The 64650-nt window shown below is 38.9% G+C and overlaps 2 protein-coding genes across 3 annotated transcripts; one reads left to right on the plus strand and one right to left on the minus strand.

The window, feature by feature from the left end:
- Positions 1-5123: 5123 nt before the first annotated feature.
- Positions 5124-18716, plus strand: lysmd2.L (LysM, putative peptidoglycan-binding, domain containing 2 L homeolog). 2 transcript variants are annotated; one of them, XM_018250903.2, is made up of 3 exons: positions 5124-5761; positions 8872-9229; positions 18153-18716. In XM_018250903.2, the coding sequence occupies exons 1-2, from the start codon at positions 5426-5428 to the stop codon at positions 9217-9219; spliced, it is 684 nt and encodes a 227-aa protein (XP_018106392.1). In that variant the 5' UTR covers positions 5124-5425; the 3' UTR covers positions 9220-9229; positions 18153-18716.
- A 4595-nt stretch (positions 18717-23311) lies between these two features.
- scg3.L (secretogranin III L homeolog) lies at positions 23312-49816 on the minus strand. Its single transcript, NM_001085577.1, is given in 12 exon segments — positions 23312-23776; positions 24395-24475; positions 25802-25927; positions 26924-27007; positions 39646-39762; positions 40456-40606; positions 41205-41366; positions 44135-44277; positions 46561-46776; positions 46860-46899; positions 48156-48208; positions 49702-49816. Coding segments are annotated over 12 exon segments (1377 nt in total). The 5' UTR covers positions 49787-49816; the 3' UTR covers positions 23312-23657.
- Between the last annotated feature and the right edge of the window lie 14834 nt (positions 49817-64650).

Here is a 64650-nt window from a genome sequence, read left to right on the forward strand (position 1 = left end):
AAAATGTTGCCGTTCTTGAATTATTAACTGTTAGAAATAATTTCTCTTTTTTAGAGATTTAGTTATCATTAAAGGGATACTGTCATGGGAAAGAAAAATGTTTTCAAAATGAATCAGTTAATAGTGCTGCTCCAGCAGAATTCTGCACTAAAAAGAGCAAACAGATTTTTTTATATTCAATTTTGAAATCTGACATGGGGCTAGACATATTGTCAATTTCCCAGCTGCCCCAAGTCATGTGACTATAAAAAAATCTGTTTGCTCTTTTGAGAAATGGATTTCAGTGCAGAATTCTGCTGGAGTAGCACTATTAACTGATGCGTTTTGGAAAAAAAACATGTTTTCTGATGACAGGATCCCTTTAAAGGCATCCTTTAATATGATGTTATATATTTCTTAAAAGTTTTCTGTGGGATCCCCCAGAATTTCTTTATAACTGATCGGAGCCAGTTGTTTATTAGCTTCATCTAGATAAATGTTATTTGGCAAAATCACAATATTTCCCCCTTTATCTGATGGTTTAATTTGAACATCTTTCCATTGCTGCATGTCCCTAATGGCCCTCCACTCCTCTCTGGATGTATTTTTGTCATATATATGTGATTGGAGTGATATGATATCTTTGGTTACTAAATTCAGAAAAATAGCTACATTGGGACAAATGTTTGCTGCTAAGTTTCTTAATCCAGTCCTCTGCTGAGGGGATCGAAATAATGTTATCTGGTGCCTCATCTGAATTCTCCAATAGTAATTCTTCTAAATCCTGTAGTGCCCTTATTTCCATTTCTGTGAGTCCCTTCTCCAACATCCTTATCAAAATACTTTTTCAGAAGTAGTTTTCTAACGAACAGATTTTGATCTTTAACCGTATAAAAAATGTCCTATTCAAAGGTTGTTGAATTTTGCAGGGCACCAGTTGATTAATACTTGATATTTTATTTATGAGTCACAGGCGGGGTTCTTTTTCTCTATAATATTTTTATGGTTATATTTTTCTGACAATTGTCAGACCTCAGCCTATAACTCCTAGAAAAAATGAGTTCTTATTAACCCAGGAAACAGGGATATCCATTTTTCACCTGCCTACACATACCTGTAACTGTAGATAACTAACACAACTATATATGAGGGGTAAAGAATGATAACTTAGTCACCCGTGGGGTAAACATTGCCAAGAAAACTGATCAGGATAAGAAACCCTGCCTTAACCACAATAAAATCCTTACCTCTGATATATTTATTCTTATTTTTTGCAATATTTGTGTACTATGGATATCAGTCAGTTAGGTTTACCACCTTTTTTCATGCATAATACTGAGAAGGTTGGGTACACAAAGAAGCGGGACTGTGACTGGCATTTCAAGTAAACAAAACAGGCTCAAACATCCCTCCACAGGCTTAGTAACAAGTGGCTGTTTATAGCATCTTGCAGCAACCCCTTTGGCATTTGGCAGCATCTAAAGATACCAATCCAAGCCTGTAGTTGACATAAATGAAGAAATTAAGAGAAGCTGCAACTTCCTTGTAGTGGTTAGTAACAGCCCTTTTAAAGATGTTTATTATGCCTTGTAAATGTTTATTGCTATGCAGCACTGCAGACGATTCCCTTCACTTCCTGTTGTTCAGCCCAAAATGAGTAGAACAAGGTGGCCATACCATATTTTTTCCATTGTATGGTATATTTCTATTCAGCATGTGGCCCTATCAGTCGGATACCATGCAATGGACCAGTCTATGGCACCAGGTGGAATTGAGGCAGTGGCTCCCAGCACTGTACCTTTCCCAGCACACGCCAGCAAATGGGCACGAAACTATAGTTAGTGAAGCAGAAGATCACCCTATTAGGGTTGCCCCCAGCTGCTTTAACACTGGCCACATATTCGCAGATTTACTAAAGGGCGAAGTGGCCGTTGCTAGCGACAATTCGCCAGAAATCATATCTGCAGGGACATCGGCAATTTACTAATAAGCGTAGAGGACAATTCGCTAGTGAAAGAGACCGTTGCTAGCGTAGTTTTGCACCCTAGCGCCAGACAAATTTTCGCTCAGGCAAACGATTGTTACTCTGCAAATTTAGTAAAGTGCGAATTTTACAGAACATTACCTCTTTTGCCAGAGTTTCCTTCGACCACCTTAGATAAGATGGAGCTACATCCTCCTCAATCTTATGTTAGTGAAATCATGTCCAGTATCTCGAAAAGTCATAAAAGTTCTAAAAACGCTGGCTTTTTTCATATTTTAAAACGGGATCTAACTATTTGTATTAATTTTTTTTTTCCCAATTTGAGGGGTATGCCACATTTGTTTTAGGGTGGGCTCAAGTCTAGGGCATTAGAGGATCTCTTTTGTCTTTATTTTGCTTCCTTGGACATTTGCAATAATAAGTGGCTACTTCAAGCATTTGCACCAGCATCACTAATAAAGACATCTGTATGACCTATATGAACCCCCCTATTCAAATTGACCTAAACGTAGGAGTTTCGCTAGGCAGAATTGAACGCTATTGAAAGATCGCTGTTGAAAGAACGAGCTGTTGAATTAACGCTAGCAAAACTTTGCCAGCATTCAGCTGCTGAGACGGAACTTTGCATTTTAGTGAATTAGCGTAGTGGTAATGAATTTTCGCTTGACGAAGTGGCGCAGATTGTTCCCTGGCGAAAATTCACCCTTTAATGCCCCATTGAATCCACATCCTGCATGGCCATACCTCCCAACTGTCCTGTTTTTTGCGGGACAGTCGTGATTTTGACAGCTCAGCCTGCTGTCTGGGATTCTTACTGAAATGTCCTGAGTTTCTCTTTGATCGCCTGCACTGAACAGCCACAAAAAGATTCAATGTTTCTGAAATGTCTGAGTTTTCTTGGCAGAGAGCCCAGAATACTCAGCACCTGCACTTAGATAAATTTGTAACAATTTTAGATAAGCAAAGACACAATTGTAAATATTTAAGATAAGCAAGTCTCTTGGGGAAACTGTGACTTGCAGCTTAAAGGGCAATTCACCTACATTAGCAAAACTGTAATACCACAAAAAAAAACCTGACCCTAAAACCCCCAGAAATATGTTCAAACTCTCCATTACCTGACAAATGTTGTAAAATGGATGTGGTATTTAGGGGGTGTAGCCATAAAATTGCCACTCTATGCACATTGGGAGGTATGCATGGGTGATTAGCAACGGATTTAGAAGCATGCTGCAGACTGAACTGATTTATGTGCCGCTATTAAGGGGTTATCTATGTTTAGCAAACTTTAAGTATGATAGAGACAATTTGCAACTGGTTCTCATTTTTCATTGTTGTGTTTTTTTTAGTTATTTAGCTTTTTATTTAGCAGCTTTCCAATTTGCAGTTTCAGAAATCTAATTGCTAGGAACTAAATTACCCTAGCAACCATGCATATTGCATTGATTTAAATAAGAGCCTGGAATATGAATAGTAGAGGGTCTGAATAGAAAGATGAGCAATTGTAAAGTAGCAATAACAATACATTTTTAGTCTTAAAGAGAATTTGTTTTATTAGATGGGTTAGGTGACCCATCTAAAAAAGGACAGAAGGAGAAGGTAAATAATTAAAAAACTATCAAAAAAATAAATAATAAAGATCAATTGGAAAGTTGCTTAGAACTGGCCATCCCTTAACATACTAAACAGAGAATGAAAGCTCCAATAGAAGGGGGGGGGTGGTTTGCCAAATGTTAGAGCACCCCCATGGATTTTAATGACTTACCTGATACCCTGGGCTGGTGCACCTGCTAGAAGAAAACTGCGACAACTTGGGGCAGTAGTGAGCGAGTCTTCCTTCCTTCACACTGGCGTGCATGTGCAGTAGATTTAGAAGCAGACTTTAAAGGAGACATATAGGATAAATGAAAAAAAACTTAATTTTGTAGGTAATTACAGTATGAGTAATATATGGTGTTGCTTTTACATGGTGCTAAAAATTGATATTATCTTAAAAAAATAGCCCCTTTATTAGAGCTCCCTATATATGTTCTCTGGTCCCTGTTTCAAATGAGGGGTGGGCGTGTCCTAACAGTCCCTGCCAGAAGCACAGTAGGAGGGGGACAGCCAATCACAGCCCTGCAGTCACACAAGCACAGACACACAAGCTCAGGTCCTTCTAGCTGCTGATTGGTTCCTGTCCTACAGTGCCGTGAGCTGAGAGCCGTCGGCTCCCCTGCACAGCCTGGGAATTCAGGGAGCAGGAAGTGGAAGAGATTATTAGGGTTTTTGAAGAGATATTCAATAAATCAATCTGAAACACTACTTTTTTTAAGCACAATTCTTCTATATCTAAAGGAGTACAACGCATTGGTACGTTCTTATTTTTTACACAAAATGTCTCCTTTAACAAAAAAAGCACTATTTTTCTGTCTACTGTGTATGCATCGACTGTGGGATCTTAGGGTTAGTTCACACGAGGAGATTTGGCGAGATTTTTGTAGCCTGGTGATCACCTCTTCTTCTTGGCGACAATCTCCCCGAACTGTCCAGCGGGATGTGATGTTAGCGCCCTCTGTCGGCCCGTGCTTTAGATGCAAGAAAAGGGGCTCCTGGCTCTGTTGCATTGTCCTTTCCGTTACTGGAGCTTCTCCCCCAGAAGATGGCTGACCTTTCACTGGTGATTCATTTTCCGATATCGCCCGAAGTTGCCTCACGAGGAAACTTCGGGCGACTTCGGAAAACCAAGCGCCGTGTGTGCTTTAGCGCAGATGACTTTTCATTATAGCGGATGGAAAGACAAGTGGAGGCAATTCGGGAGACTGTCGCCCAGAAGAAGAGGCGATTAGTCGCCAGGCGACAAAATCTCGCTGAATCTCCTCGTGTGAACTAACCCTTAAAGAAAGAAGGAAGAGGATTGCTCGCTCGTTCACTAATGCCCTCGGCTGGGGAAGTTTCCTGTTAACAGGAGCACTGTCCTGGGGTATCAAGAAAGTCGTTAAATCCTTAGGGGGTGCCCTAACAACCATCGACTGGAGCTCTCCTTCTCCTTTAAGAATGTGTCCAAATTAAATTGCTGATCAGCCACAGAAGATGTGGGTCCAATATGTGGCCAGTAGTAAAGGGGTGAGGTGGCAATCCTTCCTAGGGTACTGCCCATGCTGATACTGTATATAAGGGAGGTTACTAAGAAGACAAGGCAGCAGCACAAGTTTGCTCCAGGGCCCCATTCCAGTTGTTCATCCTATTCCTGGATACAGGCCTGTGTGTTGTTTTTTGCACACCTGCTGTGACACACATGACATGTAAGGACTTGTAGGAGCGTGTAAAGCTGAATTAGAGGGTCGCGCGATAGTATCATGAGAACAGGGAAGTAAAGACGGGAGTATAGAGCATAAGGACACGGATAACCGAGAAAATACGAGGAGAGAAGCGACTAGAAGGGAACAGAGCAGCTATGTCAGTGCAGTCCGGCGGGACGTGATGTTAGCGCCCTCTGTCGGTCCGTGCGGGGGATGCAAGAAAGGGGCTCCTGGCTCTGTTGCGTTGTATTTTCCGTTACCGGAGCTTCTCCCCCAGAAGATGGCTGACCTTTCACCGGTGATTCAGCCTCACAGGGAAGGGGGCTCCCGGTATGGTTACACCATGTTTCCAGGACTCGAGTCTGAAGCCGAATTGTCCCTCAGCCTGGCCAGCACCAAAACCCGCTCGTACGGGAGCACAGGCAGTGTGGCGGCCCCCCTGGCCGAGAGATACATCGAGCACTGCCTCAGCCCGAGCGACACCCTTCAAGGCATCGCGCTCAAGTACGGAGTCACGGTAAGGACATGCCGGGGATGGGGCCTACTCACACACAGGATGGATGAGGGGCGGCCTAACGAGTCTGGGGGGGGATATTGAGGGATGGTTTAATGCTCCTGTTGCTGTTACACTGTGTAAATGACCATTTATTAAAAAAATAAAAGTATAGTGGGCTCATTTATCAACACTAGGCAGATTTGCCCATGGGCAGTTACCTATAGCAACCAATCGCTGATTAGCTTTTTAAAGCCAACTGTAAACAGAACAATGAATGCATCAATTTGATTGGTTGCCATGGGTTACTGCCCATGGGCACGTTTGCCCAGTGTTAATAAATACCCTCCTTGTATGTAGGGAAGCATGATCCAATATCCACAGTGAACAGGCTCACTAGAAGCCCCTTGTACTCCCTCACTAGTGCTTTGTTACTCCTCAGCCAACATGACCCCTAATTACCTTAAATGAGCCCATCTACTGTACTCAGCTCTATACACCAACCCACCCTGACTGTATGTCTCCATTCAAGCAATGAAGACCAAATGTGTATATTCATGATAAGGTCGACTATCTCTTTAACGGGGTTGTTCACATTCTAAACACTTGTTTTTCAGTTCAGTTGTTTTCAGATCCTTCTCCAGAAATAAAGATTTTTTTTTTTTTCAATTACCTTACATTTTCTACCATTTTTCCTGACTTGAAGTTGAATGTTTGAGTCTGGCAGCTCAGTAATTCAGGTGCAGACTCTGAACTGTTACAATTTTGCAACATGGAGTTGATACATTTCTCAGCATTATCTCTGGAGTATCAGCAACTATTGTATCAATTCTAACAGCTGCCTGTAATGAAACCCAGAGATTCTGCTCAGCAGGGATAATGATAAGAAATGTATCGACTAAATGTATTAATTTAGAACAGTTTACAGGGTCGGCAACCCCCCAGCTGCTTTAGAAATACATAAGAAGGTGAAAAATTAAAGTTAAAACTTCAATACTAGAAAAACATAGAAAGTAAAAAGTCTTTATTTCTGGTGAACTACCTGAAACCAACAACTGAAAAAGTGTTGGAAGGTGAACAACCCCATTACAGTTCATTTTAAGGTGAACCGCCATTTTAAAGTTCATTTTAAGATTAAATGATCCATAACAGATCAGGTAGCTGCCAACTATTCCTTGTGAATACTTTGATTGCTGGTCTGCCAAAAAATGTCAGCGATAAACCAGCCATAAACAAAGACTAGTATTCGATATGAATGTGAATTTCCAGTTTTCCATGCAGCAGAAGACATGGCAATTGTTTGTTTTTTTTTAAACCTAATTAAACTACCCCACCAATCAGGGCCGCTTCTGCCATGAGGCAAGGTGAGACCCTTGCCTAAGGAAGTGGCCAGTTACAAGGGGCGGCAAAAAGCCGCCTCTTGTAAGAGCCGAACTTCCGTGTTTTAACCCAGAAATTTGGCTCCGCTAGTGCAAAGAGCGCAATTACGCTTAATGCACTAGCGACACTGCCCCCTTAGACCAGCTTCGGCGCTAATTTTTAAGCGCGGTGTGGGAGAGGAGGCAGGCGGCAGCAGCCCCAGAATCGGCGCTGCCTCCAATGATACTGTTTGGCACATTATACATGAATTATAGCTGCAAGTAAATAAGAATATCCCTATAATAATAATAATACAAATGCAATTAATTTCATCTAGGGATGCACAGAATCCACTATTTTGGATTCAGCTGAAGCCCCGAATCCTTCATAAAGGATTTGGCCGAATACCAAACCGAATTCCGTGTTTTGTGACAAAAAGTCACGCGATTTCACTCCCCGCCCCTAATTTGCATATGCAAATTAGGATTCGGTTCAGCCGGATAGAAGGATTCGGCTGAATCCGAATCCTGCTGAAAAAGGCCGAATCCCGAACCGAATCCTGGATTCGGTGCATCCCTAATTTCATCTTCCTTAAAGGAGAAGGAAAGCTACGGAGGCATTTTATTGCCAATAGATTAGCTGCAATAGTGCAAGCTAAAATGCTATATTTATTCTGTAGAATGTTTTACCATACCGGAGTAAAAAGCTCTAAAAACTCTGTTTGTTTAGGAAAGGAGCTGCAGTATTAATGTGGTGTGACATCACTTCCTGCCTGAGTCTCTCCCTGCTCTGGGCTCAGATTACAGTAGAGAAGGGAGGGGGCGGGGGAAGAGGATCAAACTGAGCATGCTCTTGCCCAGGGCAATGAGGTTTAAGCTGAAGGCAGGAAGTCTGACACAGAAGCCCATGTGTACACAATAGAAGGAAAGAAATGCAGAGTTTCTTTAGACAGGGAACTCAGAGCAGCATTACTTTGGGGGTTTACTGGTATATTTAGATGGACCTTTCTGATAAGGCTTACTTAGTTTTAACCTTTCCTTCTCCTTTAATTTATACCTGCATTTTATACCCTAATCCTATACCTGCATATGTAAACATTGGTGTAGCAGATATATAGTCATACTTCCAAGACTATCTAGGACAACATAATAAATGTACACCGCAGATCTTTTGTATTGGTTGGGGTTGGTCACCTTTGGGTTAACTTTTAGTATGATGTAGAGAGCGATAGAGACAATTTGCAATTAGTTTTAATTTTTTATTATTTGTAGTTTAGGTGCTTTTTAGCTTTTTATTCAGCAGCTTCCACAATTTCCACAATCTAGTTGCTAGGGTTAAAATTAACATAGCAACCATGCATTGCTTTGAATACGAGACTGAATATAGATATGGGAAGGTCTGAATAGTAATATAAGTAATAAAAGTCACAATAAAAATACATTGGCAGCCGTACAGAGCATTATTTTTTAAATGGGGTCAGTGGCCCCCATTTGACAGCTGGAAAGAGTCAGAAGAAGAAGGCAAATAATTAAAAATAAACTATGCAAAATAAACAGTGAAGACCAATTGAAAAGTTATTTAGAATTGTCCAGCCTATAACATAGTAAAAGTGAACTTTAAGGTAAATCACCCTTTTAAAAATAAGTAGCTATGAAGCTTATAAGATTTTACCATTTTTTGCATTACATTGTACCATATTCATATAACTGGTACGGCTGGTAAGTAAATGTATGTTTTTAAGTTTCTTCACACTTGTTTTCTTATTTTGATTTTAGATGGAGCAAATTAAAAGAGCCAATAAATTGTTTTCTACCGACTGTATATTTCTGCGGAAATCTTTGAATATTCCAGTTATCTCAAAGAAGGGCTCCCTGTTTAATGGACTTGGCTCATTGGACTCTCCAGAGAATGAAACCCAGGATACTTGTAGTTCTCCAACTGAAGAGCCTGCATTAGCCGAGTCTCATACTGTCTCTATAGACAGCTCTGCAAAAACAAATCAGCCTATTGTTACGTCAGATGAAGAGCTGTCAGCCAAGGACTTTCTTCAGAGATTGGACTTACAGATAAAGAGGTCTACTCAGGCAGCCCAGAGGCTAAAAGAAGAAGATGACCTCAGGTAACCTAAAGTTGGTGAGAATTGAGTAGTATGTTTTAATTATCTTTGCATTTTTAAATACAGGTAGTTCTGCTATAAAAGGAAATGTTGCTACAATCATAAGTAGAATGATTGCAGCAGTGTAGGAAGAAAGTAAATGAGAAATTCATTTTATGGCTATATTGTGAAAAGTTTCAGCATCATTTTTAGAAAAGAACCTGTGCTAGTACAAACCTATTTATAGGAGTTGTCCCTCCTATGAAGAGTAATATTTATAATTAAGTTTGATACACCCCAAATAAATCATATCCTGCTCCGAGGCCAGGCCTTTCAATTGTATGTGTAAAGGGGTTGCAAAAACAATAAGGGTCCTATTGGAGGTTATAAGGAGCTTTTGGTAAGCCAACTGAGACAATAGTGCTCCAACTTGAGCTAAAGTTGGTCTTTGATCTGATTGGTGCAGCTGGATTGGCACTTGTCTCCAAAAGATACTCTACTACTGCACTGTGACTACTTAGAAGGAAATCCAATGCAGCTCCATCAGCAGCAGAGAAGAGGAGAGGAACTTGGCTGCTGCGAGGGGATCGGGAATCGATGCATAATATTGTTAAAAGAAGTTATAGTTTTAATAGGCTACATTTTAATAAATTAGTAAAAAAAAACCTTAGTAACAGCGCATTTAAATATATTTTTATTTAAAACTACCATTTAATTGAAGTACACTGATTTGTTTTCTGTACCATTAGCAGAAGGGTTAAAAATAAAAGTTGGACCTGTAGAGGATGGTCTTAAAAAAACAGATATAATTTGGGGAGCCTTGGCGATTATGCGCTGTTACTAGAGTAATTGGGTGTTTTGTAACTTGCTAAAAAAAGACATACAATCTGCCAGTATGTAATTAGTAAGATTGACTAATTCCCAGGCTCCAGAGCCATGCTGCTATTAAAATACTATCTGTTACACTTTCTCATCTAGTGCAGGTAAAGTGCCTTTCTGAGTATCCTTGAGCACTTTGTGTATGATCACCTTATATTGCAGTCCACATTCAACTGCCCCCTTCCCACTCCCTTCTGTAACCCTGATCAATATCTGTGTACCTACTTTAATGCAGAGTTGCACAGCTGGGTTAGCTTTGAATCTTCTTCTATGCAAGCTGGCTAGCATGTGTATTTAAAGCTACTCCAGACCCGCAGGGGCGATTCTAGCCATTATGGCGCCTGAGGTGGCCTTCTTTTGCCGCCCCCACCCCTCCCAACGGCACTCACCTTTAGAGTGCCGGAGAGGGCACGGTGGTCCATGTCGCTTAGTGCAGAGAGCGCAATTGCGCTCTCTGCACTAGAAGAGCCGAATTTCCTGGGTGAAAACTGGAAATTCAGCTCTTAGTTACCAGGAGCGGAATTTTTTTAACTCAACTCACCTCATTGGTGGATCGTCCCTGCAGACCTGGCTTTAGCTGTGTATACTCCATGTCAGAGATCACATGAAAGAGGATCCAAAGTAGCACAAGATTGGGACTGTCAACCCTGTCTATTTTTTTTTTTTAAAGCTGGTACACAGATACAAGAGTAACTGGTGGTGCAGGTAAGGGGCTGTTATAGGGTGCCTAGGGCTGGAGGGATGGTTTTGTTCTCTTTTAATATAAGCTATGCAAGGTGCAAATGATGCAGGGTGGGAGAAGGTGTGGAGGATGAACCTATTCAGTTGGGAAGTGGCATCAATGAAGCACATTTGTAGCCTGTAGCTTGTAGCCACCCCTCTCAGCACTTTGCAGGGCTTTCTTTTTTGGTCTGCCTGTAATGCCCAGTTACACACGTACCTCCAGGGCACCAGCACTTTCATTACTATGTGCTGATATTTTGCCTATGGCATAGTTGAATGATACAAATTTGAAAGTAATGCAAGAGGAATGGCTGGCAAAAATTAAGCCTTTATAGGACTGGTATACAAGGGAAATCCTAAAATCATATGGTAAATTTTGATGCTCAGCTGAATATAACTGGTAAATTACTTTTTTTTCAAGTTTTTCTTCCCTTTTTGTCAAAATCTGATACACTCATCCTGTTCTTTAACTTTTCCCTCATTATGAATTAGGAACACACTCTCCAACTCATCTTTATTATGCTGATTTATTCAGGTCGGGTTCAGAATGTGTCCTTTTTCAGCTGTCAGACACTGTTTTTTTTTAAACTGTATATAAGCTTGGGGAACCTCCAAATTCAGCTTCTTCTAATGACATTTCCTCCTACAGAAATCTCTGTAATTGTGCTGAGCTGCTTTAATACAAGATACTGTGTGGGCACTAAAGAGGATTTGGGTTTCAACAATGTTGAGTGAGGTGTCCGCTAATAACCCATGTCTTGGCCTAAACATGTCTTGTTAGTACAACTATATGCAGCTTATTTGCAAACCCAGCCTTCTTGGGACTAAAAACATAAATTTTTACATTGCAATAAATAACATTCACAACAACTAAATACTAAAAAGGAAGTTTCTGATGTTAAGCCAGAATATTAAAAAAAAAACAAAAAACAAGCAAATATATAAGTGAAATATAATAAACACAGTAATATTGGCAAACACTGTGGAACTTGAAGTTCACAATCTGTTTGCCATAGACTAATTAGTAGCATGTTAACTAACATATGGTGACAGGATTTCTATTGATACTGGTATGCGATCCATTACCTGTTATGCAGAAAGCTCAGAATTACGGAAAGGCCGCCGTCTCTCATAGACTCCATTTTATATTCAATAATCCAAATAATTAAAATTTTTAAAAAGGATTTCCTTTTCTCTTTAATAATAAAAACAGCACCTTGTACTTAAGATATAATTAATCCTTATTGGAGGCAAAACTAGCCTATTTCATATTATTTATTTCATATTATTTATTTCATATTGGTTTATTTAATGTTTACATGATTTTCTAGTAGACTTAAGATGTGAAGATCCAAATTACAGAAAGATCCATTATCTAGAAAACACCAGGTCCAGAGCATTCTGGAAAACAGGTCCCATACCTGTATTAGTAAATGTATTGCCCCTTGGGCAATGGTGTTTTATTTAAATAAACTAAAATAAATAATATAAATTATTGTAAGGAGCCAAATGATAGGACACTGGGCGCATCTGCTAAAACCACAATGAAACTAGATACCTGAACCTTCTGTATATCAGCTATAAAAGCTACCTGCTATGGCTGATGTCAGATACAATACTTTCCCTAACTTCCAGCATGTAACAAGTGTAGAGTCATAACCTCGTTTATTTCAACCGCACCCCTGAATGGCCTCTTGGAACTCGTAGCCTTCATTGATTGGTTGCTTGCTGGTGAAGCATTTATAGGGCCAGCAGCTATAGCCAGGGTCGGACTGCAAATTAACCAGCACAACATATTGAAACTTTTCTGCTGAGGTCTATTGAGAAGGTAACATTGGAGAAATAAACCTGGTAAGCCTTTATAAAGTATTCAGAGAAATATTCAGATGTTTTGTACACAAAGCATGACTTCTGTGTAATGTTTTGTCACACAACAGATCTGATCTTTCATGACAAAGAGAAAACAGATCTCTGCAAAGTGATTTAAATGAATCACAAAATAACTGATTGCAAAAGTATGCACCTTTTTAAGTCAGTATTGAATAGATACAGATTTGGCAGCAATTCCAGCCCTGAGCGTGTGCTTGTAGATCTCTATATGGGACATATGGACATTGCAATGTGTCCCCATTCCTCAGGTTGCATTGGGGTTAAGATGGATCAGCCTTTTTCAAGTCCAGCCACAAATTTTCTATTAAGGCTAGGGCCACACGGGGGCTGAAATCTGCTAGCTAAAATATGTTGGTTGATCTCATCCCTACCACGGGCAATAGCCGCCTCTCTTTTCCACAATAAGAAATATTGAATTGGAAGCATAGTGAACAGAATTCGGTGTATCTTGGCTCAAAAATCAGAGACCCGTGGTTCTCTGCCGAAATCCGCTGATCCTGTTTGCGTCAAAGCCAATTCAGCACTTACGAATGAGAAAAAGAGAGGAGGCTACAGCCCATGGTAGGGCTGAAATCAGCCAGCGGATTTTGGACCCCGTGTACCCCTAGCCTAAGTTAGATCTGGACTCCAACTCTGCCATTGCAGGACACTGATTGAGTGGGTCACCTTTAAGTTATTTAGTAGGCAAACGGTCATATTCTGAAACCATTTGCAATTGGAATCATGGTAGCTATGTGATTGTTAGGATCTAATTTACCCTAGCAACTAGGTACTGATTTGAAAGTGAGAGTGGGATGTGAGTGGGAGAGGATGCCCCAATTTGAAATCAGGAAAGGCATTAAAGAAAAGCAAATAAAAGACCAGTTGAAAAGTTGCTGTGTAAAAAGTGGAGTGAAGCATTACCAGTGATGTTGCTCATAGCAACCAATCAGATCTTTGCTTTTGTTTTCTGTTGAAATCTCATTGCTGATTGGTTGCTTTGGGCAACATCACTGGTAATGTTTCACTCCACTTTTATACAGCATGATAAATAGAAAAGTTTAACTTGGTTCTCCTCCAGGGTTTCATTGTATTTTGCTGCTTTAATTTTACCATCACAAGCTTTCTTGGGCCGGCTATAGAGAAACATCCCCACAGCATGATACTTTCGCCACCATGGTTGGGTTGGAGTATTTATAATGATAATTGTGGTCTCATCAGACCATAGAACAGTCTTCCATCTGACTTCAGAGTCTCCCATGTGCTTGGCAAACTGTAGCTGAGATGTGAGTTTTTTCGGTTTTAAACGTGGCTTTCTTTTTTGCCACTCTCCCATAAATCTGTAACTGGTGAAAGACCCAGACAACAGTTGTGTGCATGTCTCTCTAATCTCAGCCGCTGAGGCTTGTACATCCTTCAGTGTTGTCATGGGTCTCATGAATAAAAATTGCAGTGTCTCAATACCCATTTCTACTTCATACTAAATGTTAATTTAAAGGTAAAACAACTCCTTTAAAAGCTTCCCTTAGTCAGAGGTGTGTGTCATATAAAATAATGTCATGTTGTGAGCATTTTTTTAACTGGAGATTTTGGGGCCCATTTACTTAGCTCGAGTGAAGGAATAGAGGAAAAATAGTTCGAATTTCGAATGTTTTTTTTGGCTACTTCGGCCATCGAATGGGCTACTTCAACCTTTGACTATGACCTTCGACTTCGAATCGAATGATTGGAACTAAAAATCGTTTTGACTATTCGATAGTCGAAGTACTGTCTCGTTAAAAAATTATTCGACCCCCTAGTTCGCCACCTAAAACCTACCGAGGCCAATGTTTGCCTATGGGGAAGGTCGCCATAGGCTTTCCAATGTTTTTTGGATCGAAGGAATTTTGTTCGATCGATGGTTTAAAATCCTTCTAATCGTTCAATTTGATGGATTTAATCATTCGATCGAAGGATTATTCCTTCGATCGTTCGATCGTAGGAATAGTGGTAAATCCTTCAACTTCGATATTCGAAGTCGAAGGATTTTACTTCGACCCTAGGTAAATGTGCCCCTTAATATCCTGTCAGGTCTGTTTTATATGTATACCAGCAAAGCAATGGTCTCAGATTTATTGAGAAGTATAATAAAACCGTTTCTAATTAATCCTTACTGGAAGCAAAACCAGCCTATTGGGTTTATTTAATGTTTACATGATTTTTTAGTAGACTTAAGACATGAAGATCCAAATTACGGAAAGACCGCATACTCTGCTTTTGTCAGTCTTCTCTGTATTAAGAGATGCATTCACTCTTCTAGAATCTTACTATATCTTACTATATCTGTCTACACAAATGAGGAACCAGTAAGTGAAGGTTTCCTTCTTAACAGTCCCAATTCTAGTAATACAACTAATGATGCATGGTTCACACATGAAGAAATTCAAAAGAGACTAGAACATGTTAAGATTAACAAAGGTCCAGGGCCAGATGGTATTCATCCCAGGGTAATTAGCGAGCTTAGCTCTGTGATTGCCAAACCTCTTTACTTAATTTTTCAGGATTCATTGAGATCTGGCATAGTGCCAAGAGACTGGCGAATTGCTAATGTGGTGCCTCTATTCAAAAAAGGATCCCGTTCTCAGCCTCAAAACTATAGGCCAGTTAGTCTGACGTCAGTGGTAGGAAAGCTTTTCGAAGGGTTAATAAAGGATAAGATACTGGACTTCATAGCAAATCATAATACTATGAGTTTGTGCCAGCATGGTTTTATGCGTAATAGATCTTGCCAGACTAACTTAATTTCTTTTTATGAGAATGTAAGTAGAGACCTCGATTCTGGGATGGCAGTGGATGTGATTTACTTAGACTTTGCTAAAGCATTTGATACAGTGCCACACAAAAGGTTACTGGTTAAATTAAGGAATGTTGGCCTGGAACATAGTATTTGTACCGGGATAGAGAACTGGCTAAAAGATAGACTACAAAGAGTGGTGGTAAATGGAACATTTTCTAATTGGACCAGTGTTGTTAGTGGAGTACCGCAGGGCTCTGTACTAGGTCCCTTGCTTTTCAACTTGTTTATTAATGACCTGGAGGTGGGCATTGAAAGTACTGTTTCTATTTTTGCAGATGATACTAAATTGTGCAGAACTATAGGTTCCATGCAGGATGCTGCCACTTTGCAGAGTGATTTGTCTAAACTGGAAAACTGGGCAGCAAACTGGAAAATGAGGTTCAATGTTGATAAATGCAAGGTTATGCACTTTGGCAAAAATAATATAAATGCAAGTTATACACTAAATGGCAGTGTGTTGGGAGTTTCCTTAAATGAGAGGGATCTAGGGGTCTTTGTAGATAACAAGTTGTCTAATTCTGGGCAGTGTCATTCTGTGACTACTAAAGCAAATAAAGTTCTGTCTTGCATAAAAAAGGGCATAAACTCAAGGGATGAAAACATAATTATGCCTCTTTATAGGTCCCTGGTGAGGCCTCATCTGGAGTATGCAGTGCAGTTTTGGACTCCAGTCCTTAAGAGGGATATAAATGAGCTGGAGAGAGTGCAGAGATGTGCAACTAAATTGGTTAGAGGGATGGAAGAGTTAAATTATGAGGGTAGACTGTCAAGGTTGGGGTTGTTTTCTCTGGAAAAAAGGCGAGGGGACATGATTACACTTTACAAGTACATTAGAAGACATTATAGATAAATGGCAGTGGACCTTTTTACCCATAAAGAGGATCACCGTACCAGAGGCCACCCCTTTAGACTAGAAGAAAAGAACATTCATTTGAAGCAACATAGGGGGTTCTTCACAGTCAAGACAGTGAGGTTGTGGAATGCACTGCCGGGTGATGTTGTGATGGCTGATTCAGTTAATGCCTTTAAAGGGGAAGGAAACCTTTTTCAGCGATCTTCTTCCTGCTGTGAACGGCGTTTTGGCGCATGCGCAGTAGGATCATTTCGCCGGTACGGATCTACTGCGCATGCGCCAAAAGTCACGCGCAAGCGCAGTAGATCGTACCAGCGAAATGATCCTACTGCGCATGTGCCTTTCAAAGCAGGAAGAAGATCGCGTGGAAGAAGATGTCGTCGGTGAACTACCTGGACTGGACCTGCGCAGAAGGGTAAGTAACAAGTTAGGGGCATTTGCCCAGAGGGACGGGTAGGCCATGGGGGAGGAGGGAGGGTGGGCAACAAACGGGAGGGGGGGTGGAGGGTTTGCGCCGACTAGGTTTCCTTCCCCTTTAAGAATGGCTTGGATGATTTTTTTGGACAGACATAATATCAAAGGCTATTCTGATACTAAGCTCTATAGTTAGTATAGGTATGGGTAGATAGAATTTGATTAAAAGTAGGGAGGAGTGTGTGTATGGATGCAGGGTTTTCATTTGGAGGGGTTGAACTTGATGGACTTTTGTCTTTTTTCAACCCAATTTAACTATTTAACTATGTAACTATAATTCCCTGATTTTTTCTTCATGAGCCAACCATGGCCATTGATGATGTCAATGTGAACCAAGAACACTGGATCATCTTTACTGTTCCTCACAGTATTCTAAAACCCAAACTCTAGGAGTTTTCCCTTATCCAGAAACCCATTATCCAGACTGATCCGAATTACAGGAAAATCCATCTCCCACTGAGTCTAATTTAAGTAAACACTTTTCAAAAATAATTTCCTTTTTCTCTGTAATAATAAAACAGTACCATGTGTTTGATGGTAACTAAACTGCATGAATCCATAATGGTGGCAAAACTACCCTATTGGGTTTACTTAAAGGGATACTGTTATAGGAAAACATGTTTTTTTCAAAATGCATCAGTTAATTGTGCTGCTCCAGTAGACTTCAGCACTGAAATCTGTTTTTCAAAACATGGGGCTAAACATATCAGTTGCCCAGATGTCCCAGTCATGTGACTTGTGCTCTTATAATGTTCAGTCACGCTTTACTGATATCACCCCCTCCCTCCCTTTCCCCCTCCCCAGCAGCCTAACAACAGAACAATGGGAAGGTAACCAGATAGCAGCTCACTAACAGAAGAACACAGCTCCCTGGTAGATCTAAGAACAACACTCAATAGTAAAATCCAGGTCTAAAGGCAATGTTTTCAGTAATATTGAGCAGGAGAAACAATAACCTGTCCAAAAACAGTTCCATCATGAAGTTCTGGTCAAAATGACCTGAGATGGCTGCCTACACACCAATATTACAACTAAAAAAAAAATGCACTTGTTGGTTCAGGAATTAAATTTTATATTGTAGAGTGAATTTTTTGCTTTGCAAACAGTGTAATTTAGAAATAAAAACTACACCATAAAAATAATGACGGAATCCCTTTAATGTTTAAATTATTTTTAGCAGACTTACAAACAGGTGATTCAAATTCCAGAAAGATCCCTTATCCTGAAAAACCCTGGTCCCAAGCATTTTGGATAATAGATGCCATACCTGTATATATATTTGCATCAAGGTAAATATTTGTTTTTAAACCTGTTGTTTTATTTGTAGACATGACGGCTCCTATGCAACTTGCTCCTATCAACACTAAGAAACAAGAAGATGTGGTCTTAGAAAAGCAATGGCTGTGGTTCCACATACACCAAACATCTAATCTTAAAGACTTCCGATGTACAAATCTATTGTTGATATTTTTACTATGATTGCACTGATTTATTTGCAATAGTTCAGTGTCCTTATATTGCCTTCAAATACATATGGCAGCCTTTAAAACATATATTTATATATTAAAAGCAAGTCATTTGCAGGCACTTCAAATAAACAATTTGCTGTCTATTTTGAATTTAAAAAGGGACACCAATGACATATCCATACTTTTATGACATTCTGTTATATGGCTGCAGACTGTATTACATTTGCAATACTCTATCTGTATTTTAGTTTCACTGCTCATTTTATCAATGGTTTGGTCACTTTTTTGGGTTGTTTATCTTTTATATTGCTGTTACTTGAGACCCACAAAGGTCTGTTGAGTGCAAAAAACCTTTAGTGTTTCAATGTGATTTTATTGTTCTGACTCATTCTATTTTAAAATAAACTTCTTTCCGTGACTTATTTGGAGTGGCAGTTATTCTTAATTCATTTGAACAGTCTAAGTACAACTGTTCCAACTTCCAGCATTCATCTCAAGGATCTTCTTAATCCTAAACCCTATAAAGTGATTAAAAAAAGATTTCCATCAGAATGGGTTGCTGCCTGAACTTTGTCCCATTGACTGCAATATGAGGCTGAGTATGGTGTATGTTTTGTGAAAAAAATCAAAATACAATGTACCATGTATGTGTTTGTAGGACCGGTTAGATCTGGGCATTAAGCTGTTACAATAATGCTGAATAGTATGTCATTTTAGTTCATGATGTTCATTAATACCATAGTGGGTTTTGAAAAAAAAAAAGAAGCAATTTGTTTCAAGTAAACATCAGAATTCTAACTCTTTTCCCCCAGGTTTTCCCAGTCTTTTCAAAGCAAGAATGCAGTGCATTTAGCAAACATATTTAATAAAATACAGTGGAGGGAATGTTTGATATAATATAAAAAAAAAAAAAAATTTTTTTTTTATTTCGATGTAGAAAAAAAATGGCAAGCATTGATAGGCTGATTAGCATTGCATAAAGTTAAAGGCATACTGCCATGGAAAAACATGTTTTTTCCCAAAACAAATCAGTTACTAGTGCTGCTCCTTCAGAATTCTGCAATGAAATCCATTTCTTTAAAAGAGCAAACAGATTTTTTTTTTTATATTCAATTTTGAAATCTGACATATCATATCCCTTTAAGGAAAATGTTTTCTTAAATGTCACACTGTCTTCTATTTACTAATAGAACATCCACTGCTATTCCTACAAAATTGCAGTACTGTAAGATATGAAGTGCTGGCTGTATAAATGTTGAATAAAGTCTGACATTTTACCTTCCTTCCAATTACAGCTTGTCATGCAGAACGACCGTCATAACCAGCCTCATGATTGTGGATTAAATGGTTTCAGAGGATTGCGTAAATGTACACAAAAAAGATGAAAATCTTGCACATTATCCACCAGGTTAAGCATCATTTGTTATTTAACCCTAAAATGATAAAAAGCAAATAGTAGAAGTGTGGAGCACTAAAAGGACTTAAGTACATGTATGGGATCCATTATCCAGAAACCCATTATGCAGAAAGATCAGAATTACTGAAAGGTCGTCTCCCATAGACTCCATTTTATGCAAATAATCCAAATTTGCAAATTTTTTTTTCTCTGTAATAATAAAACCGTAACTTGTACTTGATCCAAACTAAGATATAATTAATCCTTATTGGAAGCAAAACCAGCCTTTTGGGGTTATTTAATATTTACATGATTTTCTAGTAGACTTAAGGTATGAAGATCTAAATTAAGAAAAAATCCATTATCCGGAAAAGCCCAGGTCCCCGAGCATTCTAGATAACAACAGGTCCCATACAACAAAATAGCAATCCATCATGAAATGGGATTTCCAGGTGAGATGGCTATAATTTTGGCTTGATCACCTCTCCCCACTTTCATTTCTATGTGGTTCTGCTATTAAAAAATTTTTATTGTCTAGAAAGAAATGTTTGCAGGCCCAGTTTTGTGGCAAGGCCTGGGCCTAGGGCGGAGAAATTTTAGGGGCAGCATGCCGACTAGCTGCATCCTAGAATGTATGGGGAACACAGAGTTCCCCAGCACTTCGATGCATGTGCACCGCACACTTGCGCGAGAGGTGGGAATGGTGCGAGCCGATCGCGGGTGCTAGCACCCCGAGGCCTCTGGCGCCCAGGGGAGAAATCCGCCGCTGAATGTTTTCTGACATTCTAGCAAGCATAATTCACCTTTGCCTTCTAGCAATACAGAGATTTATAAAGCAAGACATTTTTCTTATCATTATATATTTTTATTTATGTCAACTTTTTTGTATGTTATAAATATTACATTTAGATGTTAACCGTATCAAAGCTGTTCTTTGGTGTGCAATGAAAGCCAGAATAAAATACAATTAAAAATGTTCCTGTTAAGTACATAGTTATGTACATTTTTCTAGAACATATATGCATGCCTGATTTACTGACCATTTTTGGTGCATCTGCATTTTACAGGGAAGTATAATACAATCGCAGAATCACAGTTTTTCTTCCTGCCATAGGGAAACTCTCTTTCTAACATGAGAAAATTACCTCTGGTTCTTTTTCAGGTTTATTACATTACCAATAGACTTCAGTAGTAAAGAGTAAAATGCCTCACAATTAGTATATCGGGGCAGATTTACTAAAGGGCGAAGCTAGCGTCAATTCGGCAGAAATCCAATCTGCAGGGACATTGCCAATTCACTAACCGGCGTAGAGGACAATTCGCTAGCAAATTAGACCATCGCTAGTGCTCGTTCCCACTCTATTGCCAGGCGACTTTACGCTCTGGCGAACGGATTCAGTAAAGTGCGAATTTTACTGAACGCTACCTTTTTCGTCAGAGTCCACATATTTGGCACCGCTGATCTACAGTATAGCTTTCATACCAATGCTTTTTACTTATTACACATGCCCACATTTGGTTAGTTTTCAATACAAAGGTTTTCCATATAATCACCATGTTGTCAGTACAGAAATTTGTTCAGCAGCACAGCCAAATTTGCATTTCTTAGGTATCACTAGGAGCATACTGTACAGACCGTAATCAGGCATTCTCTTACCATAACTTGTCCTCAGAAAAATGAGGTAGCAATTCTCCTTTTGTTATGTAAGCTTTAATACATGGTTGGATATTTTAAAGGGGATGTAAAATAAAAAAATGAAAGAAAACTCGACTTTAAAGGGTCGCACAAAAATAATATTCCAAATCCTATTTTATCACGTTAGTGAAGCAAAATAAACGTGTTTGAATCGTTTCCTTCGTTGTGGGAATTCATAATTATAGCAAGCAGGCAGGAGCCATTTTGCGGACACTGTTATTAAGACAAGCCTGGCATCATCTCAAAATCTTGTTTGTGCACCACTATGGGGGACCTGATGTCCATCCCCATGCCCTGGTAACACAATTAAATGGTGGGGAGAGCAGTGACATCTAGTAAGTGCTGAATGGAAAGTAAAAGTAATTTCCTGCCCAACCTCTATGCGTAAGGCGTAGAGGAGGGGCAGGCAATATTTGATTTTTAAATGAGTTTTTAATAAAAAAAAAAGAATTTGGATTTCATGTTTAATTTGAAAAGGACTTTTATTATACAAATTTTTACTGTATGTCTGGGTGACAGGTCCACTTTAAAGGGGTTGTTCACCTTTCAACATTTTGTTCAGTTCAGTACAATTCAGATAGTTCACCAGAAATAAAGACTTTTTCCATTTCCTTTCTATTTTCTGTGTGTGACAATTTTTCTATTATATCTAAAGTGTAAATTTTCTGCTTCTAAAGCAGCTCTGGGAGGTGGGTCGCCGACCCTGTAAACTGTTCTAAATTGATACATTAAGTTGATACATTTCTTATCTTTGTCCCTGCTGAGCAGAATCCCTGAGTTTCATTAAAGGCAGCTGTTAGAATTGATACAATAGTTGCTAATACTCCAGAGATGCTGCTGAGAAGTGTATCAACTAAATGTTGAAAAAGTGTAACAATTACTGAGCTGCCAGACTCAAACACCAGAGACAGTGAAATTGGAAAAATGGTAAAAAAAAAGTAATTGAAAAACATTTTTTATTTTTGGAGAACAGTTTATAAAACAACACAACTGAAAAAAAGTGTTTGGAAGGTGAACAACCCCTTTAATGCTTTTTGCAGTTTCCAACTGCAGGGCTAGAAGCCCAGGGGTTCAGTGGTTATATTAATATGTAATCATTTTCTCCAGTGAATAATTGCAAGTAACTTAGAAATGTATGCTGAGCTGCAGAATGGCAGTACACTGAATATTCTGACTCAATTAATTCTTGGACCACAGGCCCAGAAGTCTACAGATAAAGTTGCTGTGTTCTCAGTTCTGACTGGCAGTATAAAACTGCTGCTATCCTTTAAATAAATTAAATTAGAGAGTATTGTTGCAAATGTGCTCAGATGAGCACTCTAAACAAGTTTCCTTTGCCTTTCTTTTGGATTTTTAAAGTTTTCATATGTTTAAATCAGTGAATGCTAACCCTTGTCTACTGCTGCTACCCTTTAAATTAATTAAATTATAGAGTACAATTGCAAATGTCCACAGATAAGCACTCTAAACAAGTTTCCTTTCATTTTCTTTTGGATTTTAGAGTTGTTATATGTTTAAATAAGTGCATGCTAACCCTTGTCTCTGTTGCTATTGGTTAGCTATATTTCCCAGTGTCCAGTGACTGCCAGGGGGTTTGTGGAATGTGAAGTCCGGAAACAGCTGAAGAGCCACAGGTTTGACATTTCCAAATTGCAGTATACATTATTACTGTAAAATGAGAGCAACCAGTCATAGTCATAGTGTTGTCTTTATAGAAATATAAAAACACAGTTTTGAGTATATCATAGCTGCTATTACTATTGAGAAAGACGCACAAGGACATGGACACTACACTGGTCATGTATTGGTAAGTACCAGTCTATAAAAATGGCCTTAGCACCTACACATTAAACTGATGCAATTGATAGTAAGTATTTTGTAATGATGCATAAAACAGTTAGGGCAAGATCGCTTGTTTTTTTTTGTTTTTTTTTATGAGCCATAATATTACAATTAACTTTCTAAGTAACTACCCATTTGTAGCAACAAGGAAAATTAATTTTACTGAATTGCTAAACCCGAATTTTTTTTGTTGATTAGCAATTCAGTGGGCAGTTATAGTTGCTGCCCCATATAACTGGTGTTCGACCACTCAAAGCAATCTAAACCCATTATAATGAATTGACACATTGATTTGCTTTGAAAATGCATCAATCGAATCCTTCTGGATCCCCTAATTTAATATTTTGTAAATCTGTGCCTTAATCTTTGACCAAAGTGGGAGTATCTACTTCTAAAGCATGTTTTTTAACACGGCCACAAATTCTGTCTTCACAGGCTACTGTAGATACGCTTGATAACATTGGCCTCTTCCTTGTCCAAAATTCCTTTTTCCACATAGGAATCTGCCTGCTGGTTGACGAATTCTTTCAGTTTTGAAAGATCATTATCTGAAAATGAAAGCAAAGTAAAAGGGTTTTATGTGCAATAATACGACATTTGTAAGCTCTTGTGCACATTAAAATGAAAGGTCCCAATCTCCATGTTGAAACTGTTGGTAAACTGCGTGTTTTGGAGGTATTAATCATACTGTATATCACCTGAGTGTGTTTTGGAAGTACTTCAGTTATAGTATTATTTTGCAGTATTATAGTACAGTATTTTGTGTTTTTGGTGTTATGGGAAAGTCATATAGTCTCCTATAAAACAAGGAGCAGAAAAAAAATTAAGTGAATCATGGTTATGAATGTTAGAGACCAGCGCTAGCTTACAAATCCTACTGAAAGCATACTAGTACATACTTCTATGATAATAGCAATAATTCAGAATTTGAAAATAATAATGGCATACTCGTTGGAAATTTCCAATTAGAAACTTATTACTATGCTTAAACTTAGACTGTCAACTTTTTTAGCAAATCCTTACAAATAAATATGTTTTAAGTCAGATAGGTAGTGCAAAGTGTCTCTGAGGGGTTAATTATCCCAACCAAGAAGAAATAATTCCTTTAGGGAATTTTACCCTTCAAACACGACTCATGCAGATTCATACAGTTATATTTGTATTACCTCCTTTGTTTGCCTCTTTGTTATGTTCCTTTAGCCACTCAATATTCTTTCTGATTGCTTCTAAATATGTCTCCGCTTTCCCTGGAGAAAAATAGGAAGCGTCAGTGACTGATGGACAAGATAATTGGTACCTTTGCGTGACTAAACTATTTTTGGAGTAGGTTCAGACACACTGAAATTTTCCTTTGCTATATAAAATAAGCTCTTTTCCTCAGAGGCAGTGCAATATGATCCCAAATGAATTTAAACTTGGCTGGAAATGTTTCTATCATCCAACGCACATCCCCTTTATATGTTTGCAGTCTCAGCATTGCCTGGTTGCTAGACCATAGCAACCAAATAGCTGCAATTACAAACTGCAGAGCTGCTAAACAGAAAGGCAAATAATTAAAAAAAAAACACAAAATAAAAAAATGAAGACCTATGGCAAATTGTTTCAACTGAAACCATCAGGACACGGAGCTTAGGCTCCACTGTTCTCAGCCTGGGGTCTGTTGTATGTATGTATGTATGGTCAAAAATTCCACCATCCAGAATCCAGACACTCATCAAAGGCTATAGGAGGCATCTAGAGGCTGTTACATTTGCAAAGGGAGGCTCAACTAAGAACTAATATCTCTGTTGGGGTGCCGAAATGTATGCACCTGTCTAATTTTATGATGCATATTGTCTGTTAATCCAATAATCTCACTGCTGAGATACACAAAATTCTACAATATTAGGTTTATCAAATTGAGTGTTCTAGTTACATAGTTAACAATGTGGGCACTTGCAGTCTGGGTCTGAGGTGAACAGTACAGGGCTTTAAGGGTGTGAACAATAGAGGTGTCACAGGTGTGAGCAGGAGTGTACAGTCTGTGGTGTAAACAATGCAGAATTCAGTTAATACTGATTCCTTTTAAAGCATACACAAGGTAAGCAGTCACAGCAGGCAGACTTTCATGTGGGGTGGGCACACAAGGGGGGTCACCAGTTGGACAGCACTGCTCTAGTCTAAAGGGGTGGCTCTTGTTCTTTGATCTTTCTTAGGTCTAAAATGTCCTCTAATGTACTTATAAACAGTAATCATGTCTCCTTGCAAGCTCCTCTTCTCCATCCTTCACAATCTACCCTCATAATTTAAATCTTTTGTTCTTTTGACCAGTTTAATTGCATGTCCCAGCACATTAATATCCTTCTTAAGGACTGGAGCCAAACCTGTAGCACAACTTTCCCTTTTTTTAAAAAATAGCTATATTTTCCTATAACATGATTTTCCCAATCGATCTTAATATTGTTATATGTCATTTACACACATGCAAATAGTATTTTGCTACATGCACATCATGTATACTGTATATTTCTTTTAATGGGACAATAATGCACTGGGTATGACTAGGTAGAAATATAAAAAACTTGCAACATTACCTTTTGGCTTTGATTCTGCTGCATCATTTGGCTCTGGTTTTGTGGAGTCCTTTAATAATTCATATTCTTTTTCCATTTTGGCTGCCTCTTCTTTTGTGCTGTCAGATTCATCAGCGTTCTTGTCTTCTGCACCAAGAAATTACAATGGATTTTATGCAAACTATTATTGTGAGGGTTTCTTTATGAATAACATATTTTATTTGTGTCAGAGGCTGTTTTTTTCAACTAAAAAAATTTTGAGTTCAAACCAATGGTCTACTTACCTGAGCATTCTCAAGAGTTGAAGCAAATTCAAGTTCCCATTAAAGCCCAAGGGAATATTTTGGAGTATGAGAAAATGCTTCACTTTTAAGAAAATGCAAGTGACAAATGATTATAATGGTAAAAATAAAATTGAGAAACACTCAAGGTCATTTCATTTGTGGGAAATTTGAGTATAGTATTTTCAAATGATGGTAACTCACCCGATTAGTTTCATGTTTCTAATTAGTGAATTGCTTCAGAATTTGCTGCTTACAAGGCATTTTTGTTAAGGAAATCTAATGAACTACTTGTTCCCTTAAGGGACATTTTTCAATTATCTCATAAAAGGAAGATTATCAAACCAGTGCTTTTGTCATGGAAAGCTGGTCACTCATTCCCACTTCATTGCACAGGGATATGGGTGTTATGCGGTTACCATGCCTGCTTAAATGATTTGAATCTTGTTTCCTTCAGTCTGGGAATTCAAAATGATAGCAAGCAGGCAGCAGCCATTTTGTGGACACTGTTTTTTAAGGAAAGCCTTGCATCATCTCAGAATCTTGTTTGTGCACCAGAATGGGGGACCCGATGACGATGTCCATCCCCATGCACTGGCTACACAATTAAATGGTAAAGAGAACGGGGAAATGTGTGGAGAGCAGTGACATCTAGTAAGTGCTGAATGGAAAGTGAAAGTAATTGTATTTGATTGACATCTGAGATTTTTAAATGAGCTTACAGCAGCTATGAATGCTTTAATAAAAAATAGAAATTGGATTTCATGTTTAATTTGAAAAGGACTTTTATTATACAGATTTTTGTGTCTGGGTGACAGGTCCACTTTAAAAATACTATCTAATGTAAACTAATATGGAATACCTGAGGGTAACGCGTTTCTGTGAGAGCCAAAGTTTTTTCCCAGTTTATTCTTCACTTGCACGGCTATCATGTCATCCAGGTTTTCTGCAAAAGAAAATGGAGAAACAATACAAATATGGTCTATAATTTGAGGATCTGCACCAGCCCAAGGCAACCATAGCCCTAAATCAGTAAATATCTTTGCCTCTGACTATGCCCCCAGTAGCGCCCTGTTTGTTTTATTGTTTTCAGTTTCCTGAGTTTAGGGACTTACATACAATATACTGTACCTCACATAGAAAATCTAAAATGTATGAAACAAGACTGATTAGTAAGTAATTACATTTTTCTTTGACAGCTCAGAAATGACTGCACTTAGCATTAGAATGTAATAATCAGCCCTACAGCATCAACTTCTATGACGTGTGAACCTCATTTTCTGCTTGATGATTTGCAACGACCCCTGAGCTTAGCTACTCAACAGCTCCCCAGCAGGGCCGGATTTGTATTTCCGCACCCCTATGCCGGCTACAGTTTTCCCTATCTGCACTGAGGACTGCACGCACCGGTAAGTGACTGTAGGCAATTTTCCATGCGCACAGTCCACAGTGCATTGGCAGAATGTGCGGCTGGGGAAGCATGCTGCCCCTGAAATCGTGCCGTCCTAGGCCCGGGCCTTTATGGCCTTGCCACAAATCGGGGCCTGCTTCCCAGACCACACTGAGCATGCTACTAACAAAAATCCAAGGTGAGCTTCTGTGGACAACTTTGGTGGTCCTGATTATTACTGATATAAAAATACTGAACCTTGAGGCAGGTGCATTAAGTTCAATAAATAGATTACAACATTTCTAGTCAGTTGTTTTTGGGTTTGGTTCTCCTTTAAAGGGTTGCTTCACCTTAACATTAACTTTTAGTATGTTATAGAATTGCCAATGCTAAGTAACTTTTAATTAGACTTCATTTTTTCTTTGGAGGTCACTGATCCAATCTATAAAAGATACGCTCTGTAAGACTACAAATGTATTGTTATTGTTACTTTTTATTACTCATCTTACTATTCAGGTCCTCTCCTGTTCATGTTCCAGTCTCTCATTCATATCAATGCATTTCTACAGTCATATAAAAAAGTTTGGGAACCTCTCTTAATTCTTTGGAGTTTTGTTTATCATTGGCTGAGCTTTCAAAGCAGCAACTTCCTTTTAATATATGACATGCCTTATGGAAACAGTAGTATTTCAGCAGTGACATAATGTTTATTGGATTAACAGAAAATATGCAATATGCATCATAACAAAATTAGACAGGTGCATAAATTTGGGCACCCCAACAGAGATATTAGATCATTTGTTAGTTGAGTCTCCTTTTGCAAATGTAACAGCCTCTAGACGCCTCCTTTAGCCTTTGATGAGTGTCTGGATTCTGGATGGCGGTATTTTTTGATTATTCGTCCATACAAAATCTCTCCAGTTCAGTTAAATTTGATGGCTGCCGAGCATGGACAGCCTGCTTCAAATCATCCCATAGATATTCCATGATATTCAAGTCGGGGGACTGTGATGGCCATTCCAGAATATTGTACTTCTCCCTCTGCATAAATGCCTTTGTAGGTTTTGAAGTGTGTTTAGGGTCATTGTCTTGTTGGAATATCCAACCCCTGGATAACTTCAACTTTGTGACTGATGCTTGAACATTATCCTGAAGAATTTGTTGATATTGGGTTGAATTCATCCGACCCTCGACTTTAACAAGGGCCCCAGTCCCTGAACTAGTCACACAGCCCCACAGCATCAAATTTGACAGTTGGTAGCAGTTGTTTTTCTTGGAATGCTGTGTTCTTCTTCCGCCATGCAAAGTTCTTTTTGTTATGACCAAATAACTAAATTTTTGTCTCATCAGTCCAAAGCACTTTGTTCCAAAATGACTGTGGCTTGTCTAAATGAGCTTTTGCATACAACAAGCGACTCTGTTTGTGTGAGTGCAGAAAGGGCTTCTTTCTCATCACCCTGCTATATAGATGTTCTTTCTGCAAATTGTGCTAAATTGTAGAGCGAAGTACACCATCTGCAGCAAGATGTTCTTGCAGGTCTTTGGAGGTGATCTTTGGGTTGTCTGTAACCATCCTCTGCATATGCCACTCCTGTATTTTTCTTGGGCTGCCAGACCTGGGTTTTACAGCAACTGTGCCTGTGGCCTTCCATTTCCTTATTACATTCCTTACAGTTGAAACTGTCAGTTTAAACCTCGGAGATAGCTTATTGTAGCCTTCCCCTAAACCATGATAATGAACAATCTTTGTTTTCAGATCTTTTGTGAGTTGCTTTGAGGATCCCATGCTGTCACTCTTCAGAGGAGAATCAAACAGAAGCACAACTTGCAATTGGCCACTTTAAATACCTTTTCTCATGAGTGGACACACCTGCCTATGAAGTTCAAGGCTTAATGAGCTAATCCAACCAATTTGGTGTTGCCAGTAATCAGTATTGAGCAGTTACATGCATTCAAATTATCGTAATCACAAAATTAAAATACTGAAGGAAGTCAGATCCCCTCCTCTTAGTGAATTTTTTATATATCTGAAGTTAGATCATTCTTTTTTTATTGTAATTACAAGGGTGCCCACATTTTTGCAAAGCCAGTTTTTCATATTTGATTTAATTTCATACAACTGAATACTGCATACTGCATGATCAGAAAACACCCCAGTACTCAGATGTTCTTGGGAAATGAAAGACATACCACTGTTATATTTTTTTTGTTGAAAGTGGAGTAAATTAATATGCATACTGAGAGGGGTTCCAAAACGTTTTCATATGACTGTATCTACAGCTAAAATCACAATTTACTTCATGAATGTTTAATATATTGTTATGCATTTTAATTGAAACATCCAGATATCTGTAGTTTGATATACTGATTAGCAGCTCCCATTGATGGTGATATAGCAACCCAAGCTCTCCTGTGCTATTCCAGTTAATGGCAAAGCAAACAAACATTTCTAATAAAATTCTTTCTTTGTTCATCAGAGCTATTTTCTCCCAGTAGTAAGGAAATATTTCTCTGTTCTCTTTCATAGAGACCAAATAGGATCTCAGCCATCTGTGCACAGGTGGACAATATTTGCTCGGAGGTCCATTAGGCATTGCTGGAAGTGAGTCATACACCCCAGTACTGTGCATGCACTTGTGGGTTTCCAAGCAACTGATTGTACTTATGGCTTTACAGGAGCGAGTCTTATCATTACGACAATCCAGTTTTGAAAATTATACAGACTAAAAATAAATCCAGAAACATGTTCTTTTAAATCCTGTTCCCTCATTAGTGTGTTTGGGGAAGGAAAACAAGCTGACAAAATACTTTTCTACAGGTCCAATGAGTGATTACTGGGAGTCTTTTCTAATTGGTTGCTAGGCGCAGAAATTCAGAAAGCAGATCAATTGTCAAGTTGTAACTTTACAGCTTTGACTCCTTTTATTATCCTATACTCACATTCATCCTTCATTCTGAAATACAGGCAAATTTGTCATTGATAGGATCAGTGACTCTAGAAATTAGCTCTTAGATATCGGAGATTCCATCTTTAGGCATTGATCATTTGAGAAATAATCATACTGATTTATTAAATGTCTATGGTTATTTTTATTTTGCTTCCTATTTTACCTCTCTCTAAACATAAAGCAGAACTAAACCCTAAACATTAATATGGCTAGAAATGCCATATTTTATATACTGAACTTATTGAACCAGCCTAAAGGTTCATCATCTCTATGGTATTAATGATCCAGGCCTTCAAAATTGTCACAAAGTTGTTCCCATCTTGGATTTTGTTAGGAGTGTCAGTGACACGCACATGCTCAGTGGGGATGGACCTAAGCTAAGCTTAGGGGCGGTCACAAATCTTCAAGCAGAAAATGAGGTTCACCTGTCATATAAACTGATGCTACGGGGCTAAATCATTAATTATTATGCTAATTGAGCTGGTTTCTGCAATGTACCAATAATCTGAAATATTTTCTAACCAGCCTTATATTGTAACATTTTTATCATAAATAGTCATTATATTGTGCGTCGGTTTCTAAGCTCAATAACTGGCAGCAGCACAGAGCATGTACAGTGAACGAGCAGAAAAGATGGGGAGCTACTGTGGGTATATTTGGAGGCACAGATATTGGGGTAAATTTACCAAGCAATGAAAATTCGCCAGAGACAGCTTCGCAGCCATCACAAAACTTTGCCAGGGGAAAATTAGCTCAGACAGCGCTAATTTACTATTAATAAGTTGTGTCCAGGGCGCCAAATGCTGGCGAATTTTCTCTAGCGTTACTTCGGCAATGCAAGCAAATCCTAGTGCAACTTCGTTAGAGGTCTTCGCTCAGGCTAATTTGCATACGGCGGAAAAGTTGAATGGACGTATATGTTGCAGCAAATACATTACATTACACAAGTCCAGGGAACCGTATTAAAGACAATAGAGTTGTTATAATGCCCTACAAATGAGCCCACTGTATAGTTTATGTTCCATATGTAAGAAAATGTATGAGGGAACCCGGTTACCCAAACAAATTTTTAAGGACTTTTGCAGGCTATCACTCTGAAAAAAAGAAAAGACGCCAGCATTTTTCGGACTTGAAAAATATGATGTAAGTAACAGAAGAATGAGGAAGATCTATGTACTCCATTGCACTTCGTCTGGTCTGAGCTGGCGAAGGCAAGTTTGGTGAAAGAGGTAGCGTTCAGTAACATCTGCATCTTGATGAATTTGCTGTGTAACGTCCATTCGCCAGAGAGAAAATTCGCCTGGCGATAGAGTGTGCATGAGCGCTAGCATCTATCTCTTTCGCTAGTGAAGTTACACCTGCGCCTGCCTAAAAACAGTAACGATGGCGTATTGTCGCCAGCGTTAGTTACTTCGCCCATTAGTAAATCTGCCCCATTGACTGCTAAAGGGCTGTGGTAACCATGGGCTGGTATAGAAGCCCAAAACAACATTTCTGTCCTACGCCTTTAATTAGGCTTTAGTCCTTCTTTAAATTTAAGGCCAGTAACACACACAGTATTTTCTTCCAAGATTTATAAATTTGGAGTAGGACATAGTGTGACTAATCTGGCTGGATCACATGTCTTTATTGGTAGGTCAAGCATGCCAAAGCAACCAATGAGGTGATCAGTAGAGCAGAAGGTAATACTGAATTCCTTCTGTTAGTTTACATATGCCAGCAGTTACAACAGTGGGTGAGCCAACCTGCTCATCCATAAAGGAAAACATTGCTATCTAGCCATGCCTTGCATTTGTTCTGCCAAGTCACAAGGTTTTCTGATGTTTATTTCTGTCCCTTAAATAGAGAGATTTAGGGTCTGTATCATTGATTAGCTGCACTTCTGTTTATTGGCTTCTACGTCAGCATCCCACTTTGTCCTCTATAAAATTGATAAGTTCAGAAAAAATAATTTAAAGCAGGGGATTTCTTTTCTTTTTTTTTTTTTTTAAATCTCATTCTCGCCTTGCCCGTACCCTCTACAAAGCCAGATTGCCATGTGCATTATAAGATGAATTGCCTCGTAATGACAGCAGAGCAGGTCTCAGAGGAGGAGGTTGGTGAGAAAAATACACACTGGCCTTCAGATTGCTCAGTGCTTAATGTAACATTAACCAGCGGAAGGTCATGTTGTTACTGAAGCTTCCTCCTCTGCTGCTCTTTGTACTAGCCAAAGAACAGCCTGACGTCATAGATAGAAGCCAGAGTAAAAATAGATTACAATACAGCACACTGGCAGACCCAGAGTGTCTATTACTGTAATCTCCTTAACTCTCTGGATGCCAGAGAGCTTGGAGTCAGGAGTGTCTATTACTGTTACATTCTTAACCCCTTTCACTGCCAGAATCATTATTCTCCAGGGTGGTGGTATGAACTGTCACTTACTGTATCGTTGCAAAGTGCAGAGCACAGGCTGCACAACCATGCAATATTGTGCCTCTTATTGCTATAGCAGTTACACCCGGGGCAATGATTAATGAAGCCCACTGGCTTATAATTTCATAATAGATTTGTTTAGTAGATGCTTTATAATGTAAAACTAACATGGCAATCTGTGGGTTATACAGTAGCTAAATAGTACAAACTCTAACAGAAAGTTTGTTTCCGTGTTAATCCTGCTTGAATTAAAGGACAACTGAAGCTGTGAGAATTATTTTTTGTGGCTTTTATGAACTCTGCTCTGACTTTTCATGTACAGCAACACTTTGGTGCCTTTTGGCCACACTCAGTGTTATCTTCCTCACCTCCAGGAGGTGCACCTGCCCCTGAGCTGGAAATATTGCACATACTGTATGTAGTATGGTTGTTATGGCACTTTAGCTTGTGTCCATTCTGCTTTCCTTAAGGCCACCACTTTGGGTATATTGCTGGCACCACCACAGTAAAATTATGTAAGCATTATGGGCGTGATTTTAGAAATGTAAAATGCCACACTATTGGCAAAAATAAAGTCCTTCTAGTTGCTAAGTTCCCCTGATGTAGGGAAGTTCCATTTGATTTTTGCTGCTGTATTCTTTTGTGCTCAACACATTCACTATGGCTGGTAAATTTTACATGTGCTTTCCTGTTTTTCCCTCTGTTATACGAAATGCCTGGGAATTCCATGTCCCTTTAGTATGCCTTTTTATCTGCAAAAACATATTCTGAAAAGGGAACTACTGTATTATGTAAAAAGCACATTGCGGTTTTTATCTAATCATTATTATTGGGCTCTTCCTTATTTAATAGCAGGATTGTGGATAACCCAGTAGTCCTTGCCAAAACGGTTATTTCCTCCCCAGGCTTTACACGCTTCCAGTACAGAATATGATCTCTTGTTATCAGGTTTCTTCTTTCTCTCCTGTAAATACATTTATGCCCTTTAACGGATACTATGATAATCCGCACAAATCCATGAAAAATACATTTAGAGGGTATGGCTTTATGAATGTCAGCTAATTTAAGGGCAACACAAGGGTCATTTTAACCTAAATTCCAATTACTCCTCAGCTCCTGTAACTTAAATGGAGCAGCTGCAGGTGAGACTGCACTGCTCCATGTGTGTGGGAGTTAAGTAAATAAGCTTATCCTATTAGAGGATGTAATAAAGGAGTAAGGTGAATTGCTTGTTTATATCATACATATTCTGCAATTGCTTTAGGTACTAGTGCAACTGCATAAATATACACTATGCGGGTCTCAGTAAAAATGAATAGGACTAAAAATGCCACATTTCATATACTGAACTTATTGCACCAGCCTAAAGTTTCAGCTTCTCAATAGCAGCAATGATCCAGGACTTCAAACTTGTTACAGGGGGTCACCATCTTGGAAAGTAACTGCGACACTCACATGCTCAGTGGGCTCTGAGCAGCTGTTGAGAAGCTAAGCTTAGGGGTCGTCACAAATTATCAAGCAGAAACTGAGGTTGGTCTGTAATATAAACTGATGCTACAGGGCTGATTATTAAATTCTGATACTAATTGCACTGGTTTATGTGCTGCCATGTAATAATTATCTGTATTAATTACTAATCAGCCTTATATTGTGACATTTCTATTCTATGTGTACTGTATATTGTGAGTGGGTCCCTAAGCTCAGTAAGTGACAGCAGCACAGAGCATGTGCAGTGAATCAGCAGAAAAGAAGATGGGGAGCTACTGGGACATCTTTGGAGACACAGATCTTTACTGCTAAAGGTTTGTGGTTGCCTTGGGCTGGTACAGAAGCCCAAAACATAATGTACAACATTCTAGCCTACTTTAACTTTCCTTGCCCTTTAACAAAGTTACAAGATGACAGCCCCCTGCCCCAACTTTAAAAGCATATTAATTATTTATTAATTAATTGGGCTTCTGGTGCAGTAAGTTCATGTTTATATTTAGTATAAAAAATACAGCATTTCTAGCATTATTCTATTTTCGACTTTAGTTTTCCTTTAATAACGCGTAAAATGTATGCTTTTCTAATCAGCGCTTAGTAATATCACTTGTGTCATATGACTTGTTGAAAACCTAAATCTATGAAAATATTGTTACCCTCTGCTGAGAATTTGAGGATCTTAGGAGGAGCTCCATGATTTATGGCCATCCCTTTTATATTTTCCCTTTGTGTATTTCCTGCTTAGGTAACAATTTGTCAGCACTGCAAAGATTCAGGGAATGTAATCTTGGTGCAAGTAACCTGCAATTTTTTTTTTTTGCTGAGGTCAATGTTTATTTTCAGATGCATAGTTATTAATCTGCTCGTTTCTATGCAGCTATCGTCAGTGAAGGTTTTTTGGCCAGCTTGGAAGAAATACATTACATATTTTGCTGTGAAACTGGCAGGAGAATTTCAAAGTCCTTGAGGTATAATATATTGCTGTGTGGTGAAAATGGAAAGAACATATTTCGGTCTATATTAAACAAGGGATTACTTTCCTCTTGGGATGTGTGAATTGCACAAATGGGGTGAAATTACATATGTGTTCTCTATCATGAGCAAAACAGGTCAATCACTTTGGAATATATTGATATCTCTGCAGACTTTTTGACCAATATTATACCTAATACCCCTTACATAAGAATGCAGGTAGAAAAACATCACCGTTTAAAAATAACATGTACCTGTGTGATAGGAAAAGATCTCATTTGCTAGGACTGTTATACAATGGAATTTCATGCTTTCATTGTCATAGAAAACTAATACCAAGCATCACATTTCATCATTTCCAGGGGGATACTAGGTGACCTGCATTAGCTTTAATCAATGTGATCTGTGCAATTCAGACTGTAATTTGCCACAGATTGTTCATATTGTGCCACGGCATATTCACTGGTACAGAAGCAGATTATGAGAAATGTATTGGTTGGATGAATGAATAGGTTGGAGCATTTTTTGGAGAAAAGGAAACATGTAGTAGAGACTATTAAATCAAATTAGTTTATTAATTACAGGATCCAATTTTTGTGTATACAATTTTGGTGCAAGAATTATATCCCCCCAATGTGAGTTTAAAGTGATACCAGGGCAGTCTTACAGTCTTGTCAGTATTCATTACATTATAGGCAGAAATATATTTATTTAAAGGGGATCTATCACGAAAATGAAAATTTACTAGAAGCATCATCTTGCTTTAGAAACTTTCTAAATATAATCAATTAGAAATTCTTTACCATTTATTAAATAATCAAGCTACGCTTCACTCTCCCCTCTAAACAATATATATTCGAAGTCGGAGGATTTTAATTCACCAGTCGAATATCGACGGTTAATTAACCCTCGATATTCGACCCTTAATACATATGCCCCTTAGTTTACATATGCCCCTTAGGTATGTGAATATATATATATTTACATACATGTAAATATATACAGGGGCGCTTTGCCAATGAGGCGAGCTGAGAAGCTTACTTCAGGCGGCAGCGCTCCACTAGGTACCAGGGGCGGCAAAAATGCTGCTCCTGGTACTTAAGAGCCAAATTTCTGGTTTTCAACCCGGAAATACGGCTCTTCTAACACAGAGAGCGCAACTATGCTGGCCCTCTCTGCTGTCCTCTTGGACCCCCACCAGACCCCCTCCGGCGCAAAAAGGTGAGTGCTAGGGGGAGGGGGGGCTGCAGCAACTGCAAGCTGCCTCAGAAGACGGAGGGGCCAGGATTGCCCTTGAATATATACTTACATACATGTATATAGCATGCATATGTATGCACTGGGGAGCATTTGGAGCTACAGTATTGTTTTTAAATATATGTAACTATGTAACTTCTGGGCAAGAATAAGAACATGCATGGAATTTTCATGTGAATCTTTAAAGAACTTTCAGCAACAAATAATATGACCATTATATTATGAAAATGCCACATTTATCAATGGCAAACTTGTATTATACAGAGTATGTTTTGTTTTTGGGGGTTTTTGCGGGATAAATTGCACAACAGATCATACAGTGCTTCTGAATAATAAATATTCATGCCTGGAAATGGTAAAACCATAGAACATATGGTTTATCGTGGCTCGATCAATGTCTTACTTGGAAGCTTAACTGACTGATCAACTGAATGGATTATCAACATGGGCTGTTTCTATACATATTCAAACAGTACTGTTGCTTATTTAGACTTACATGAAGACTCATTGATAGTAGCAATAAATTATTTCTAGCTATCATATTCTAAGCAAAAGGTTGTCTGGCTAAAGGGACAATATTGATATTTTTGTTTATACAGTAGCAATTGTTGAGGGATTGTACGCATGCTCTGCTGGGGTCATAGAAATGGGGAACACCATTGATAGATGTGGAGTTACAGAATATGTGCATGAAAAACATCATCTTCCCCAAGGTTATAAGAAGGACAGCTTTACAATGATTTTGCTGTGGGTCTCAAACATTTCTATTTATGCCACCAGCCCCTGGAGTGTAAAATCAGCAGACAGAATTTATAGGGTCATACTGTAATTCCCCTTGTGACTGATAGCAGGTACACAGTGGTGGTATGTATGAACAAATGGAAGAAAACATTCAGTATATTTAAAATGTTATGACAACAGGCCTCAGGACTATATGTATGCATGGTTTAGGTTGGTCTCAGACATTTCTCAGTATACTTGGCATTTTACCAAGCATGCACACATGTGAATGCTGCCTGTTGCGAGGGGACATGATTACACTTTACAAGTACATTAGAGGACATTATAGACAAATGGCAGGGGACCTTTTTACCCATAAAATGGATCACCGTACCAGAGGCCACCCCTTTAGACTAGAAGAAAAGAACTTTCATTTGAAGCAACGTAGAGGGTTCTTCACAGTCAGGACAGTGAGGTTGTGGAATGCACTGCCGGGTGATGTTGTGATGGCTGATTCAGTTAATGCCTTTAAGAATGGCTTGGATAATTTTTTGGACAGACAGAATATCAAAGGCTATTGTGATACTAAACTCTATAGTTAGTATAGGTATGGGTATATATAATTTTAATTAAAAGTAGGGAGGGGTGTGTGTATGGATACTGGGTTTTCATTTGGAGGGGTTGAACTTGATGGACTTTGTCTTTTTTCAACCCAATTTAACTATGTAACTATGTAACTATGTTATACTGAAATGGTGCATTAGGCACCTCTGAGACATCAACAAGACTTTTCATGGGAGAAATTCCTACTTCTCTCCTGCCACTTTAAAGGAATTGTTCAGTGTAAAAATAAAAACTAGGTAAATAGATAGTCTGTGCAAAATAAAAAATGTATCTAATATAGTTAGTTAGCCAAAAATGTAATGTATAAAGGCTGGAGTGACTGGATGTCTAACATAACAGAACACAACTTCCTGCTTTGCAGCTCTATTGGTTTCCACTGATTGGTTACCAGGCAGTAGCCAATCAGTGACTTGAAGGGGGGCCACATAGGTCAAAACTGTTGCTTATGAATCTGAGCTGTATGCTGAGGATCAATTGCAAACTCACTAAAACATTATGTCCCAGGTGGGCCCCCTTATTGTCACTAACTCAGAGTTAGAGAGCTGAAAAGCAGGAAGTTGTGTTCTGTTCTGTTATGTTAGACATCCAGTCACTCCAGTCTTTATACATTACATTTTTGGCTATTTAACTAAATTAGAATTTTTTTTTTCATTTTGCACAGCCGATCTATTTACCCAGTTTTTATTTTTTACGCTGAACTGTTCCTTTAATGTAAGGCACGAAACCCATCTGGAGTAACCACAGCAATCATCTGGATACCTGTAGTTACCAGATGTGTTTAATTACAGGTCCTCCTGTTGCAATTATGTAAATCAGTGATCCCCAACTAGTGGCTCGTGAGCAACATGTTGCTCTCCAACTCCTTGGATGTTGCTCTCAGGGTCCTCAAAGCAGGGGCTTATTTTTGAATTTCAAGCTTGAAAGCAATTTTTAATTGCATAAAAACGAAGTATAGTGCCAAGTAGAGCCTCTTGTAAGCTGCCAGTTCACATAGGGGCTACCAAATAACAATCAAAGCCCTTATTTGGCACCCCTAGGGACTTTTTCATGCTTGTGTTGCTCCCCAACTCTTTGTACATTTGAATGTGGCTCACAGGTAGAAAAGGTTGGGGACCCTGCTGTAGATAATTAAGCAAGCTGTGCCAGCTGACAGCAAGTGTTGGTAGCTTACAGTAAATTTTCAGTAAGGCACAGCCATGCAGAAGCTTTGCATATGGTTTCTCTTAGTAGTAGATTAAGGGTAGGACTACATGGAGGTTTCTGACGTGTCCTGCGACAAAACGCCTGTGACAAGTCGTGCAGCATCTGCATCCGCCAGTCGTGTCGCGTCGGATCAATGATGCAACTTCATCCGTCATTTCTATATCTTACCTTATTTCTGTCGCATGTGACTTGTCGAAGCACGTCGGATCGCGCAAAAACGTCCATGTAGTCCTACTCTAAAACAAGTGTGCCTTTCAAAGGTTTGTTTTTAACCCCTTAATGAGTACATAATGAGTGAAGTCATTTTTCTTTTGACATAAGAGTGCTATGGCTCAATACAGCACCATGTGTAAATGAAGATTTTCTGCTCATCAGTATCACTCACCTCTGAAGTAACCATACAGAGACAGGGTTAAAACGTCTATACTATAAATATTTCATGGGTCCAATAACAAATCTTGGTGGCTAATGTAAACAAAAACATTGATCATCGTAGATTTTCCCCACCTCAAATCAATTCCTTTTCATCTTTAAAAAAAATAAATAAATAGATATATGTGAACAACTCACCTAAGTAATTGACTCCTTCTTCTGGTGTAATTGTCCCATATTTAACCATCATTTTCACAAAGTCTATCAGAGTTTTCATTATTGTTAACAAGGTTTTCTTCTCTTTGACATCGTTTTCTATAGAGATGAAACATGACATTTGGAAACCATAATATCCAAAGAGAGAAATTCAAGAAGGTAACTACATGCATGACCTTGCCTCCCCTTGTTTAGGAATAAATTGTTGTATTTAAGGATTTAGCCATGCATTTGCTATTCACTTCATTCTTTTAATAATGAATAAACTGCAAGGTCACACATTTCTCCTGCGTTTACTGTACTATTATTTTACAAGTAATATTGAGGAATATATTCTTAGAACTTTACTTCATATATGAGGATATATTTAGTATTATGTACTATATTCTTAGAACAGTAACGGGAAATAAAAAATACTGCTAGATAATTTTCAGTTCTGAATGATGATATATGGCAGAATATATTTATGAAATACCAAAAATCCAAGTTCCTATTTCTGCCATATACTGCCATATTTTAAAGAGAACCTACCCAAAACACCCAAGCTATTTGGTACTTTCCTACAATAAATAGCTAAAATGGAACTTGGTGTTTTGTACTTTGTTTTACTCATTCCTACGTTCATGTCTCCTTTTATATGGGACATCGGATGCTTCAGTTCACATACATGCTGTGTCTATTCACAACCTCATTTATATGCAAATTTACAAGCGTAATATCCTGGAGAAATCAAAGCAGTGTATTTAGGTCTCCAGCAAATGTGTGTTCTAAAAAACAGGCCTTTTTAGTTACCTGAGTTAAGGCTTTTTACAAGTCGATTAAAATTTGGGAAATACTGGAGATCATCTTCAGGAGATAATTCGTTCCTTCTCTCCACAGTGCTCAAAGAATCCTCGTTTTTTGTTTCAGATGATTCTCTGTCTTCATTTTTATTCAGTGTTTCCTAAACAAATGCAAACTGTAATTTAAAAAATGGTAGTAGAAAACATGTGTTTGCCTTTGTATGTGGTCCGCAGATGACAGCATTTCAACAGCCTCAGGGTCATCCGGTGTTTGCCCATGGGCTGACTATATCACTTGTTTGACTGCTTGGCCAAATGAGCACATCTTTACATTCATGAGCAGCTGAACACCAGGGATAAACCAAACCTGAGGCCCTGTAGTTCTTTCTCATCCTCAGCTCCCAGCACCGACCGGGATTCTGGAGCATTACAGTGTTCAAAACAGATACACTTATATGTGACACTTACCAATACGTTATACTTTATTCAACACCAATGATTACTATAAAGAATATGGTCCATACAGAATATAAATAGTGAACCCAGGCAATTTGGTGTTGTCGTTACACAAAATGAGCTCTCTAGATTAAATAGTATGACTACTTACATTACTATCATCTATTTTAGTTTCTGGGCATTATCACATGCTGTTATAGAAAACATCTTGTGCATTGGTGTAACATAAAGTAATTACTTCCAGAGGCGAATAACGTCACAGAGAGCCGCATAGCAATTCCAAGGATGTGCAAAATAAATTACCATTTTTCCCTCCCGCTTATCGTCATCATAGACGTCTGATCTCACGTCTGCATAATCCAGATCTCCTGCTTCCTTCTCACGGTTTTTAGCCTCATTAGCAATTAGTTGCTGTAAAACTTCTGCCACTTCATCTTCTAATGTGTATGCCTGGCTTTCTGTAATCTGAAATCACAGATTGGACTGATTACATTATGCTAAGCTCATTTCAGCTCTCATTTCACTGTTGGCTGTTGATTTCATTAAGATGAGTATATTCCAAGCAAATAACTATGAACAAGGAATAAATGAAACCTCTTTTTTTAAAGAAATCTAATACAACAGACAACCTTTAGAATCATTTACTACATGTACATCAGTTGTACACCAAGAATAACTACACATAGTGGTATATTGGTAATAGACTAGTCAGGGATATTATTTCCTTTTACAGCAAAATGTGAGACAAAAGGAGTAAGGTAATAATGGAAACAAAATTTGTCCAGTAACCCACAGCCAGGACCGCCATCAGAAATCGCAGGGCCCCGTACGACAAAATTTCCTGGGTCCCCTGGGCTGCGTCCACCGCAAGCCCCACCTACAGGTCCACCCTCCCCACCACATAGTAAAAAAACAAAAAAAATATTGGTGACTATGGTTCCCACATGTTAATAAAAAATAATAAAATATTGATGGTCAGGGCCCCCCATAAAAAACATTTGTGGCTAGGGCCCCCCCCCATTAAAAAATATTGGTGGCTAGGACCCCACATGAGAAAAAAAATTGGTGGCCAGGGCCCCCCCCACATTATAAGTATTTGGTGACCAGGGCCTCTTAAACTTCCATGCCTTCCAGAAGTCAGCAGCTCTCAGAAAGATGGGGGGCTCGGCTAATCAGGTAAGTGTGGCGTGGCTGGGGCCCCCCTTACCCTCGGGCCCCCTACAACTCTCCCCCTTGTCCCCCCCCTGATGGCTGCCCTGCCCACAGCAACCAAACAGATGATCAGTTTCAAACAGCAGACCTGCGAATGCTGCCAGTTGTATGGATGCTGTTGGTTACCAGAAGTGAAGCAATTGTTGACATTAGTGGGCATAATAAAAAGAGATAATAAATGAGATAATATAAGTAAGTATAAGAGCTCAATCATCCTTTACTATCGAAGGAAATCGTGAAGCAGCCTTTTCTCCAATTAAAAGTGACAGTCAAATCATTTATAAAATCATCAGTGTTTGTATATTCCCTGAGCTATTGTATTTATTGGGCAACTAGAGGCCTATCCATCATTGTTTAGGAGTGTACATGTATTCATGCAGCCATTCCTCTAAACAAAGACATCAAATTACTCAGGGGCACACAGTAGGAGTAGTTAGTGCTTTCTGCTTTCTGACGCTGTGGGGCATATTTATTATGCTGTGTAAAAAAAATAGCAGAATAATACACCACACTTCGGCAGGCTTCGCCGTGTAAAAAAACGTAAATTTTTTAAGCATTTTTTTCTTAGAGTGACTTCCGCCAGAAGCAATGTAAAATAACGGCAGCAAATCTAGCGTTCGCATGGCATAAAATTACACACTCTTTGATAAATTTGCCATTTATTTTACACAGCTCTTTACACAGTTTTTTTAGTGAATTAAGTTTTACAAAGCATAAATAAATATGCCCCTGTATATCAGTCACTCCTAATATTTCCCAGTGCTTGTATGCCTAAACGTAAAGGGGTTGTTCACCTTTAAATTAACTTTTAGCATGATGCAGAGAGTTGTATTCTGAGACAATTGTTTTAATTGTTTCTTATTTATAATTATCGTTATTGTTATCATTATCGTTTGCAATTTGCTAGGATCCAAATTCCCCTAGCAACCATGCATTCATATACATAAGCGACTGGAACATGAATAGGAGAGGACCTGAATAGAAAGATGAGTAATAAAAAGTAGCAATAACAATAAATTTGTAGCCTTACAGATCGTTCATTTTTTAGATGGGACCCCTATTTGAAAAAGAAGAAAAAGGTAAATACTTAAAATTGATTTTAACCATAATCTCCCTCTGGTAAGATAAATAGATAACCGATGAAAGATTCCCTTTTAAGAGATTCTTATTTAAAAGGGGCACAATGAATGAAACAAAGTAGGATGCCTGTATGTCAATTACAGATCAATGTCAGATCAATGTCCACACTGATGTTAATAAAGCCCAAATCAGTTCAAATATATTTTTGCAGTAACTCACACCACACACTGCCAATACTGTATGATTGATAGGAAAGCAGAACAACATGCACTTTCCCAGAAACTATGTCAACTCTTTACAGTACATAAGCAATTTTATTAGACTTTTGGCACTAGAAAGATTCAGTTGCACACACATATATATATATATATATATATATATATATATATATATATATATATATATATATATATATACAGTATATATATATATATATATATATATATATATATATATATATATATATATATATATTCCTATATGTAGCCTATGTACAGTTATTTCTAATAAACAGTTATAATGCAACACAATTCATTAGATACCTGAAGCATGCCTACTATTTCATCAGGAAACCCATATAGCTATATCAGTGGAACAGTTACACCATCTCAGCATAATACGTAAGTGCCATAAATGACCTTAGAAATAAATATACTTTCTGTCAAAAATGAAAGTAGGGACTAGAAATACCATGAATGAGAAAAATGAGTGAAATGATATATGTTATTGATAAAACAACTAAGGATGATTCCCATGAAATAGAAGGAGATCTCTGCTAGCAGTACATAGGAATAAGATTAAGTTCTCTTGGGTCTAAGGCAAGCTCATTTGCCATACAGAGTTTATAGATAGTCAAAATGCTAATTTAATCCAATGATCTTTCAAGGTTAGAATTAACTAACGATTAGTAAATTAATGTAATAAAAATAGATCACACTTACCAGTCCAAGGTTTAGAAGCTTTGAAACAATCTTATCAAACACCCCTCTGTCATTCTCTTCATATATTCTTGTGGCAATCTTTCGAACAATGTCTTCTGCAGTTAAAGGGGTGCCATCTAACTGGTGAAGGCCATCAGGATCATCTACCAGAGCATACCAAGAGAATTTGCTATGAGTCCACGTTATCTGACATTCCATGGAGTGATGGGCGAATAAATTTGGCAGACATGAATTTGCAGCGAATTTCCGCTTTTTTGCCACAATCAAATTAATTAACTGCGGCGACAATTCACCAGTGAAAAATCCACTTCGTCAAAAAAATATGTGCACGTCAAAATTATTCGGACGCCAATTGACTTTAATGCATTTGGATCAAATAGTTGTGCGTATAAAAATTGTCGCCCTTGTCAAAATTGCTGCACGTCAAAATTCATTTGATGGACATTGACTTCAATGAGTTTTGCAAATTTTTCGTCGTTTCACGAAATTTTGCACAGATTCGCCCATCACTAATTCTATGTCATCCAAATCTTGGGATTTCTAATCATACATTTTTAACAATGAACCATTAATTAGATGAGATTTTACGGTGGATTTCAAGTTCCCTATTGCAAAACTGCAACATTTGAGAAATTCTGCAAATGGTAAATGCAGTAAACACATATAACAGCCAGGTAACATTATGGTTGTTGATTGGGAGGTGATGAACCTACAAGGGTATCGTCAGACTAATCAATCAGTAATATTAAAAGACTGTTTATTTGGAAGTATTCTTTGTGGGGTGTGAAAAATGTAAACCTGTTGACCTACATTTGAGTATATTTCTTTTTTAGGTCTTTTAAATGCTTAGTATAAATACTTTTCTAGTTGCATTTTCCGAAATCTCAGACAATAATAAATGTACCATTAATAATAAAATCCTCAGCTGTTTGCCTTGTTGGATCTTCAGAAAAGCTGAAAATCTCTGATAAGCAGCAGATCTGTTGGCTGAAAAGACTGGAAACTCTCCAGATTGAACAGATGCTAGAAGGATAAATAACATTACACAACCCAAGCCTTTCAGTTTGACTCTTTTTCTTCCTCAGACTCTTATTTGTTGCTAAAACAGCACATTGCTCTGCATCCACTTTCATGCTCATCATTATCACTTGTGATTACTCATTAGTCTAACCCACATTTACTTTGGTAGGAAAGTACAGAATTTATCCTGATTATACAACCTTTAAGGCTTTAATGTTATAACAATATAACTTTCGTACTAAATGCTACAGCACAGCAAATGCACAAAGTGGAAAATGCAGAGCTATCTATTTAACAAGACATTAGGACTAGTGATGAGCGAAATTTTTCGTCAAGTTTAACCGCAAAAATTACGGCCCTAGACTCCAATGGGAGAAAAAAATGTTGCACGTCAAAAAAAGTTGACGCCCATAGACTTTAATGCATTTTGAAGAATTTTCGCCATTTTGCGAATTTTCAACAAAGCAAAACTGGTCAGATTTGCCCATCACTAAGTAGGACTCATTTATGAGCACGGTGGCAGGCTTTGCATCCTGCTTTCCTGTCTAAATGAACTGCACGTCTCTGCGCAATGTTTTGTAGAACAGAATAGAACACAGACCTGCAGCCAGTCTCCTAAATAAATTGCTGCCTAATTTTGGCAGAGCTGTATTTATGAGGGGCGGGAGGGAAAACACACATAGGCATATCTCCATCTGTTCCCAACCTATCCCCTACCTTGTGTCTGATTCAGAAGTTATTGACAGCGTCTGATGTCACAATGGGGGACATAGGGCAGGTAGTAAGTACAGGACTGACCTGCACTGGCCAATACTGCGCTCTGCACCTTGTATTATATTTTTTTTAACTGAGGAGAGTTGCAAAGTGCAGCCTGGGCAAATGTGCTTTCTGCATGAGCACTAAGTTGTGTGATCTTGCATCCCTTGGTACTCGTTCACTTATGTCAGTAAATGACCCCTATTTATGAACTTACTATTGAGTAGCACACATTCTTCACTGCATCACTAAGAATACATCCTTAAAATGTGGTGCATGTATGATAACATAATTAATGAGTATTTGTTATATATATATATATATATATATATATATATATATATATATATATATATACATACAAGAGATGAAAGCACTCATGGTTAAATCCAAAAAGATCCACACTTTTTATTCACATTGTGCAACATATCTATGAGTTTTGATCCTTGTTTGATCTTCATCAGGTTGGATCCTGACAATGGACATAGGTATTGGTTAGGCATTCTTGGGTGACATTACTAAGAAACAAGGCTAGAATCAAACACAGCAATAGATATTGCTAAGAACAAGTTAATCTAGCTGCATATGCATAAAATAACAAATATGACATTAATAATGCATGTGGGAAGGCTATAGAGTGTTACAAATACCTTCATATTTATAATCCGGCATGCTTTTAGTGGTATCAAAATACTCAGCAAGCTTTAGGTTCTTGGTTGAATCAGCATCATCCAGGGTACCTCTGTTACTACCGAAAGAGCCTCTTGTGCTTCCACTTCTCTTCACATCACCATCTTTTTCTCCCATTGACATCAAAAACCCAAGATCATCAGCAAAAGAATCATTTTTTAGCATCTCTTGGTTTTCTGCAAAATGGCAACACAATATGGCATTGGATTTTTCTTACTGATTTATTACTTGTCCTTTAAATTGTTCACTCTTCACTTACCTGTGCTTGTGCCTCTGCTCACAGTGTCTGCCTCTGCAATCTTTGAGAGAGAAAAGGAGAAAAGGTTTATTTTAAGGATCTATATAGTCTTATCTGTACAGTTGTCTCATACTGAATACTATACCTCTGCACTAAGTGTTACAAAAATAATTGTACAGATATTGTGTGGGAAAAAAAATGTAGTGCTGTCAGGCTGTTAGAGGTTAAAATACATTTCCGCTGCCTTTCTGGAATGTGATAAGTATGCAATGTCATTATTGATAGGAAATGTGCCTAGGTCATTCATTTCTAAGTAACGGCTCGTAAATCTTCTTGATTTTATATTTAGATTCTGGACAGCTTAAAGGAACGATTCAGTTAAAAAGAAAAACTGGGTAAAATCATTTTTTTTCTATTAAATTAAGTTAGCCAAAAATGTAATCTATAAAGGCTGATGTATTTGTGCTTTTTCCCCATTTTCGCTGGTGAAAGATGAGACTGATGCTCAGATCTCGTAGGGGAAATTTAATGAAAAGATTCAAACTTTATTCAAACAGTAACCCATAGCAACCAATATAATGTTTGTTTTTACCTGTAAATGGAACCTGCTGATTGGAGTGGCATACAGTACTCCCCAAATGCTGTAGTTAGGTTGCAGCCATTTGAGTGACTTTTTCCTATGACATGATGTTGTGGCCTGTGGTCAATCCTCTACAGCAATCACATGGGAATATGTCAGTGTTAACTGCAGCCAACAGCCGTGAGCTTTCACTCCATATCATGTGGGCTCATCTCCCCTGCCCTAACCAGAGCTACATACAAAGTACTATGCTGAAACAACTTATGTTCATCCCAAGTAACCCCAGTCTTTTTTCCCTTCTCTCCTAACCTTTTATTTAATTCAGCTATGGACACATAGTGCTGCAATCATGCAAAACTAAACTTTAGATCATTGTCCCTTGTGGGAAATTACAGATGTTTCTCGTATTTTGCTATAAAAATGTTTAATTGTTTCTACTGTGCAAAGTCTTGTGATCTTTATTGCTATAAGAAACAATGATTCCTGTTTTAGCCAGTTACATTTATATGCTGCAATGTCTGTGTGTGATCTTGCCATACGTCTTATGAGACTATTGCACTATTATAGAGGTTGATAGACAACAGCGCTCTCAGTTTTGTCAGGTAGAGCCTGTCACCAAGAACACATTTCAGCACAAATCATTCAGAATGTAAATGAATGGAACATTTTCAATCCACAGAATTGTTTTTTTATTTCTGCTGTAAATAACTGGACATTAAAATGGAAATTTCCCTTACCTGTTCTTCCAGAGGTCTCTCTTCACTTAACTCCCTGTTGTGTACATCTTTATCTAACAGAGACAAGAGACGAGGTCCTAAATTATCTCATAATTACATAATTATTTCCTAAGCCTGTTTCTTTGGACACTGGAACATGAGGCATCATGGGTGAAATAAAATGATATAATGTCTCACGTTTCCAAGGAATAAGACACCTAATATGCTATTTGTCAGTCCAATAACTTTTTTATAGAGGCTATAGTTATGGACTGAGGTGGTGCCAACTGGTCAGTCAGCGACTTGTAATAATATAATCGGATCTCAGGACTTGCTCGGAACTACACTCTTCAACATGTCACAACAGCTTTCAATAGGGTATTGTAGTTCAGAAGTATTAAAATACAGTGTCAACTAATTACCTACATTTGTCTACTTGTATGAGGAATATCTTAGTCCAGTGAATTCACTATGCGCTTGTGTTCAAAATATGTCAGTATAGCTTTAAACACAGAATGTTAGGGTTTTGTAATTTGTGTTTCATAGTGGGAATGGTATTACAATTATACAGGGAATATACCTTATGTGTCATTTGTACAAACTCTATTTTTCCTTGTGGGAACAAATTCTTATGTATGTAAGAAAAAATACAATATGTTTAAGCTCGTTTTTGGCACAGCTTAGGAAAATATAAAGCTATGACAAATATGATTGCAGAAAAAAACAATAATACAGATATGAAGCAAATGTAAGTTAACCAACATTTACGCCATGTACAGTTTAAAGTGCTAAGAAAATTTGGTGTAGGTCCCATTGCTGCTTCTCCATGTTATTCATATCTTCCAAATGTATAAAATATTGAAATTGTGCCTAAAACTGATATATGGAATGTTTACTAGACAGTTATATCCACCATAATCAGATTAGTTTAATAAGAAGATTAAAAAGAACATTGCATTTTCCACAGTCTCCCAGCCACCGTCTGCATCCGCTCCATTAAAACTCTTGGAGTCCGTCGGTCAGGCAGGTTTCTACAAATAAATATCCCATTTTCGTACAAAGCCACAAGCTCATTGTATCATGCATTTCAGCCAAGCTTTATCGGTGCCATCGTTTCGCTTTTGTATTTTTGTGTTACATTTGCTTTTTGTATTAAACATTAACAATATTAAAGGGGAACAGCACTCAAAACTGATTTGTTTTTCTTTATAAAAGAAAATTCACGTTCTGAGCGACTTTATCATATAGAGCCATTAAAAACGTCCAATGGTTTAAGGCTGTTTATAAATGCAATGGCAACTACTGGTTTACCCAATTGGGTCTGACTCTTGAAACAAAATAACAGAGGTCTGTTTAATCAGCTGGCCTCTGCTACATGGCTCAGAAATGAAAGGGTGCAGTGCAGAGAATATACACATGCAGATATTGCTTTCAGTAGCAGTTACATCTACAAATAATGCAAGTGGAAATGTGTCATTCATATAAATGGGACAGTTGCTTAGAACTGAACTTCCATTCATTCTGCCATAGACAGTTTTCCCTTTTTGAAGACAAATCATTCACTTACCTTGCTTAATGCTGGGGTTGGGGAAACCCTGGACGTGGACGAAAACCCCGATGATGGCAGTAATAAAAACATATTTTGGACCCATCTGTTATGGAAGTACCTTCCCTGGTGCTCAGCCGGACTCAGTAGAAACTCCCCTTGGGACTGCTGGGAGTTGCAAATAGAAGGACAGAGCTTCCCGCTATGGAGAGACGCGTTTCACTGGAGGTGAGAGAGGAGCTGTCCAGAGCTTGTGGTGCTGAAGCTGATGCTGCTGTAGGGAGCGCACTGGTGCCTGGAGATATAGCCGCTAATTGCAGCAGCCTCTATTGTTCATCGCTAGATAACATCTAACTGTACATACTCCAGTGCCTTTTCTTGCTGACAGCTGGAGAAAAATCGCTCGGAAATCAAAAATCAATGATCCAGTCTGCGTCACCTGGCTTCCCTATTCCCTTCCCAGCTCGTCAGTTCCCTGCACAGAGCCACCCGCCACCACCAATGCTGCTTTACGTGACATCCCCACTTTTACGCTTCCCAAACAGGATCTGTAAAACCCCTTCTGATTGGAACCTGCCTGAGCTGCGATTGGACGATGATCAGTCCCTTTGTGTTCTGGATTTGAGACGTTCAAAGTCTTTTTTTTCTTCCCATGCTGCAGATATATTAAGCAAAAGTTTGGGGAAAATGACTGACAGGTTAGAATTTAAAGGGATTCGATCATGATTTTTATGGTGTAGTTTTACACTGTTGACACTGCAAACAATTAATTGTACCATGTAAAATTTAATTCCTGAACCAACAAGTATATATATAGATAAAATTGAGCATAGGACTGGCCAGATATGGGATGACTTTGACGTAGTTGGCCAGCTTAAATATATTGCACTATATGGATAAACAATCCCTGTTTTGTTTAAAGGGTAAGGCATTTTTCAGTAGCAGTATGCACAAAATCTGTCTGTCTTAAATATATTGATAATGAGTTGAGTGCAGAGGACTCATATATTTGTCTATATATATATATATATATATATATATATATATATATATTTACTATATTCTTCCTTTATTAAACATTTTTTCCCATGAAGAAACAGGGAATGATCATAAAATAAGCAAGAGGGCCCACTGACACCTGAGTTTTTCTGGTATCCAGGTGGGCCAGTCCAACGCTGCAGTTTGGAACAGCTTTCTGACAGGCAATTGTTTCTATTCAATGTAACTGAAGGAGTCACAGTGGGACATGGATTTTTACTAGGGAATCGGGATTCGGCCAGGATTCGACCTTTTCAGCAGGATTCAGGATTCAGATTCGGCCGATTCCTTCTCTCATTGGTCCTCTCATGTTAAGACCTGGCGGCACCCGTGTAGCAGAGGTCTCCTCCCGAAGCGAAAGGTGGTTGATATAAGCGGAATAGTGAGCCGCAACCAGGACCTTGGTGCCAGTTCTGGGTTTGGGACTCCATAACATAAATATAAAAAAATCAGTTTGAATTTTTAAAAAACTGATGCATTTTGTGAAAACATGGTTTCCCATGACAGTCTCCCTTTAAAGATGCACATATGTAGCTGCACTGTAAGGGGTGACTGTCAAGCGCCACCCATATACAAACTGGTCTTGTGATAGGGAATATACTCCTTGCTTTGCAGCACTTCAGCATCTGAGAAACTTCATTTTAACTGAAAAGAACATTTGAAATAACTCTCATTTGATCTATTTTTTTTTACATTGATAGTGGGCAATTTAGTCATATTGCAGCTGACAGGACTTTTTTAAACAGAGCTACAGTGGCACCTGCTGTGGATCAGATTACAGAATTCTGTTGTCTCCACAGCTCTGAAGTCCAATAAATCATTCAGTAATGTAAACAACAGAGCTAACATACTGGAATAGTAGATACAGGCAAATTAAGTGAAAATGCCTAGCTAGATGCCTAGCAATATATGAGGCAGCACAGCTGTCAGACTGATGATTATGCTGTTCATACAGATATTCAAATAAAGTGAGGCAATATCACACTTAGTTTCAATGCATGGTTTGCATTTAAATTAATTCCCACTACCTTAAAGGGGAACTCTCGTGAAAATGAAAATTGAATATAAGCTTCAGCATACTGAAATAAGAAACTTTCTAAATGTAATCAATTAAAAATTCTGTACCATTTCTGAAAAAATCAAGTTTATCTTCACTATCCCTCTCTCAGCATCTGTTCCTCTTCAGTCTGCCTTCATTCAGGAGTTGGGTGTCAGGTGAATGATCCAATATATCTTATAAGGGGGCTCCTTTTGCATAGAAGATGTATTAGAGCTCCCTCTATTAAAATCACCAGAAATTTTGTCTCTCTACGGGCAGAATTTGTGCAAAAGGCAGTTATTTTGTTTGTTATGTTTTTTGTACTGGAATCAGTTATTTGAGTGAGCTTCAATTTTTGTAAACAAAAATCTATAACATGTTCAATTACTTTATTTTTTCCAAGATACAGTTTTATGGGTACTGGTTATTATGCCATGAAAATAGAAGTACAGGGTTAGAGTGCCTCTAAACATGGACAGAAAAAGTTTATTGAAAAAACTGAATAAAATTAATTATTTAAAAAAATTAAATATAACCACCGTGTCACGGCCTCCCCTAAACACCTGTATACCTTTTTGGCACAAGGCTGAGCTGAGTTCCACTAGTACAGGGTATTTATTTCAGATGGGGTTTGCACAACAATGAATTCCATAAAGGAATCACTTAACAAAACAATTATATTATCCATAAACAATAATAATATGTATTATAAGAAGTAAACACCAATAAATATTTCTTCTACAATTAAAATGTGATTGTAGCACATCTATCCCAACCTGACAAATGTATCCAATCAGTATTAGGTGTTTCATAAGACAAGTCATTGTTTGTTAAATAAGAGTTAAAGGAGAAATTAACCCCTAAAAAAGAATATGGGTAGCAATGCTGGACTGTATATCCTGAAGTTACTGTACTAGTCCAGAGGTTCAGCAGCCTATAACACTACTGACACATGCCTTAAAATCTGGCCACAGGAGCTTAACATCTAGGATCTGGTTAGACTATCTTTTGAGTGCCAGTGACCCTGCACATGCTCAGTGTGCTCTGGGCTGCTGCAGAGAAACTATCCTTGGGGGTAAACATAAATCATCAACATATTAATCAAAAGAGATGATTCATTTGTCATAGGAGCTGATTCTACAGGGCTGATGTAATGGGCTTTATAATGTGAATTTTATATTTTACAGTATATTAAATGTTAGCCCCTAAGCTCAGGTAACTGACGACAGCACAGGCCAGAAAAGCAGAAAAGAAGCTGGGGAGTTACTTGGGGCATATTTGGAGGCACCGATCTTTTCTGCTAATGGGCTCTAGTGGCCATGGGCTTGTACAGAATAAAAACAAAAAGAAAGTGTAGCATTTCTTACCTAAAGACCTCACTCAATGCTCCACACAGTATGCAGAGTGCATAAAAAGGCTGCATTCTTTGCACTTTGCCCACTGCGTGGGGCATTGTGCAAATTTTATTTTGCAGGGCAGAGACCTGAGGACTGTGTTTTGAATGGAACGCTCCCTATGTTAGGTGCGCTTAGGGTTGCCGCCTTTTCTGGAAAAAATACCGGCCTTCCTATATATTTATCTTTTTTCCCTATTAATAACATTGGGATCACCTATCATTTTTACCGGCCAGGCCTGTAAAATACCGGCCAGGTGGCAACCGTAGGTGCACTCCATTCAAAAAGGCGGTCGGTGGGAGGAACTTAGGCATCCTCGCCTACCACCCCTACCTTGTGCAACATTCTGAGTCGCGTGATAGGAGTGGCAGTATGTGCAGCCTGCATCAGGGCCCTGTCCTAACCACTTGCCCTAACACAAAAACTGGGATGTGCTCTTGAACGGCCCCTAATACTTTCTTAAGCTTTAGTTCTTTTGAACTAGTTCTCATCAAAAAACAATCTCTTAGAGCAAAAATAATAAGTGAGTCATACTCGTTATTCAAACTTTTTTAATGGCATTGTGCCTATTCATTATATCTTTAGCTTTAACAGTTTTTCTCCTCCACTCTTTGCTTTTGGGACCTGGACACTAGATTCACCCATCTTTTTAACATAAACTGCAATGGGATGATCAGCTGCTTTATAGTAAATATAGTCTCCTCTGGAGGCCAACACTAAGGGGTGATGAAGTGTGCCATTTGTGTCATGGATGTATGGAGATTTATGTATTTATTTTATTTATTGTGGTATGGAGCTTGTGGTTTGGAGCAGACCCTGTGGACCCGGAGGATGTTGTTTCAGTCTTCATGAATTCATTTACTGAAATAAACTGAAACAGATTGCTGCAATGTTTTAATTGTGTCTATCTATTTATCTATCTACCTATACATGTTAATATATCATCTTCTTATATTTGCCATAGTTTATGTGATCTATGAATGTATAATATAATTCAGTAAATATTATTTGACATCTGCTTAATGTGCTGCTCCTGTTGATCTATTCATGGCTCAGTTTGTAAAATGAAGATTGAATTAGCCTCTGACGTAAAACCAGAGACATCTGATTGGTGGAATCTGCTATCTCTTAGAAAAGACATAAGCACCCATTGTTAACAGGCGGTGAGTCACCTACAAGCCTGAAATAACAAGTCTACTTAATCATGTTTCAGAAGCAGTGCCTCTGGATAGAGCAGGTTTTCATGAGACTCCGTGACTAAATGTAAATGTTAGAAGAAAAAGAACAAAAGGGCAAAGGGGCTACTTAGTGCTATATGTGATACTGCAAACACAAAATGGGCATTAGTGTATCTAATTCTTCTCTCAATCCTTATTGCCTTTTTAAAATTCAGATCAATATTTGAGGTTTGAAGATAAAAACATGACATAGAGAGAAAAAGAATTAGGAGCAAATAAGAACGAATAACTTCCATATTCTATTCTCATTCTGGGGGATTATATATTAAACCTAATTTTTCTGGTCGAGTTTTTAAGGGGAAAATTTGAATTTTTAGAGATTTATCATAATAATAAATCTCTAATCCGAATCCGAAAATACTCCAGCTAAAACTTGTCGAGGTCATGTAAAAGTCAATAGAAGACGCCCCTGAAGATGTTTCTTGATATTGTGATACGCTCTGATTATCGATCCGCTCTGGATAATCCGATAAATTTCGGATAATTTCAATAAAGTTGAGTTTTAAATTACATGAGCATAAGGTCACGGGTGATTGGTCATTTATACTGTCTAAACAGTGGTGATCTATATGTGGTCATATTGGAGTCTGAAGCCAGCCTTAACCTGTTGCACATAACATTGCCTTGGAACCTGAAACCGATGGTTAATTCACAGGTTGCTCTGCTCCTTATTCAAGGGGGTTGTTCACTGTTGAGTTAACTTTTAGGGGCACATTTACTAAGGTTAATAAACCCTCAAATTCGACCCTCGAAGTAAAATCCTACGAATTCGAATATCGAATTCGAAGGATTTACCGCAAATCCTACGTTCGTTTCGAACGATTTTTCTTAGATCAAAAAAACCTTAGAAAACTAATGGGGAAGGTCCCCATAGGCTAACATTGTACCTCAGTAGGTTTAAACTGCCGAAGTATGTAGTCAAAGTATTTTTTAAAGAGACAGTAATTCGACTATCGAATGGTTAAATAGTCGAACGATTTTTAGTGTGAATCGTTCGAATCGAATTAGAAGTCGTAGTCAAAGGTCATAGTAGCCTATTCGATGGTCAAAGTACCCAAAAAAATACTTTGAAATTCGAAGTTTTTTTACTTCGAATCCTTCACTCGAGCTTAGTAAGTATGATTTAGACAGTGATTATTCTGAGACAATTTGCAATCAGTTTTCATTTTCTATTATTTGTGTGTTTTTTTTTAAATGTATTTAGCTTTTTATTCAGCAGCTCTTCAGTTTGCAATTTCAGCAATCTGGTTGCTAGGGTCAAAATTACCATAGCATCCATGCAGTGATTTGAATAAGAGACTGGAATATGAATAGGAGAGGACCTGAAAAGAAAGATGAATAATCAAAAGTAGCAGTAACAATAAAAATCTGTTGCTGTGACCCCCAACTTGAACGTTGGAAAGAAGGCAAATAATAAAAAAAAACTATAACAAATAAATAATGAAGACCAGTTGAAAAGTTGCTTCGAATTGACCATTCTATAACTTATACTGTATATATACCAATGTATCCAAGTGGCACTCACATGAATATGCATGGCACATATATGCAGGTTAGTGTGAACTGTGTGTGTGTGTGTATATATATATCTATATATATATCTATATATCTATATATATATATATATATATATATATATATATATACACACACACACACATGGAACAAACAAGCCGCACTCCGAGGACTTCATTTTGAAAAATAAAGGTGAGGTTTTATTCTCAACGTCTTGGCCCCAGTTAAGGAGCCGAAACGTTGAGAATAAAACCTCATCTGACGTACAAACGTGCAGGGGTCATCCCCGCTACACTTGCTATCGTGTGTCTGGTATCTTTTTCACGGATCTTCAAGTAGGAGAGGCGCCGACCTCTCTAACCAGCACTGGGCTTTAGCTAATAGAGAGGTGGGGAAAAGAGGACCAGTGGGAATCGAGAATAAAACCTCACCTTTATTTTTCAAAATGAAGTCCTTGGAGTGTGGCTTGTTTGTTCACTGCAAACTGATGTGTTGACCAGCACCCAGGCAGCTGTGGATTGTTAAGAGTGCACCAGCTAAGCATATTATAAATATATATATATATATATATATTATATATAATATATATATATATATATATATATAATACACAAAAGTACCCCCTGTTGCAAAATATGAGGATATTATAAATTTTGGAAGTTAAAAGAGGGACAAAAAATGTTTCCGCATGTAGAATAGCTGCATTTTGACCACGCCCCTTTCTGTGGCCACACACCCTAATTACCATGTTCATGTTACAAAATTTGGCAGGTTATGAAAGTTTGAAAATATTTCTCCTTATCTAAACTGTGTTTTTGTGTCTCAAAATTGTTACAAAGTATCTTATTTGCACCTGTTAGCTGTTCTGTGCTCTCTGCTAAAAGCCAATTAAGTGAGATACTTTGTTTCTTTTTCTGGCTGTTCAGTGCAGAGAAAATAGGGACTTTCCAGTACAAATGAGGGACTGCAGGTTGAGCTGTCAACAGAGGGACGGTCCCTTTGAAGAAGTGACAGTTGGGAGGTATGATTACAAGAGGGGGTACTTTATCCAGAGAGAGAGAGAGAGAGTGAGTGTGTGTGTTTGTATGTAAACATATAAATATGTAGAATGGAAAGAGAGATAGTCAACTCACATTACAACTCATTTTGTTGCACTAAAAGACATGCAGTTGAGGTTGAGCAAGATTTCGTTTGATTCTATTGTTAGCAGGGGCCGTGATCAGGTTGAATAAAGTCTGATGTAAAGTCTGATGTACCCTGTGTTTGTGTTCCCTGCTGCCTAGCGAGTATCGCCTGCCCCCTGCTGGCTGCTTTGGGACGCTACACAGATGATTCTAAGCTGTCAGTGTTCGCCTTGTCCTGTGTGGATAAAGCTTTGAGTTTGAATGTAGCCGGAAGAAGGGAAGGAAGGTGCCGGCTGATGTCCTACGCTCAGTAAAATGAATGAGATTGTAGAAAGTACTCTGAGCGCACTGCCTGGCCTTATCCTTCAGGATTCGCCGTCCGGGCCCAGCTCTAGGCACGTCAGTCTAATCCGTAGCATCACGGCTCTCACCTCCAGACAGGTGTGACTGTGAGCAGGGCAAATAGGGACTGGGGACACTTACTGGCCCTCATGTCTAGTTACTGACCCCGAGACCATCATGTGTGGTTACTGGCCCTCATGTCTACTTACTGGCCCTCATGTCTAGTTACTGGCCCTCATGTCTAGTTACTGGCCCTCATGTCTGGTTACTGGCCCTCATGTCTAGTTACTGGCCCTCATGTCTGGTTACTGGCCCTCATGTCTAGTTGCTGGCCCTCATGTCTGGTTACTGGCCCTCATGTCTAGTTACTGGCCCTCATGTCTAGTTACTGGCCCTCATGTCTGGTTACTGGCCCTCATGTCTGGTTACTGGCCCTCATGTCTAGTTACTGGCCCTCATGTCTGGTTACTGGCCCTCACGTCTAGTTACTGGCCCTCTAGTTACTGGCCCTCATGTCTAGTTACTGGCCCTCATGTCTAGTTACTGGCCCTCATGTCTGGTTACTGGCCCTCATGTCTAGTTACTGGCCCTCATGTCTAGTTGCTGGCCCTCATATGTGGTTACTGGCCCTCATGTCTAGTTGCTGGCCCTCATGTCTAGTTACTGGCCCAGGGACTGACGGCTTGTATGGAAGAGGTTGCCAAGGAGATCATTAGTTCCTACTACACACACACACTGTTTCACTTGTTGTGACTTTTAGCATAATCCAGCTCTGTCCAAACTGCAGCCTATCAGCAAGATGTCTGGGAGTTGTAGTTCTACGATCGTGCTGCTGCCATTTAGATCTTCCTCAGCCTGTCTTTGTATCAGTAAAGTAGGAGCATTGTTGCTCTCTCCCCTTCAGCTTTTCTAAATTAACTTTAAAGGGATGAGTCACCTTTAAATAATTTTTTATTATGTTTATTGATATATATACTTTTATATTTATATATTCTTACATATACAGTTAGGTCCATACATATTTGGACAGACAACTTTTCTTTCTAATTTTGGTTCTGTACATTACCACAATGAATTCTAAATGAAACAACTCAGATTCAGTTGAACTTAAAGGAGAAGGAAAGCTACGGAGGCATTTTATTGCCAATAGATTAGCTGCAATAGTGCAAGCTAGAATGCTATATTTATTCTGTAGAATGTTTTACCATACCTGAGTAAAAAGCTCTAGAAACTCTCTATTTGTTTAGGATAGGAGCTGCAGTATTAATGTGGTGTGACATCACTTCCTGCCTGAGTCTCTCCCTGCTCTGGGCTCAGATTACAGTAGAGAAGGGAGGGGAGGGGGGGGGAGAGGAGCAAACTGAGCATGCTCTTGCCCAGGGCAATGAGGTTTAAGCTGAAGGCAGGAAGTCTGATACAGAAGCCCATGAGTACACAATAGAAGGAAAGAAATGCTGTGTTTCTTTTGACAGGGGACTCAGAGCAGCATTACTTTGGGGGTTTACTGGTATATTTAGATGGACCTTTCTGATAAGACTAACTTAGTTTTAACCTTTCCTTCTCCTTTAAGACTTTCAGCTTTAATTCAGTGGGTTGAACAAAAAGTTTGCATAAAAATGTGAGGAACTAAAGCCTTTATTTAACACAATCACTTCATTTCAGGGGCTCAAAAGTAATTGGACAAATTAAAAAACTGAAAATAAAATGTTCATTTCTAATACTTGGTTGAAAACTCTTTGCTGGCAATGACAGCCTGAAGTCTTGAACTCATGGACATCACCAGATTCTGGGTTTCATCCTATTTAATTCTCTGCCAGGCCTTTACTGCAGCGGCTTTCAGTTGCTGTTTGTTTGAGGGCCTTTCTGTCCGACGTTCAGTCTTCAACAAGTGAAATGCTGCTCAATTGGGTTCAGATCAGGTGACTGACTTGGCCATTCAAGAATATTCCACTTCTTTTTTTTAATAAACTCCTGGGTTGCTTTGGCTGTATGTTTTGGGTCATTGTCCATCTGTATTATGAAATACCCCCCAATCAATTTGACTGCATTTAGCTGGATTTGAGCAGACAGTGTCTCTGAACACCTCAGAATTCATTTGTCTGCTTCTGTCCTGTGTCACATCATCAATAAACACTAGTGTCCCAGTGCCACTGGCAGCCATGCACACCCAAGCCATCACACTGCCTCCACCATGTTTTATAGATGATGTGGTATGCTTTGGATCAGGGATCCCCAACCTTTTGAACCCATGAGCATTATTCAGAAGTAAAAGGAATTGGGGAGCAACACAAGCATGAAAAATGTTTTTGGACTGCCAAATAAGTGCTGTGATTGGCCATTTGGTAGCCCCTATGTGGACCGGTAACCTACATTGAGGCTCTGTTTGGCAGTACATCTGTTTTTTAAGCAACTAAAACTTGCCTCCAAGCCTGGAATTCAAAAATAAGCCCCTGCTTTGAGGCCACTGGGAGCAACATCCAATTGGTTGGACAGCAACATGTAGCTCACGAGCTACTGGTTGGGGATCACTGCGTTTGGATCATGAGCTGTTCCACGCCTTCTCCATACTTTTTTCTTGCCATCATTCTGATAGAGGTTGATCTTGGTTTCATCTGTCCAAAGAATGTTTTTCCAGAACTGTGCTGGCTTTTTTAGATGTTTTTTTAGCAAAGTCCAATGTAGCCTTTTCTATTCTTGATGCTTATGAGCAGGGCTGGTCCTATCAAATGTGGGGCCCAATTGGGACCATGCTGGCGGGGCCCCTAGACAAAGTGTTGCTGACTACTGACACACCAAGTATTTAGGAAAATAAGGGCATACAGGCACAAAATAGAAAGGAAAGGGGCAGACAAGGTAAGAGAATGAGAGGGATGAAATAGGGGCACAAAATAGAAAGGAAAGGGGCAGACAAGGTAAGAGAATGAGAGGGATGAAATAGGGGCACATAATAGGGGCACACAGGGTAAGAGAGAGAGGGAGGAAATAGGAGAGTGAACTGGGCCAATTAGTTTGGGGCAGGCTGGGCCGATTCAGCTTGGGAGCAGGCTTGGTTGGATTGGGGGCAGGCAGGGCCTATCAAGGTTGGAGGAAAGCTGGGCCTATGAGAGTTGGGGGCAGGCTAGACCTATGGAGTTGGGGGATAGGCTGGCTTATCAGAGTTGGGGGTGGGCTGGACCTATGGATTTGGGGATGGGCTGGACTCTCAAAGTTGGGGGCAGGCCAGGCAGCATCATGTGCTGGGGGAAATATTATCTGTGCTGCCCAGTGGTGCGGGGCCCCCAGAGGTGCGGGGCCCTATTGGGCCCAATTGGTCCAATAGGCCTAAGGCCGGCCCTGCTTATGAGTGGCTTGTACCTTGCAGTGCACCCGCTGTATTTACTTGATTGCAGTCTTCTCTTTATGGTAGACTTGGATATTGATACACCTACCTCCTGGAGAGTGTTGTTCACTTGTTTGGCTGTTGTGAAGGGGTTTCTCTTCACCATGGAAATGATTCTGCGATCACCCACCACTGTTGACTTCCGTGGACGTTCAGGTCTTTTTGCATTGCTGAGTTCACCAGTGCTTTCTTTCTTTCTCAGGATGTACCAAACTGTAGATTTAGCCACTGCAGAAATTTTGTAGCAATTTCTCGGATGGGTTTTTTCTGTTTTTGCAGCTTAAAGGAATTGTTCAGTATAAAAATAAAAACTGGGTACATAGATAGGTTGTGCAAAATAAAAAATGTTTCTAATATAGTTAGTTAGCCAAAAATGTAATGTATAAAGGCTGGAGTGATTTGATGTATAACAAGTCAGTCAGAACACTACTTCCTGCTCTCTTGGTTTACACTGACTGGTTACCAGGCAGTAACCAATCAGAGACTTGAGGGGGGGCCACATGGGTCATATCTGTTGCTTTTGAATCTGAGCTGAATGCTGAGGATCAATTACAAACTCACTGAACAGAAATGTACCATGTGGCCCCCCTTCAAGTCGCTGACTAACTCAGAGTTATAGAGCTGAAAAGCAGGAAGTTGGATTCTGGCTGTTTTATTAGACATCTGTTCACTCCAGCCTTTATACATTACATTTTTGGCTAACTAACTATATTAGAAACATTTTTTATTTTGCACAGCCTATCTATTTACACAGTTTTTATTTTCACACTGAACTATTCCTTTAAGGATGGCTTGTTTCACCTGCATGGAGAGCTCCTTTGACCGCATGTTGTCTGTTCACAGCAAAATGTTCCACATATAAGCACCCCCCTCAAATCAACTCCAGGACTTTTATCTGCTTCATTGATAATGAAATAAGGGATTGCCCACACTTGCCCACGAAATAGTCTTTGAGTCAATTGTCCAATTACTGTTGAGCCCCTGAAATGAAGTGATTGTTTTTAAAAAAGGATTTAGTTCCTCACATTTTTGTTCAACCCACTGAATTAAAGTTGAAAGTCTGCAGTTCAACTGCATCTGAGTTGTTTCATTTAAATTCATTATAATAATGTACAGAACCAAAATTAGAAAAAAATGTTTTCTGTCCAAATATTTATGGACGGAACTGTAATTATATAGTATACCGTATATACTCGCGTATAAGCACCCAAAATGTGCTGAAAAACTCGACCTCGGCTTATACGCGGGTCATACCGTAGCAACAGTAGCCAATCCCTCACCGGCCGCAGATACGCTCCTTCCGCGGCCCCAACACACCTCCCTCTCCCATAGCGCAGGACTGTCTGTGTGATCGCCGCCCGGAGCAGGTCCAGGAGCTCCGGGCGGCGCGTCCTTCCCTGCCGGCGTTCGCTCTCAAAATGGCGGCGCCCATGGCCGCCACGTGGGTAGCGGCGCCGGAGCTCCTGGACCTGCTCCGGGCGGCGATCACACAGACAGTCCTGCGCTATGGGAGAGGGAGGTGTGTTGGGGCCGCGGAAGGAGCGTATCTGCTCCTGGACCTGCACAGACAGTCCTGCGCTATGGGAGAGGCACAGACAGTCCTGCGCTATGGGAGAGGCACAGACAGTCCTGCGCTATGGTAGAGGGAGGTGTGTTGGGGCCGCGGAAGGAGCGTACGGTACCTTTTTTCTGCTTTCCTAGGTGCAGCACCTCATTGATCTTCTGAGCAGCCATGACAGGTGGGAGGTCACAGGGAAAACAAGTGGCAATTGTCCAGCTAATAGTTCTGACTCTTTTAAATCGTTTTAGATAGATTTCTATGCCATAAAACATGATTACACATTTACACATTCACATTTTGAAATCTGACATGGGGCCCCTAGGCTTATACACGAGTCAATACATTTTTCCAGTTTTCTTAGGTAAATTAGGTACCTCGGCTTATTCACGGGTCGGCTTATACACGAGTATATACGGTACTATTTAGAATGACTCATTTTTCATTTGGCTTTTTTTTTTTTTACTTTTTTTTAGTTTTTAAATTATTTGCTTGCAAATGGGGGTCACTGACCCCGACATCTAGAAAAAACAAATGCTCTGTTATTGCTATTTTTGACAACTTATTGAGGACCTCTACTATTCATATTCCAGTATCTTATTCAAATCATTGCATGGTTGCTAGGGTAATTTTGAACCGAGCAACCCGGTAGCAGCTGAAATTGCAATATGGAGAGCTGCTGAATAAAAAGCCAATAACTCAAAAGGCATAAAAACCAATTGCAAATAAATGTCTCAGAATATCACTCCATAAATTAAAACTGTCAACTGTAAAACTGTCAGTGTTTCTTGTTATAACCATAGTTTTCCTCATATGAAGGTGTTACCCCAACTGTTTTGTTTGCTTTCCTTGTAACAGTTCCTATGTCATGTTGATGTTTCTTCCACCAGCCTAGAAGCCTCAATCATCCAAAAATTTGCCAATAGATCTCCTAGAATGGCCCATATCTATCATGTATCCATCCTTCTGGCTACTGTTATTCAAGTTTAGCTCTTTTTTTTTTTTTAAGAGTCACGAGTTCTGTATTATCCTATAATGTAGGCATTAAAAATACTGGTTGTTTTTTATTTAAGCAAGTACTTGGATACATTCTCATAAACATGTACATACTTAATTGCTAATGAGCCACATATACACATATTTAGCTAGAAACCTCACTTTTGAATGGGATTGTCATATGTAGTCTTTTCCTTGGTGGTTCCCAGACCGTATTTAGTTCAGAATCATATGCATAAAGGTGCAAAGAGGAACTGTGTGCCCAGCCATGACACCAACAGTATTCCTATGCACAAGTTTTAATAGCACAGTGTAAATGTCACAGGGTATAGCAGGCCAATGTAAGGACAAGAGTGTGTATTATTTTGTGGCAGTATGATTGTCATTTTAATCAATAAGACCCTGCTTAGAAAGTGAAATAGCTCAGTTGATTAGGATTGCTAGCACAGAGACGCATTCGAAAAACACTCACACCATTTTTTCTTCTTATACAAAAAACCCTGGCATCCCCATGTTTCAGAGGTTCATTGTTATAAAGAGGCTGCCTCCAAAAAGAGACATCCTGGACCAAGACTATGTGGACAGCTTTGCTCTCCTGTGTGTTTTGTTTGTTGCTTTACTGCCAAAGGTCACTTCTCCATCCTTCTCCTCCTTGACCTATCATCTGCATTTGATACAGTTGATCACTCTCTCCTGATGCAGATTCTCTATTCACTTGGCATCCGTAACCAGGCTGCATCTTGGCTCTCTTCTTACCTCTCTAACCGATCATTCACTGTCTCCTATGATAACAAAACCTCATCTCCAGTTCCATTTAATGTGGGGGTGCCGCAAGGCTCCGTACTTGGTCCGCTGTTGTTCTCCCTGTACACTCTGTGTTTGGGAGATCTCATCTATTCATTTGGCTTTAATTATCATCTGTATGCTGATGATACCCAAATATATTTATCCACCCCTTCATTAACAGCTGAAACAGAGGCTCAGATCTCTATCTGCCTCCTAGCTATCTCAAATCAGATGAACCAGCGCCACCTCAAACTCAACCTAACAAAAACTGAACTTATCATCTTTCCACCTAAGCCTGGTCCTACTCCCCTATTTACTCTATTGATGGCATGCTCATTAATCCTGTCAACTCAGCACGCTGTCTGGGGGTAATCTTTGACTCCTCTCTCTCCTTCTCTGATCATATTAACACCACTGTCAAAACCTGTCACTTCTTCTTACGCAATATTGCCAAAATCCGTCCCTTCCTTTCACCTGATACATCCAAGACGCTTCATGCATGTTCTCATCCTATCCAGACTAGATTACTGTAACCTTCAACTGTTCCTGCCCGAAACCTCC

This window comes from Xenopus laevis, chromosome 3L, assembly GCF_017654675.1.
Source record: "Xenopus laevis strain J_2021 chromosome 3L, Xenopus_laevis_v10.1, whole genome shotgun sequence".
NCBI lineage: Eukaryota > Metazoa > Chordata > Amphibia > Anura > Pipidae > Xenopus > Xenopus laevis.

Excerpts from the sequence above, each read along its gene's own strand:
- lysmd2.L (XM_018250903.2), top strand. The coding sequence starts at position 5,426 with ATGTTAGCGCCCTCTGTCGGTCCGTGCGGGGGATGCAAGAAAGGGGCT. Across the intron at positions 5,762-8,871 it reads CGCTCAAGTACGGAGTCACG|ATGGAGCAAATTAAAAGAGC; the intron begins GTAAGGACATGC and ends TTTTGATTTTAG.